The 72089-nt window shown below is 30.2% G+C and overlaps 2 protein-coding genes across 2 annotated transcripts; both read left to right on the plus strand.

Moving 5' to 3' along the window:
- Positions 1-46014: 46014 nt before the first annotated feature.
- LOC135958350 (uncharacterized) lies at positions 46015-50188 on the plus strand. The gene is made up of 3 exons (XM_065509255.1): positions 46015-46317; positions 49244-49441; positions 49974-50188. Exons 1-3 carry the CDS (start codon positions 46125-46127, stop codon positions 50186-50188), a joined length of 606 nt encoding a protein of 201 aa, XP_065365327.1. The 5' UTR covers positions 46015-46124.
- A 56-nt stretch (positions 50189-50244) lies between these two features.
- Positions 50245-57220, plus strand: LOC135958351 (uncharacterized). The gene is made up of 17 exons (XM_065509256.1): positions 50245-50410; positions 50473-50655; positions 50723-50905; positions 50964-51149; positions 51206-51580; positions 51671-51853; positions 51925-52110; positions 52171-52353; positions 52431-52610; positions 52664-52846; positions 55014-55124; positions 55604-55690; positions 55745-55795; positions 56298-56516; positions 56586-56750; positions 56813-57001; positions 57100-57220. Exons 1-17 carry the CDS (start codon positions 50365-50367, stop codon positions 57144-57146), a joined length of 2757 nt encoding a protein of 918 aa, XP_065365328.1. The 5' UTR covers positions 50245-50364; the 3' UTR covers positions 57147-57220.
- The last annotated feature ends 14869 nt before the right edge of the window (positions 57221-72089 follow it).

Below are 72089 nucleotides of genomic sequence, written 5' to 3' on the forward strand. Positions count from 1 at the left end.
CTAGAACTGAACTAGAACTGAACTAGAACTGAACTAGAACTGAACTAGAACTGAACTAGAACTGAACTAGAACTGAACTAGAACTGAACTAGAACTGAACTAGAACTGAACTAGAACTGAACTAGAACTGAACTAGAACTGAACTAGAACTGAACTAGAACTGAACTAGAACTGAACTAGAACTGAACTAGAACTGAACTAGAACTGAACTAGAACTGAACTAGAACTGAACTAGAACTGAACTAGAACTGAACTAGAACTGAACTAGAACTGAACTAGAACTGAACTAGAACTGAACTAGAACTGAACTAGAACTGAACTAGAACTGAACTAGAACTGAACTAGAACTGAACTAGAACTGAACTAGAACTGAACTAGAACTGAACTAGAACTGAACTAGAACTGAACTAGAACTGAACTAGAACTGAACTAGAACTGAACTAGAACTGAACTAGAACTGAACTAGAACTGAACTAGAACTGAACTAGAACTGAACTAGAACTGAACTAGAACTGAACTAGAACTGAACTAGAACTGAACTAGAACTGAACTAGAACTGAACTAGAACTGAACTAGAACTGAACTAGAACTGAACTAGAACTGAACTAGAACTGAACTAGAACTGAACTAGAACTGAACTAGAACTGAACTAGAACTGAACTAGAACTGAACTAGAACTGAACTAGAACTGAACTAGAACTGAACTAGAACTGAACTAGAACTGAACTAGAACTGAACTAGAACTGAACTAGAACTGAACTAGAACTGAACTAGAACTGAACTAGAACTGAACTAGAACTGAACTAGAACTGAACTAGAACTGAACTAGAACTGAACTAGAACTGAACTAGAACTGAACTAGAACTGAACTAGAACTGAACTAGAACTGAACTAGAACTGAACTAGAACTGAACTAGAACTGAACTAGAACTGAACTAGAACTGAACTAGAACTGAACTAGAACTGAACTAGAACTGAACTAGAACTGAACTAGAACTGAACTAGAACTGAACTAGAACTGAACTAGAACTGAACTAGAACTGAACTAGAACTGAACTAGAACTGAACTAGAACTGAACTAGAACTGAACTAGAACTGAACTAGAACTGAACTAGAACTGAACTAGAACTGAACTAGAACTGAACTAGAACTGAACTAGAACTGAACTAGAACTGAACTAGAACTGAACTAGAACTGAACTAGAACTGAACTAGAACTGAACTAGAACTGAACTAGAACTGAACTAGAACTGAACTAGAACTGAACTAGAACTGAACTAGAACTGAACTAGAACTGAACTAGAACTGAACTAGAACTGAACTAGAACTGAACTAGAACTGAACTAGAACTGAACTAGAACTGAACTAGAACTGAACTAGAACTGAACTAGAACTGAACTAGAACTGAACTAGAACTGAACTAGAACTGAACTAGAACTGAACTAGAACTGAACTAGAACTGAACTAGAACTGAACTAGAACTGAACTAGAACTGAACTAGAACTGAACTAGAACTGAACTAGAACTGAACTAGAACTGAACTAGAACTGAACTAGAACTGAACTAGAACTGAACTAGAACTGAACTAGAACTGAACTAGAACTGAACTAGAACTGAACTAGAACTGAACTAGAACTGAACTAGAACTGAACTAGAACTGAACTAGAACTGAACTAGAACTGAACTAGAACTGAACTAGAACTGAACTAGAACTGAACTAGAACTGAACTAGAACTGAACTAGAACTGAACTAGAACTGAACTAGAACTGAACTAGAACTGAACTAGAACTGAACTAGAACTGAACTGAACTATAAGTTTCTAATTGTATTTCAGAAATTTCCAATTGAATTTCAGAATTTTCTAATTATATTTCAGAAAATCCTATTAATTTTCAGAAAATTAAAATTTCATATACATATATCAGAAATTTAATTGAATTTCAGAAATTTCCAACTATATATTTCAGAATTTTCCATGTGTATTTCAGAAATTTCTAATTTTATTCAGAATTTTTCAAATGTATTTCTAAAATACAAATAGGAATTTCTGATATATAAATGGAAACTTCTCCATTTATATATCAGAAATTCCTATTTGTATTTTAGAATTTTCTATTTGTATTTCAGAAATTTCCATTGCTTTTGCTATTACAATTTTCTGAAATTCAATTCGAATTTTCTGAAATACAATTAGGAAATTCTGAAATACATTTGAATAATTCTGAATAAAATTAGAAATTTCTGAAATAAAAATGGAAAATTCTGAAATATAATTGGAAATTTCTGAAATTCAATTAGAAACTTCTGAAATACAATTGGAAATGGTGTATTTGGTAACACTATTTATAATTTGTTTTATTATACCACTAAATCTAAAACAAACTACCTAAAATACATACGAATAAGATGCTATAATACAAAAATTACAGTCAGTAAAAACAACTAATCAGGAATCTTTAAATTTATGGACGACAATAAACAAGTAACAGTAACAATAATGCGTATATACTTTCTCGTATGCATTAATTTCAACATCATCACAGCTGACATTTGAAAAACATTTGAAATTACAAACGGAAACTGAAATGAAAGCAATGAATTTTCATATACAAATACTTACATCACCAGTCGCTCATACACACCTGCACATTTGTTCATACCGTTACCGATCCTTTAGCCATTACTCCTACTATTCCTGTTGTTGCATATTTGCAACAACTTTATACATTACCAAATGCAGCAGTAAAAAAAATCTATTGAAGAAATGAAACGAAAACTTGCAGACAGGTTGTGTTAATGTTGCAAAATTCAAATGGAAAATGTTGCAATAACTGTGAATGTTGTTTTTTTCTGTATTTCTACATCTCACTATTGCAATTTGCAGTTTTAAGTTTTTGAAATCATCATGAGCTTTCTGGGTGGTTTAATGTTTTATGGCTAAGTGAGTGTGAGTGAGTGTAAATGTATATGTAAACATGTGTAGTGGACAGGATGCGTTGTAATTTGATCCAACACACACAGAAACGTAAATGTGAATGTATAATAGTCTTGTTATGTGCGTATGTGAAATGTAAATAAGTTACAAATAAAGGAACAGACGAAATGCAGAAAAAAATCTGAAAATAAAAAATATCAGAGTTATCGTTAAAATACAGCCAAAGAAAATACAGAATAATTGGGACGAAACGAAAAATTTCGATAAAAAAATATAATTTTTGAACATTTACTCATCTGATTTCGATAATATTTGTTATCAATGTTTTCCATGGACATAAAAAATTTAATGATCACTAGAATTTCGAATTTTAAATTTGAAAAACTTACAATTTTTATGAACATAAAGAATCTATGTACCAAGTTTTAAAACATTTTAAACCGGTGCCTTGACGAACAGTTTGGTTTTCTTCCATAGTTTTTTTGATTTAAAAAAAACTTATTTACTAACCATTTTTCTATGGGTGTATTTATGGCTACTATAACTACTTACTGCTGTGTGTTACAGTTCTATTACAACTACTACTTAGAGGTAATACACATGTGCATTGTATCTGTGTGCATCTACATCAACATACATTATAAAGTATTTGCATTTTAGATTGCAATGCGTAAAGCAAATGATATCCTTTCTAAAGTCTCCCTTATTTGCATTCCTCACACATACAGATACACCCACTCATATCCATATACACATGGATACAAGGCCATTCACACGCATCCAGATACATTTAAATCTATGTACAACACATGTAGAATGTGTGCATTTCAAAAGCAATATTGTGTGAATAATTGGCGCATAAAAGTTATTTTGCATGTATGTTTCATCTACATATATGGATACATAGACTTGCAAAATACAATTCGAATTCATTCAAAGTACCTACAATACTTACATCAATTTATATCTGAGAAACAGATGCAAAAGACTTCCATAGAATTTAATGTGTATAAATGTATATGAATGAGTTTTTCTATGTCCATACTTGTATTAGTTGGTAATTTTTATTGTAAAAGTATGTTACTTATGGATTGTACATAAAACGTTTTATCGTTTCCGGTGTGTCATAATAATTTAAGAATATTGCAAGATTTGAATTTTAAAATAGGAATTTATTTGGAGTATATATTTAGGATACATTTAAAACAACTTTAATTTTGGGTGAGAAATAGAATATAATGATAAACTAAATAATCAAAAACATGATCACAATAATAAGCTTTATCAATAAACCTTAAATCTTTAATATCTTTGTAAATATGATGCACAGTGGGAGAACTGAGAAAAGAGGAAATAAAAATGTAACTTCTGAACGGATATTCCACTTTAAATGACTACTGAGGACGTGTAAACTTTAAACTCCAAGGGGGTGGACGGAGAATCAAGGCCCCAAAGTGGGTACACCGGGTATGTGTAAAATAAAAAAATGATTGAGAATTTTTGTTCTCGATAGGATAGATTTGAAATTTTAATTTTTAAATGCGCAAAACTTAATGTTTTTTGTAGATCTCTTCTCTATCAGATTCCATATACATAAAAATAATTCAAATTAGAAGCAGAAATTTTGCTTAATTTTAAATATAAATTAGGTACCCCAATTGGAGGCTTTGAAGCTCCAGTTTTCATACTTCCTAGTATGAAAAATCAATAAACCTTTAATTATACCCTTCACCATGAGTGGCAAGGGTATATATAAGTTTGTCATTCCGTTTGTAATTTCCACATTTTTCATTTGCGACCTCATAAAGTATATATATTCTGGATCGTTATAGATAGCGGAATCGATATAGCCATGTCCGTCTGTCCGTCTGTCCGTCTGTGTGTTGAAATCAACTTTCCGAAGCCCCCAAATAATTTACATACACGCTTCATACATCAATATCTCCATCGCAATATCTCGGTCGCTATTTAAAATCGAGAAAATCGGTCAACAAATGGCTGAGATATAAGGAAAAAACTAGGACAACCTAAATTTTTGACCAATTTTTGACCTATATCTGGATTACTAAGTCATTAATATAGACAATATGGATATCTAATGGTTGCTATTTCAAAGACCTTTGCAACGACGTATATAAGACCATAGTAAGTTGGACATACAATGGGTCAAAATCGGAAAAAAATATTTTTTAACCCGAATTTTTTTTTCATCAAAAAATTTTTTTTTGTCTTAAATTCTTTTTCCAAAACAATTAATTAAAGAAATTAAAAAAAAAAACATTTGAAAAAACTTTTTTTAAAAAAAATTAAATAACAATTTGGAAAAAAAAAATTTTTAAAAAATTTTAAAACATTAAAAAAAAAATTTTGATTTTGTTTAAATAAAAATAGTTACAAAAAAAATATTTTCAAGTATAATTTGGTGAAGGGTATATAAGATTCGGCACAGCCGAATATAGCTCTCTTACTTGTTTTTATTAGAGCCGTCAATACAGCGTTTTTTTCGGGAAAATAAGCTCAAACTGTGATCATTCTTATTTCATACCACAAATAATTTTTTAGTTGGCTAATATTTGCAAAGTTCTATTTTGTAAACCTTCTGAAATTATTTTTTATTTTAGATTAATGTGTTAGTCTGCTATTTATTGTAATTCTTTTTTGAGAACAAAACGAAAATTCATTTTAAACAATATTTATTGGAATGACATAAATTGGCCATAACGAACTCAGATCTATATAAAAAATAAAAAAATATATTCCATTTTTGATTTTTTTTAACAATTTTTAAAATGATCTAGAAAAAATTAGATAATTTCAGTGGTTTTAAAAAAAAGTTACATCTAATTTGAGCTAGCACAAAAAAATACATCTGTACAATAAATATTTCTTACTATATTTTTTTAATAATTGTTTAACATTAATTTTAGGTTATACCTAAGTTAATCAGCTTAAAAAGAATTAGCGGTTTATTAATCCATCGATTCATCAAAACAAAACTAATAAGAAATATAAAATACCGAAACAATTTTATTGATGTGTTGTCTACGAGACAATTTTACTGACGTTTTGTTAGGAGACATATAACGAAAATAATGAGGTGGTTGTTTCTCAGACACCTACCTTAATATTGACGTGGTTGTCTAATATACACTTTTCTGCTCAAACGTTGCTTGTGCTCTCTTTGATCGCGTTCGTCACACTAACTTACACATGAAAACATGAAATACGATGATTGCAAAATAACGGGGGAAATCCGTTTTTCCTTTTGTTGGTGTCTGTTAGACTACACATCAGTCGTAGAAGGTTAAAGTATACCGACCGATTTAGACTCACTTTCTGAGTCGATTAAACGATGTCCGTCCGTCCGACTGGTTAGCTGTCCATGTAAACATTGCGCGCAGAGTACAGGTCGCCATTTTCAAGATATTTAGATCAAATATGGTACATATTATTTTTTCGGCCCAAGAACCAAGCCTGTTGAAACTGGCTGAAATCGGTCCATTATTTCACCTAGACCCCATACAAATGTCCTTCCAAATTGGACTTAATCGGTCATAAATGTTTAATTTATATATGTAGGGTTTTATAATGAAAACTCCTTTTTGTTTATAATTTTAGTAAATTACAGTGTTCATTTATTTAATTTATTCGGGCTTATCTGCTAAACTTAAATTTAATGTAAATTGTCCGAACTCCAAACTTCAACTGTCCTGTCTGTCTTGTTGCGTTTGTCGATCAAGTCATTACTCGTCAGTCTCGGTACTCGCTCACTCTCAATCGTCAGTTAATAACAACAGAGTTGCATTCCTAGTATGTGTTGCCACTTCGTGTCGTCCGTTCGTTATTACCCGTCCCCACATATATGTATCTCCACAAATTCCACTCCAAATAAGTTCTATATATACAAAATTCATGTCACCAAATTTTGTTACGATCGGTCCATAATTACTCATAGCTCCCATATAGACCCGCTTCCGAAAATCACTATAACGTGCATAAATCGCTTAAAAATGTTGGTATACACACAAAATTCAACATAGTTAACTTTAATATAGACGTAAATCACACAACCTAATATCATGGTGATCGGTCCATAATTGGTTATAGCTCCCATATAAGGCCTACTTCCGAAAATCACTCAAAAATATAAATTATTGAAATTTTACAAGAAACATATGGTGTTTTTACTTTTAAAAATGACAGGGCGACATTGTTAGATTGTTTTTAGGTTTCAAAAGATTCAAAAATATTGGGTCCTAAAAATCGGGGATTTTTTCAAATTTCTAGCTTTTATTTTGAAACATTTGTACAATGCAAATTAATTCAAAGTATTTGGCCATTATTAGCTATGACGTTTTCTCATCTTTCTGGCAAGATATGGATTCCAAGCCAAAAGAACTGGTAATCTTTTGTGGTCAAAAACTAATCAAGCCAATATCGGATACTCTGTTCTAAAGTGAAGGATATCACAGAGAGAGCGTTCTGCATCGATCGAAACAAATAATAGTCGTATGGGGCTCGGTCTGAACTATAAAGCGGGTGAGGCAAAACTTCCCAAGCACTTCATTCTAAATGCTTTTTAACCGGTATTGCAACATGTGGCCCAGCGTTGTCATGATGGAATATTACGGTTTCATGTTTGGCCGCATATTCCGAGCTTCACATAGGATCACTTACGCTTCGTGTAATCGTAATGGATCCATTTTTCTCTCACTTTGAAGGTTTCCCAACTTCAATTCGTATGCTACCAGATCGTTTTGAGATTGCTGATTGAGTACCTCCCAAAGATTTTGCAAGCTCTCGATGAGTTTTACCATAATCTTCATGGACTAATATCTTCATTTCTTGGTCTTAAAACTTTTTGGGACTGGCCTGGGCGAGTTTTGTCTTCGTGTCAAAATCACCACTACTGAACCGCTCAAACCATCTCTTACACGTTGATACCGATGAAACACATTCACCATAAGCTTTGGCAAGCAATCCAGCACCACTTTTGCAAATTAAATTCAACAATTTTCGAAGCAAAAAAAACTTTATTGTTTACACTATAATGTTCAATAACTTAGTAATTGTAAATACCGCATTTTAAGTCATAATCACAATAATTTTTCTTCGTTTAAATGCCCATTGATTTTTAAATCATCATTTTTTGCAAATACTTATATTTTGTTGTTAATTAAAAAAAGAAAGTTCAAAAATATCTGGAAATATTTGAAAAAAATAGCTAAAATCATTAATTAAAATTTGAATTTTTTATATTGCAATACAAATATTTTACATAGAATAATAAAGTGTTTTTTCACTTTCCAACATGAAATTATATTTATTTGTAACAAAAAATTTAATTTTTTGAAAAAACTTCATAGAAAAAATTATTTTTTACCTTTAAGACTGCAGACCGACGAACAAAGCTAGATCGTCTTTAAGTAACATAGGAACCCATTGTATTTGGGAAAATAAACTCTACCTATGATCATCTTTATCTCATACCAAAACAGTATGAACATTTAAAACAAGTAAGAAAGTATGGCCGGTCAAGCCATACACTAACTAAATGAGCAAAAATATATTTCTTTTAAAATATCAATAATTTATAATCGTGAGTGATTTTCGGAAGTGGGCCTTATATGGGAGCTATGGCCAGTTATAGACCGATCATCATGAAATTAGGTCGTTTGATTTGTGACTATATGAAAGTTATTTATGATGAATTTTGTGTGTATACCAACATTTTTAAGAGATTTATGATTTTTAAAGCGATTTTCGGAAGCTATGACTCTGACTAATTATGGGCCGATCATAATAAAATTTGGTGACATGAATTTTGTCTATATAAAACTTATATGGAGCGAATTTTGCGAAATTAGATATATATATAAATTAAACACCTATGACCGATAAAGTACAATTTCGGGAGGACATTTGGACAGATTTCAGTCAATTTCAATAGGCTTCGTCTTTGGGAACAAATGTACCAGGTGTTTAATCGTTTAATATACTCAGAAAGTGATTCTAAGTCGATCGGTATACTTTAAGGTGGGTATTAGACTTATATTTTTGGACGTTACAAACATCTGCAGGGTATAAAAATAATACAAAGTTAATAAGATTGTAAATACAGCGTTTTTTCGGGAAACTAAACTCATTCATAACGATTGTTTCTGTCTGTGCTAATTGGTGAAATTCATGATATACCAAAAATTGTTTCCTTGAATGAAAATTCAAAAATCTTAAATATGTTGATCGATTTCTTTATAAATCAATTCAAACGATTTTAGATTTTAATTTAATATCCCCTTTAGTATTGCTAAATTCTTTGAAATTCATTAACTTATTTTTTCCTGAAAACTGAATTGCCTTTAACTATGAAAATTAAACGTAATGCCAATAGTTTATAATTTGACATTAAATATTCCCATATTAGTCTAGACTAGTAGTAATTTGCTAATTGAATTAATGTTAATTTCAATAATGTCGTAAACTTACAATAAATTATAGTTTTTATTTACTTCATAAACCATAAGATGACATATTGAATTTTTCATATATAATTTTTTTAACAACATTTATTAACAAAAACTTGGAATATTAATAGTATCTCTTTTTTTGCCAACATTGCAATTTTCTAAATGGACAAAACTCACATTTATCTCAACACACTCAATAACTATAGTTGTACTTACAATATGTGTTTTACATTAATGTATAGTTTTCTTTTATTACAAAACCATAAACCTCATAGCATTCTCAAAAAAAAACTGCAGTTTTTCTTATTTCCTTATTGAGATTAGTTTCTTTTGAAAAGTGGTTTTATTTTGTAGTCTTTTTTTGTTCATAACTTCAATTTCCATAAAAGAAAAGAAAATTGTTGCAAAACAAAAATAAAATACAAACCAAGAAGTGAGCAACGAGACAAAGACTATTATTTTTACAATGACTACATTGTAATGTAATTACTTGAAAGTTGTACTTACAAACACTTGTGTACTTTCCACACAAAAGATGCCACTTATCATTATAATTGCAGCATTTAGCCTGCTTTGCAACATGCATATTGTGCAGCAGGCTAATATATACGCCCTATCATCCTTTTCATTCATTTATGCTTTTTAATAAATTTAACATACTTACAGACAAACAAACTATTTATTACACAATTGTAGCCATAAAAACCTCATGATGATAATGATGTTGATCATTATTACTACGTGTATATGTATGAATATTGTCTAACAGAATACTCGAATATGAAATGTAAAGGATTGTGTTTGAAACTGTGTGGAAAGTGCAACAATGAAATAGAGGCCAACAGCAAGAAAAAACCAAACATTTGAGGCAATATTATTTCAATGAACCTATATTTGAGGTTTCCCTGCTTTTTTATTGTTGCGGAAGTAATCACAATTTAAACGGAAATGTGCCTAACCACACTTATAATAATGCTCACACAGACATACAGTTACACATACATACATTCATACATACTTATTACACACATATAAAATATATAAATTGCTTTAGCATTATAACATTGTTACACCCATTTCAATTGTAGTGGTTAATGTTTGTACTCGTAACTGCTAGTGTTGGCAGAACTTCGAATAAATGACAGACAAAGAACGAATGAAATGCATGCAAGTGCATGCATATTTTTATGAGAAAGTATTGGTGTATAAAAAAGTGTTGGATGAAATAATAATATAAGAGTGGCAATAAATGGTGCACTGAATTTGTGCTTTATTTGGCACCGATTTTTCTTGGTGCTTTACTTTTGAAGTGAAAGCTCAGATTCTCTTTACCTCCCCATTATCTGAAAATAATAATGCAGTATTATGAATCCATGTCAAATCTCTCTTTGCAATGCAACTGAAATGGACATTATTTTGTGAGACAACTCAAATTTCTTCAATCGACTATAAATTCATTAATAAGCCTTTAAATGGATAAAAGAACTTTATTTTGTGATCACTCATATTTCATACCAGTAATCGATTTTTGAGTGAAAATCTTAAATTGGATATGCTCAGCTAATATGCATTTACATTTAAAAAGTACATCATTTTGTGATCACTCTCACTTTTGTGATTACTATTATTACTACTCTTCAATAATAGATTTTTGAATGAAAATCTTAAATCTGCTATAGCTTCTTGTATATGATGTCCATTTCATTGTGCTTTGAAATGGTTACAGTAACCATGCCCAACTATATTTTGCGTAGACTCTATTATTAACACGCAGAGAAAAAATATAGTTGTGCATGTTTATTGTAACCATTTAAGTAGTGTTACAAGTTTTTAACAATATTATAGTCACAGTAACTATTTACATTATTGTGGTAACCATAATATGGTTAATTTACGATTCAATGACCGTATCAACCATACATACATATGAGACAACCATATTTATGATGAATAATTTTATCATAATATGTTGTTCTCAGATTATGATACCCATAAGCCGAGAGCAACATAATATGGAGAGTGCTTCATCATATAAATAGTTGTCACAAACATTGTTTACTGTTACATTGTTTACTGTAACCATATATGTGGTTGATACAATCATGTGAAACCATAAAATGGTTAACACAACCATAATATGGTTAGTGTGACTATATATTGTTAAAAAACACTATTTAAATGGTTGCAGTAAACATGTACAACTATACTTTTTCTCTGCGTGAAGTCATTGTGTAAATTAATGAACTGAAACCGTAATCGCTAGTTTGTTCTCTCTTTCAAGAGTAATATTAGTTGGGATCAACTAGTCCAGTTCTACATTACTTAGTGACGACGAAATAATTGATTTTACCACGAATTCAAATAAAATTGCAAATAGAATTATGTATGCCAACAATCACGCAAAATTTGAATTTTCGCTATTTATGACGTGAAGTGTTACCAACAAAAAATGTAGAGTGACAGCTGACACTTAATGGTTACAACACGATTTAATTAAATTATTTTGAAAAAAATTGTCTAAATTTTTTCCAAAATAATTTAGTGGCCAACTAATTTGTTCAGTATGAACTAGTTTCATGTACAGTAGGGGATGTTTTAATGTCTGCCTGTTTCTTTCTCTCTCTTCTGTCTGTGTAAAATTACTCTATGAAAAAGAGTTGACGTTAGTAATTATAACTGTATTGCAGTTACAATGAATATTTGTTACTATTCAAATATACAGACTTGCTCGTACATACTTCGCAGGCGCTCCCCATGACGCACACTGGTTCAAGGGCGGCATTAATTAATTTTTTTCATGTCTTCTGATCTACCTGATTTTTTCACAGTTTGTAATAAACAATCTAATTATCATGCACCAAAAATATTAGGCTTATATCTTTATTACTTTTTTGTCCACGGACATTCAAAGGTGACCTAAGTGAATGCGTTTGAAATGACCGTATTATATATGCTGCCTTTTATCGCTTCATGCTGTTAAAATATTCTTGTAATGACACTATAATGATTTTTTTTTATAGAATTGGATGTTATAAATGATATATATGCAAATAAAAAAATTTTTGAAAATTAAAAAAAAAAAAATTTTTACTGCTATAAATTGTCCAAAAATATTTATTTTCTCCAACTTCTATGGATTGTACCTATTGATCTCCAACGACCTCTAGCCCGAGACTTACATCGAATTAAAGCCTGAAGTCTCAGCTAACGATTTATTAAAAATTCAGCTGCCCGTTTTTGCCCCTAAGCAATTCCGGTACAAAAAACAAAAAAAAAGTTAGGAAAAATTTGCTTCACAAGCATGTTATTGCGCATGCAATAACAGCTTTTTTTTAAAAAATAATTCGGTATCTCAGGAACTATTGGAGATATTATTACGAAATTTCACATGATTGGAGCTGAGGTGTTTTAGAGTTTATTCGTAGTTGTTCAACTTCCTACGGGTAATGGGGGCCAGTACGTGGCCCCTCAAATTTGGTCACCTCGGGTCTCAAATTTTTAAAAAAATCGCCAAAAATCCATTTACGATTCGAATAAGCTGAAATTTAAAATATAAATAGTACTTGAGAAGATCTACTAAAAATACGCTTAGATTTGTAGGTTATCTATATTAACTGAAGAGATATTTAGGTTTATTGATTTATTTTTTTTAATTTTGCTCGATCTTGTTTTGGTTTTTTAGATATGGCCAAGGGAAGGTCGAATTTTTTTTAATAACATCAGCCATATTGGCGATAAAATCTATATATATAAAAGTGAATGTGTGTCAGTATGTATGTATGTTTATTATTTTTAGTTTGGGATCTATAGACGGCTAAACGGCTGAACCGATTTGCTTGAAATTTTTACAGTATATTTATGTATGTCTGGAAGGAGCTATAGGCTACTTTTTGTTTTGAAATTTTAAGTGGGCGTGGTACCTCCCATACAAAGTTAATTTTTAAAATCAAATATTTAGGAAACTATAATAGCTATAGTCCTCAAATTTTGCATGAGCAATTCCACTGTTTGTTTAAATATTTGCGGCAAAATGGGAGTAGTAGCCACAGAGGGCGTATATATAAAAGTCAATGTGTGTTTGTTTGTTTGTATGATTGTTTGCGTATTTGTAATGGCACTCGACTTACAGTAAGGCAATTAATGAACAATCTAATCGGAGCGACCTTTATAACTGGGAATTATAACTTCGGAAATGCCATTTGATTTTATTCGATTACAGTTTCCTATTTGCTTAGTATTTGCAATGACAATTGATAAAGCCCAACGTCAGTGTTTGCAAGTTTGCGGACTAAATCTAGAAAATCCATGATTTTCACATGAACAGAAACTAATTTTAGATAGACTAAATATATTGTAAATCTTTACGGTACGGGTAGCGAAGCACACCGGGTTTTAGCTAGTTCTAAATAAAATAAAAAGAACTTGGAGGCAGTTATGTCATCCCTATAAAAAGTTACATGCATCCAAAGTTAGAAAATGTTAAAACTAAAAAAATAATTATAATATGGTGATTTTCCATGAAGAAAAATATAAAATTTGAATTAATGTAAAATTTAAACGGTTAAAGATATCATAACAAAATTTGGAACTGATATAGACCTAAGTGTCCTTAAATCAATGGCATTATAATTTTTGACATTTTTTATTTTCAAATATCGAAACTCAGTTTTTTTTTTAGAAAACTACCTACTGTGACATTATTTACCGTGTGATAGTAAAAAAAACTTTGCAAGTATTTAAGAAACATATAGGGCTATACAAATAGGGGGCTATTTTGAAAATCGATGCTTTGCCTTTGTAAAATTTTTTACTCAAACCAAATTTTTTTTTTTTTTAATTGGCCAAGTTTGGATAGTTCTAGGGAGTGTTATGTCCGTTTAAGTGAGCCAAATTTTGGTTTACACGCTTTTCCATTAAGTTCTCTTTCCGGATCATATACAAATTGTATATGGTTCCGAAGAACATTTTTTTCTACAAAAGAAAAAATATATGCACCTTTTTGGTAAAAAAACGTAAAAAATACGGACTTTTTACATGTTCCAAGTTTGGATGAGTGTAAGTTTTTATAGGGACGACATGACTCTTAGCAAGTTGTTTGTATTTTATTGCCAATATAGCTGATTTTGTAAAAAAAAAATTCGACCCTCCGTTGGCCCGCCATAACTAAAAAACCAAAAAAAGATCGAGCAAAATTAAAAAAAAAAATCAATAAACCTAAATATCTCTTCAACTAATAGAGATAACCTATATGTGTAAGCGTATTTTTAGTAGATATTCTCAAGGACTATTTATATTTTAAATTTCAGCTCATTCGGATCATAAATGGAATTTTGGCGATTTTTTTAAAAATTTGAGACCCGAGCTGACCAAATTTGAGGGGCCACGTACTGGCCCCCATTACCCGTAGGAAGTTGAACAACTACGAATAAACTCTAAAACACCTCAGCTCCAACTATGTGAAATTTCGTAATAACATCTCTAATAGTTCCCGAGATACCGAATTATTGCCAAAAAAATACGTTTCTGAACCACTGTGTGACGTATTATGAATATTAATTTGTAACCATATTTTTGAACTGTATAAACGTGTTGATGCGTTTGTCAGACATCAAACCATTGAATGTTAATGTCAAACTGAGTATTACATATTTTAAAACTTTTGTTAAATTTCAAATGCTTAATAATGATGTGGTAAACTTTTAAAAATTAAATGAAAATTTTATTTTATTCCTGGAAAAAATAAATTATTGGAATCAAAGATTATAGAAACTGGATTAAAGATTTGTAGAAATTTATATAATTGATTAAAATTTTTAAGTAAAATATTGCTTTATATTGTATAATAAATATGTATATTCAAAAAATATTTTTTCATTTGTTGCAAACTGGTTTTTGTCCCATAGTTTTTAATTATTATTATAAAGCTTTACTTTTATATTTTTAAGATTTATTTATTTATATGTTTAATTAAATGTTAAATATGTACCTACATAACTAATCTTTTTTTTAATTTTTTTTAGGTCATGTATGTTTTGTGGCTAGGTAAGTCTTTTTGCTTTAAAATCTTTTATTTTCAATTTTGATAAACTCCTGTCGATATAATGCTATGGACTTCAAGTACTTTAAACTGTTTTTTTTTTATTTTTTGCTTAAAATTTTTGTACATTTCAAGTTGTATTGCGAAAGTGCAGAAAGACGATGTTGGCCTTTTATGGTCTACTTTATCAAATAATCTTAAATGCCTGTCAAGAGCACACATGTACACACAATAACACGGATTAAAACATGTGAATATTAGGATGGCACGAAAAAGTTTATTCAGAGTTTTCTTTCTTATGATATTTTGGTATCATATAGAGGTATCTTTGTCATAAAGAAATTCTCGTATTTTTCTGATGCATCCATTATATAGATATTGTTTGACATCATAATCACATCATGGAAAAACATTTAGTTACGAGGTGGCAACCTATCGTCAAGTCACTTTATATACGATTTAATTTTTTTAATACAAATCATTAATAAAAGATTCTCTACATAATCTGTTAAAATTTCATAGGTGTAGCAAGCACCACGGTGCACCGCGGGAGTTTTGTAGTAAAAACAATGAATCCAAAAAATCCCAGAAAAACATTCTCCTGTAAATTTTGTTGTTATGCACTTAAGATATTTTCGCTGTTATGGCTCGATCCATCAATATGTTTCAAACAAATCACAACAGCCTATTTTTCCCCCTGATCCTTGATCTCGTTATGTTAACATTTGATTTACTTTACAATATTAAAATAACTTTATTTACTCCATATCAAATGGGGCCATTCTACTGAATAGATGTATACAAGTCTATGTATTTATGTGTCTGCACATAACATTTAAGAAGTTTTATTTCATTTATTTTTTTATCTTAAATATTCTCTGTCAATTTCTAAACACTACTTAAATACGAGTATATGTGTGTTTGTTTCTAACATTTCCTTAGAAGTTTTAACACTTCATGTATCTTTTGTATATCTCTATACACGTATTAATAGAAACACTCTACCCTCTTTTTTGTACTAGAACTTTACTTTAACTTATTTAGTGGGAAATTAAAGATTTTATTTCTTGTCTTGTTTCTTTTTTTTGTTTTCTTTTCTTTTTGGCTTAAATACTTAAAGTACCTGGGGAATTCGTAAAAAGAATAATTATCACTTCATAAAAATTAATTTTCAATAAATAGGAAAAGTACATGCAGTTTTAAACCAAAACTTCTATATGAGGCAAATCAAATATTTTGGAGAATTTGTTTAAAAATATTTTTCAAAATTCTTTTCTTATGAAACGAACTCAATTTTGTAGTTGTATACGCCGATATTTACAGTCCAATTATGAATAAAAATTCCCTGGGAGTTGTTTCCCTTTTCCCATTTTTCCTGTTCAAATTCAAACCGACATAAAGTTATATTGGTTTAAATTTGAAAATTTAAAAAAAAATCTTAAAAAAAAAGTTTTTGCGTAAGTGAAACTAAAATTATGTTGTTATGTTGGAGGAAAAGCTAGTTCCTATGCGCATGTCACTGGTTGCTTAGGCCAGATCATCAGGAAATCTGTACCTCGTTTCTGTATTATATGTGAGAAACTTTTCATTCGAAACATTTATAAACTTCCTGTTAAACACAGGGCGAGTATTAGTAAATCGTTAACTGTGTCTGTACTTTTAATGCATGCAGTTTAAATATTACCTAAGTCATCCTGTTAAAAACTGAATGACTACAAGAATGTTTAAATTTTTTTCGATTCGAAATCTTCTCACAAGTTACAGAAACGGGGTACTGTTTCCAAAGGCTTAAGGTTAACTAATGATATTATTATGGAATTACATTCTGAATTTGAATTTAACGGTCTGTAACGACTGCGTGCAATATTCTTCATGTTTATAAGCATGTTCATCAGTAGAATAGAGCTACTTATCAACAATGTTAATAACACGATGTTATATCGTAGGCCTGTTAAAGTTAACATCAACTGTATTACCAATGAGTGTATTAAAATCGAGTGACTATTTTTAAACTACTGATCACTTTTATTTGCAATTAAAAGAATACAATTCATTTAAAGGAAACCACCGTTTTTAAAAGGTAAAAACGTAATCAAATTTGGTATGACTTATAAATGCGGGATTCTTTCAAATATCTAGCTTTTATTTAGAAACATTTGTACAATATAAATTAATTCATATTATTGGCTATTCCTAGCTATGACCTTTTCCCATCTTTACGGCAACATTTAGATTTCGAGCCAAAATCACTGCTCATCTTTTGAGGACAAGCACGAATCAAGCCAATATTGGATACTCTGTTCCACAGTGAAGCTTATTCAAAAGAGAGCGTTCTTCATCGATCAAAACAAATAGTAGTCAGATAGGGCATGGTCTGGACTATAAAGCGGTCGAGGCAAAACTTTCCAACTTTTCACTTCATTCTAAATAGTTTTTAGCAGCAATTGCAACATATGGCCGATCATTGTCATGATTGAATATTACGGTTTCATGTCTGGCCGCATATGCTGGGAGTTTTTCGGCCAATGCTCGCTTCAAACCAATCAGTTTCGTAAGGTCCAGGTTTCCTGGTCATGTCTTAGCAGTTCAGAATAGATAGGACCCTTTCTCTTCCACCAATTCGGTGCAAAATGATTTTTTTTTAAACGTTCAAGCTTCATTTCGTGCAAATTGCCTTTCAAGATCTCTCGGCTTCAATTTATATGGTACCCAATTTCTCTGCTTTTGGATGAATCCAGCTACTCGCAAACGTTTTGAAATTACTGCCTGAGCTTCCAATGATTCTGCAAGCTCTTGTTGAGTTTTACAACAATATTAATGGAGTAATAATTATGTTGGATTTAATCTCTAAGTGAGAATCTGAGAGTACAGATATCAAATTAATGAGAAAAACTCAAGTTTCAAAGCATATTTTTTTAAATTTTCAACCTCTAAATGACCATAACTTTAAGAGGTGAAAGATTAGTAACCTAAGATTTTGGATTCACCGGTTTTTTTTTCATATGGTCTACCAATATGTGTCACTGATTTTTGTTATTTCAAAACCCTAAAGAAATACAAACCATCTGAATTCAGTTTAAACAATTTTCCTAAATTTTTGATTTTCCTCATGTAGTCGTGAGTTAAATTTTATAATCCACTTATGGTAAATGTTTCAAAATTTAGATGAGGAGCTGGGTCATTTAAAACGAATTTGGAATTAAAGTAATGTTACATATTTAGTAACAAGTTACATAAGGTGATGATCAACTCTCTCTTGTATTAAAATAACTAATGATATAGCAAAAAAACGCTCTCCTAGTGAAATTTAATTACAATCTGTTCTGAAAATCTGTAACGATTTATTAACAATAACAAGTATCATTTTTAGTTTCATTGAAATTTAACTTTTTCGTTACTTGAGTTACTTGCCTTCATTTTCAAATGCAGTTTACAATTTATCTAAATTATTTACTTATTTAAGCCTACTGCAATATAAACAAAATTCAAGTCTAACAAATTATTTACTATAGCAAAAATATTTAATCTTATATAAATTAGTATCTAAAACAAAAACCTTTAAACAAATCACAAATACTGCAATTTAAAACAAACACAAATACACATCTAATACTTTTAATAAGCCCTATTTTTAGTCATGTTTAACATAGTTGTGGTTTAAAGACTGATTAACTGGTTCGTTAGACCACTTAAAATAATTAATGCTGTGCTTAGTTTTAGGTTGTTCTTCATTTTGTGTGGCAAAAACCCACTTAAGGAAACACATTTTGAAGTGGTCAGCATCAGTGTCAAACATTCAGCAAAAGGCAGTTGCCTTTTTACTGTAATTTTTTTCTCACAATTTGCTTCATTTTCATTTTAAAAAGATTTTTTCTTTACACTATAACAAGAACGTCCCATTTAATATATAGACACTAATACTTGGAAATATATATATACAGACATGGTAAACTATAATATAGTAAATATATTTAACAATACTGTTAAGTATTTAGTTGTTGTAACTGAAGAAAGCTGAAACAAAAAGGTTCACACAATCACAAAGAGTTCCACCACAACTTGTCCCTAGTCCAACCTACCAAAATGCAAAAAAAAAAATAGTGCACTTTACTTTAAAGTAAAATGCAGAAGGCAACCAATATTTTGTTTAGTTTTCTTTGTTGTGTTCTTTGCTAGAGTGATGGAATTGGTAATGAAAGAAGGTAAAAATAGCCAGAGTCATCAACAGTTTTAGCCATGAGGTCTTGAGTGTGTTTGGGACCATCTACTTTACAACTGAGACCAGTCAAACATTTATGATCGAAATACCATACATTTTTCATAAGCTAAAATATTTCTTCAATTAGGGCATACAAATATTGGCTTGTTTCGCTTGTCGACATTGTCAAGTCATTTCGTGATCTTCACACCTGATTGACATTTTAACAATGACATATCATACACCAACAAACAACGGAAGGTTAGCTTATGGAAATTGAGATTTGAATAAAATATTTAACAATAAATTTACTTAAAACCCTTTTACAATTATTAAAAAAAGTACTAGGACCATTTTATAGCAAGAAACAAATTGAGACTTTTTGATTGGAACAGAATATCGACCCTATAATTCTGAAAGAACATGTAGAGTAGATCATTTTGGTAGAATAAACTTACAGTCCAGCAGCACAGTGCGGCCAAAGGCACCTTGGGGGGTTTTAGTTGGGGGTTTTTTGAGATAAAAAATTATCATAGTACGGTCCCTTGCCTCAAATGCCCTTCATAATTTCAGTTTGAATGAGGCCTTCACACGAATGGCACACTACCGAAGGAAAGATCGACTAGTAGGAGTTTCAAATCCAACTAGTAAGTAAATCAAACGCAACAAAATGGATTCTACAGCTGAAGGTAAGAACAATACGTAAAATCAAAATCTGAATGTAAATTTCTAAATAGTAAATTGTTAGAAAGTGATACGTAAGGACTATTTTTTATTTATTTTTTAAACAAAATTGATGTGATTGAGTGAAATATTTTTTTCTTGCTTTCTAAGCTATTGGAGGTAATAAGTCAAAGTATTATTTAACAAATAAAATAAAATTCAGCTGCAAGTATTTGCAAGTAGCCCTAAGTTCGGCAAAAATAAAAATAATTTTTTTGGTAACTGCCTTGCAAAAATACTTTCTAGAGGGTTTATGACGAATTTTTTTTGCTTGTAAGGTGGTACGCTTTGATGTACATGAAATAAAATACAACACCACATTTATATATATAAATATATAGTAAACTCTCGAAAACGTGAACTATGGTAGAGCTACACAAATACGTATGCATTTTAGTATGTAACATCGCCATATTGCATTTTAACATTGTAAATTTGTAAATTTTCAATTATATACAATAATAATATCAAAATAAAAACTTTTAGTCAATTAGCAAATTCATTTAATTTTTTACAAGTTTTTTCGTATGAAAAATGACGCCATATTGGTCGGCCATTTTGAATTTGCTAATTCTGATAACGGATTCGTAATAAGCGACCCCAAAAATCTCAATATACCAATTTGTGGATCATTTTGTAAATTTTTCGACTTTTGGCCGGACAAAGGTGCCTTTGGGCGCACTGTGAGCTGGTCTGAATTTCTTTTCTTACAGTGGGTCAAAGTTTTCATTTTTTGATCGAAGGGAGCTTTATACTAACTGAACAAAATTTTGTAACGTAATGTCTATGAGAATTCTTAATCTCAGAGTTATATTGTGGAATTTAATGGGGGTCACTTTCGTGGAAGATCTTAACCTTCTATCTAGCTCCTTTCTTTAGGCCAAAAAAAAAGAAAATCAAAGAAAGTCCTTTCAAAAAGGACATATAAGGATTAAAATATTCTACGAAAAGTTTTACCGGAAAATTTCAGTGGGGTCACCAAAGATACCAAAGTTGTAAATATACAATAACAGAATTAAAGCGATAAAAATAAGAAAATGTGCTAAGTACACTAAAAATACAAAATAAGTAATAGAAAATTTGCTAAATCAATAGGCGTCGTTGGGAAAAACTTTTGCAATAAATTTTATAGAACTATCTTCAAAACTGCAACTTGGGCTTTCGCACAAGGTTTCAGCCAGACGAATGTACATCGACTTAGAAAGTAGAAAGTCGTTAGACTAACATTTTTGGTCCTTACAATGATCCAACCGATTTCGAAAACTAATTTCATGTGTTAATTTTATTACCACATGGATATTTCCAGAGTCAAGAAGGCGACAAATTTTAAATTTGTTTCTTGTTTCAATTTTTCTGTATCATTTTAGTAGCACTATTTTTGGTGTGAAAGATAGCTATTATAATTTTTTGTATCTAATAAACTGACAATAAATATGGTTTAAAAAAGCGACAAATAGAACTCTTTTTTGACTGCATCTAAAAAACTTCAATAACTTGCGAATTGGTGCATGCATTCTTAAAGCGATTATTTTTTAACTTAAATAGAACAATGTTGTTTTTTTGATATTTTTCATGTTGAAATATTTGCTTTCGTTTGTTAAACCTTTAAAATGATTTAAAACGCAGACAGATTTTCCCTTCACGTTTCTAATAATGATTAGTTCAAGTAATTTCCCAAAAAAATTGTAAATTAAACTAAAAAAGTTTTTTCATGAATCTTTTTGATTAAGAGACTATTTTAGCAATTTTAAAAAATTTTCGAACATATGTTCGAATTTTCAAACTTTATTTTGAATTTTTGAGTAAAATATTGAATTGTCATCAGCTTTAAATATGATATAAAGATTATTTTATCAGCTTTAAACTTTTTTCAAACATAAATTCGAATTTTCGAATTTGATTTCGAACATACATTGTCATAAAGGTATGCATTAATGACAAATTTCAATATATTTGGGCTACGAGAACTGGTCCAAAATTCAGTTACAAAGTGTATCTCGTTCGCTATCGTAAGTACTACTTTTTCAAATTCAAATGTTTTTATTATTTTAATATGCATATTTAGAAGAGTAAAACATGTGCTGAAAGAAAAGGAATGCAATACAGAGGTAGTTGGGGAAAACTATAACAAATCCTCTAAAGTATTAATAATATTGCGACAAGGAAGTCTAGAAAACTATGTAAAGTTGGACGAAAGAAAGAAAAATAATGCTAAAGATAAAGAGTAGTTATATCACGACAAGTATTTATACATTTAAACATAAGTAATAAATTGTGTCATTTAATTTCAAGTTTATTTTCTTCATTTTAAAGCATTTAAAAAAAACTTGTTTTAAACATATTTTTATTATTAAATATTCAGTTTAAAGACACTCAATTATGAATTCCAACTTTCCAAATAAGAAAATAATAAAAACATTAGTTTTTGGTTAAATTATACACTTACGATAGCGAGCGATACACAATTTGAAATAAAATATTTGGTGTATTTATTATATTTATTAACTTTGTTTTTACTTAACACTAAATTTTGATTAGAATTAAAATGTGGAAACTAAACTAAACTAAATGTGGAAACAAAAATTTAAATCCTCAATGTATTTTAATTTGAAGAAATTTTTTAAATTTCTTTAATAATGTGGCTTATCGAATTACTACAGCAAGTAACGACTTGTTTCACTGATCGCTAACCTCATAAAATTTCATTTGCTCCTAAAATCCCAGGCGAGTTTGTGGTTTTTCTAATCGTTCAGTTGCTTAAAATTAACACAGAGGTCAACGAGAACTGTACAAGTAGTTGTTTTAATTTCTTTTATTCTACATTTTAATTTTTTTTCGCACAAAGTTTTTTTGTATAAATACATCCATGCATACATAAAGTTTTTACTTTTCCCTGGCTTCCTTTTCTTGTATTTTATTATTGTTTGAGTTGTTTTAGTAGTGAGCCCCTCATTTTTTCGAAATTTAAGTAGCTTAAAATAAGTATGTCCCTGTCTGTATAGATACTTGTACTCATGTATGAATGTTTGAGAGAGTTGTGGACCGACAATCTGTTTGTGCCTTTAAGTTATGCATGCCTGTGTCAGTGTGCTTGTGTGTAAGAGTATTTGTATTAAGTTAGACGACTTCCGGTTGTTTTCAAATATTTTTGTTGAGGTCAGTTTTCTTGTTTTATATTCTCTCCTCTTTTATTTTTCTTTTTTTGTTGCATTTTACTCTTTGAGGGGCTTGACTTGTGACATTAACATGTTTTTGTGGGTGGATGATGTTGTGTTTGTTTGTTGGTGGGTGTTAGTTTTATACATTAGTTTAAGTATGTTTATTTTGGTGTTTATGTTGTTGTTTGCTTTGTAAATATGTATGTATAATATACATTTTATATACATACAGATATGCATTAGGGTGAAATAAATGTAGACATTATTTCCAGATACTATTTATAAAAAAATTTTCTTTAAGCTTTAGAAGTCAGTGACGACAACAAAGTCCTTTTTTAATTGTCACGTTCGTTATCATACAATAGGACTTGCTTCAAATTTAGTTTCATATGCTACCAAAATTCCTTACGATTAATTTGAAACAAATATTTTAGAATACTACTAAATATAACCTTTTTGTACTTTTCGCATCATAAAATTAGGAAACCCTTTCACTTTATTTTTTTCATCCCTACTAACAGCTTTACCCTAATGTATATACTCTACTAACCATTTTAAGGACTTATGGTTTTTGTGTTTTTTCTAAGATTTTTTTTTTAAATTTTTGTATGCAAAGGAGTTTTCTCTAGTTTTTACAAAGTTGTAATAGAAAAAACATTATTTTCTATAGTTTAAGTGTTATAATTAAGATTTAATAGAATTATTCTTAATGGTTTTAAGATAAATGTAGAAAATAATAAATTAAAGACGAAAATGAATAAAGGAATTTTCTAAGATTTAGTTTTAAATGCAAAGGTTGCAAATTTAAGGCAAAACATTATTTTTGACAGAAATGAAATGAAACGATAGTAAATTATTTATTGGTTCTTAAAGAATATAGACTAAGGTACCAACCAACCAAAGTACATAGTTGACAGTTGTATGTTTCAATTGAGATAGAAAGATATGTTTTTTTTTGCTTTCAATCTTTTTATGTTTTTGTAGAACGTAAGTAGCAACTTGCTGTTACTATTTATACATACTGTGTCTAATAGTTTCATAAATTATCTATCAGCATTAATGTAAAAGTTAGCAACTTTAACAGATGTGTCGAAATCTCCACTTATGATAATATATACAAAAGATGTTTGAAGTTGAAACCAGACGTTAAAAACGTTAAATTCAAATTTATAGTGCAATTTCGTAACACTGTACCCCACGCCGATTTGCTGTCAGTAATTTCCCATATACTGGGATAGGCAGCCATTTATCATGATTTCATCAATGGACTTTCATCTGAGATTTCATTGTGCTTCACACCAATCGTTATTGGAATCCGCACGCATTCCTTTTCTTCGACTTTTGTACACTCTTTGTCCTCTTGGGTGCAAGTTTGTCTTGAGAGCGTGTCCAAATAACCGTGCTTTTCATCATTCCTGTCTCTCCCTTGCCTTCTATTAATTGGAGCCTTGTATTTAATTTGGCCTTGTTCATCTAATGCCTTCATAACAGATTCTCCTATAGCGTTCTGCTGAAAATCATCCATTTTGTCTTCATAATTATTCCAGCAACTCATTGCTACGCATTTCAAAACTTCTGCTGCACTACCCTTCAAGGCCAAAATCAATCATATGGATTTTTCTTCATTGTTTAATAAGTTTCTCTTGGCAATTGTATCAAACTAGAACTTGAAATTAACAAATGTTGTGCTGCCATCAAAGGTATGGGCTCTTGTTCTATTTCTTCGCTTTTTGCCAATTCGGATAGTTTTTTTATTGACTAGGACATATTTTCCTCAATGTTATCCACTTTACTGTTTATAACTTCCGAAATTTCTCGTCTGCCGCTCTAAAAGTTTCTTGAAATTTCGCTTCCATTTCGGCTAACAATTTCTCGTTTCTTGCAATTTCATTTCCATTATCTTATTTTCATCTTTAACTTTAGCAAGATGTTTCTCGTTGTTGGCTGTAGAAGTTTCATGAACATATCTAAAATTTGTTTGAACTTCAGCTTTAACTTCCAAGCTACTTGTTGTTGCATGGGTACAGACTTCCACTTCTTTATATCCAAACTCGTATGTTCCTATGTCAATATTACGCAGCTTGAACTCTGCAATTTCGCCTTATTGCCTGGGGCAAAATCAAAATTTTTGGGAAATTAATCTGTCATTTCTAAACGGCTGGTCCGATCGTGATAAAATTTGACGTGGACGTAGCCATCGAGTTTAAGTTATTAAAATGACCCTACAAATGATCCAGGGGCGGCGCTATGTGGGCTCAAAGTAGGGTACTTTCGACATGTAAAATTTTTAAATACGTGCAATTTTTTTGTTTTACATCCGATTTCAAAGATTTTTATAGTTTTTAAAAAACGTGCTTGCGTGTGCTATTTATCTCTTATAATTTCCGAGTTATGGGCATTTCAAAATTGAAATTTTAAAATTTTGCATTACATAAGGGCATTTCCTGGGGTCACGAATGTACGTTCGTACGCTTTTGATGTAACGGAAAAATATCTGATCAATGCTTCACAGTGGTTTAAAAACTTTTTTTTTTTTGGATATAATTCGGTATCTTGGGAACTATTGGAGATATTGTTACGAAATTTCACATGATTTGAGCTGAGGTATTTTCGAGTTGATTTACGTTTGTTAAGCTTCCTAGATCTAATGGGGGCCAGTACGTAGCCCCTCAAAGGTGGTCACTTCGAGTCTCAAATTTAAAAAAAAATCGCCAAAAATTTATTTATCATCCAAATTTTTTCTTTTGTAGAAAAAAAATTCTTCGGGACTAGAAGAATTTTTATATGATCCGGAAAGATAACTTAATGTAAAAGCGTGCAAAGAAAAATTTGGCTTACTTAAGCGGACACGCCACCCCCAGTCCTATCCAAAATTGGCCAATTTAAAAAAAAATTTCGGTTTGAGTAAAAAATTCTAAAAAGGCAAAGCACTGATCCACAAAAAGGCTTCATATTTGTATAATTCCGTCTCTTTCTTAAATACCTACTAAGTATTTTTACTATCATACAGTAAATAACTTCACAGTAGGCACTTTTCTAAAAAATTTCGGTTTTTGGAACACATTTTCCTCGTTTTAGGAATTTCAGTATTCCTTCTAATTAATATCAAGATATTTGAGTCTATAGTGGTTCCAAATTATGTTATGATATCTTTAATTGTTAAAATTTTACATTAATTCAAATTTTATATTTTTATTCGTAGAAAATCAGCATATGAAATTTTTTTTAGTTTTTAAGGTAAATGAAGTCTCAAAATGTTATAAAATTATTTAATTTTAGTGCCAAAGTCTCTGACAATTTATAAATCAAATACACATATGTGTTGTCCGGTAGAACAGCTAATGATGTTCTATCAGAATCATCTAAATAATGCCATATTTGTTTAAGTTCTTGATTTTAATATTAAAAATTTCTTCTAAAAAAATATTAGTTTTTTAATCAATTTTTATCAATTGTACGCATAACTACAATTTCAATATAATCTGCCTTTAATATATCAAAATTTCCACATTTATATAATAAACTACAACTGTGTTTTCTTTATATTTTAAAATAAATAGATAATTTTACATGTTTACTTATCTTAACAACAGTTAAGTGTTGTTAACTCTCTATACTGCAAGCATTTACTGTTTTTATTTTATTTTACTTTTTTTTTTGTAGCTTGTAATAAGCTTTTTAAGAAACTTTATGCAATACTCCCGAGAACATTTATATAAAATCTAAAAACAAGCAACTTATTCTTCTAAGATGACGTAAAAATATAACAACAGCGACAAACGTTCAGAGATTCTGAGATTCTAAGAAAATAAAAACAATAACGAAAAATGACAATAATACTTCAACATCAACTTTACTAAAATGGGGATAAAAAATATAAAAAAAAAACAGAAAACACCCGTTAGGAAAACCGTTTTATGTAAGAATTTTCTTTATTATTTGTTATTTGCTTAGTCTTTTTTGACATTTTGTTAACTCAAAAAGAAGAGATAATACTGTCACATACACAAGGATATATACATCCATAGATATTGTACAATGTGACTCGTTGTCATTTTGATTATTATTGTCATCCTGTTAAACACAACAAATGTTTTTGTTTCCCCAGCTTCTGTTCCTGCTGCTGTGGCAACATTTCTAATACCTACTCACACACACTCTCTCTCTCACTAATAAAGGAAAACGAATTTGCCACCTTTGCAACAGCAACAACAATAAGAAGAAAAAGAAAAAAGTAAAAAAAAAAATGTCAACAAAAATAAAGTAACATGTTTGCAACAAACAAGTTGAATGTTATTGTTGATTATCTCCTCTCGTGTATAACAGTAAGTTGACATCCGTTGACATGTTTTACATCCTTCATATTTAAAAAAAAAAAGTGTGATGCCATGAAGCGGTATGAGAGAGTCAAAGAGAATGTGAATATAAGAACAAAATAAAGCAGGGTGTAGATGACATGCTGTAGAATGAAGTATGTGTATGCGGGATTTTCTTTTTTCATTCTTTAGTTCAGCATCTTTTTTTTCACGTTACATCCTCATTATACATAAAAGTGGTTAAAAAGTTTTAACATACCTTAACTTACACAAACATTCATATAATACCGCTACCACTACTACTATACTAACATAAATACATGTATAGTCTACATATGTATAAGGATGTGTTGACATTTATTTATGTGCCAAATTATAATAGTGACGACAGGCTACAAACCACTATGCTTTTTTACATCAACAGGCTGAAGTTGCTGTTAGTAAGGATATGATTTGTTGTGAATGTCTTTAGGGTTAAAGAAAATATATGTTGCTGATTCTTTGGAGTAAAAAATTAACTGAGCCAAAAGACAGGGTTATCTTAGTTGAAAACTGACTGAAAATACGACTACTTCAATGACAAAATTTAAGTTAACCGATTATAGTTTTATGATTTTTCAATTTTTGATTTCTTGTTTAGTTTTTATGATCCATAATTCGTTAGTAGTAAAATAGTTTTTGTTATTTGTTAAAAAACTGTTGTAAAAATCTGTAGCTATTTAAGTTGTCGCTTGAGTTGTAGCAGGGCTTTCAATTTTAGTATATGTTTTTTTTTCTGTGAAATATAAAAATCTACAGTGAAGTATTTTGCTAATGGAGTTTAAAACTGCCAAACAACTGTGCTCGCGAGAGGACTCAAAGTAAACCCCGATACAAAGGAAATTAGTACGTTCATTATTAGACAAAATATTTTTTTAATCTCATACTAAAGCTAATGAATCGTTGATTTTAAAGTTGTATTCAAGAAATCCGTATCCCATTAAAACACGATATTGCCACACTTGTTTTGTAGAACGGTGATCAAGTGTCACCAGAAGTATTCAAGGACAATGTGCATACATACGATGTTACCAGGTACATAACCAAACATTAGTAAATAGAATATAGGTTAGTTAGTCAGCATAAATTAAGCATAAATAAGGGAACATAATTATAAGACAAAAAGATTCTATGAAGAACCATTGAGCTGGAAATAACTAGCTCTGGTAAAATAAATAAAATCAATTATTTCAAAGAAATTGTAATCTTTTATTTTAATTATACTACAATATATAGTACAAAATCTTTCTTAGTCATGAGATATATCGAAAAACTAATTAAATTATAATCTAAGACATATATGAAGTTCAGAATGGAACCATGGGATGGACCATTTAACCCCTCCTTTGCTCAACCTAACCTAACCATCAAACGACAAGAAATATCACATAGAGAAAACAGATTCGTGATAGCAACCGAATTTGCCACTCGAATGATTCGGTTGCACACATTGAATTTTTCGGATCTATCAACAGAAAGTCAGTTGTTAAAGAAGACTTTCGGTTGACGCATACAAACTTTTATTACACCTTCTACACCTTTTGTAGCCACAACTGAAAATTCGATAGCCAACAAATTCGGTTTCTATCACGTATCTGTTTTCTACATTCTTGCATGAATTTCAGTTTTTCATCATTAGATTCTTGTTTCTGATTGACTTCCTCGGCTTAGGGGGCTCAAACAGCACTACGTTGTCGAAGATTTCCATGACCATTTTACATAAATGTGGCTGAATTTCATTGATGCAGCCTTTAATTTCCTCGTTCAAAGCGATTGTGGTCTTGTTGGCATACACCTTCGACTTTATTATTATTAGCGAGGCTTTACTTACTGCGACACATGAGATCTTTTGTGCAACCTTAATTTTTTCATCTTAACATATTTGGGCTACGGATGAGAGATCAATTATTTCCCTAGGGGCCTTGAAGGCCCTTTCTAGCCATTTAGTTCTGCATATTGCCAGTATTGGACAGTCGCGTAGAACATGTTTAGAGCTTTCAGCATGAAGTTCACAAAACCTATACTGTTCATTCTCAACATTTCCTAAAATAAATTGGCGATACCTTAAACCACAGTGTCCGTTAAATAATCCAGTAAGTATTCTCAAGTCACCCTTTCCGAGAGATAGCAACAATTGAGATCTATATTTGGATAGAGTAATGAACTGTTTGGACTGTCTAAGTCCTGGTAAATTACCCCATAATCCTAGTATTCCTTAATAAAATACCAGTAAATCATTTTACCAAAAAGTCCCTGGCTTTTTTGTTAGTGTTGGATAAGTGAGATTTCCAAATGAGAGTCAAGTATTATCCCAAGATATTTTATCTCTTTAGAATGAGCCATTCAAATATGGCAGGTCTATGAGTCTAATAACTCTTCGTTTGGTAAATGGTACAAGAATTATCTTGGCTGGGTTGATGGTCAACCCTCTTTCCAAGCAACACTTGGTGGTTATATTCAGAGCAGTCCGATATCGTTACGTCATCCCACCCAGTAACAAAAATTACTAAGTCCTCGGCGTAACCACATCATTTCAACAAAGAAATGTTTTACTCTATTCATAGTTTAAGTTAATATATTTTAGGAAAAAACGTAATATTTTAAGATGTCCCATCGAAGTCCCAAAAATCAACAAAAAATATTTACGTAAGTAATGACATTTCCTTTTCTTTTTAAAGCATAGGGACCATTATACTGTCATCGCTATCAAAGTCTGTATTTTCCATTTTTAATATATCTTTTAACAAATTAAATCTTTTAATGTCCTATAAATTCTTCAAGTCATTATTTTTATTTAGTTTTGTAAGTCAAAATTATTTTTCATTATATATATATATTTAATATTCTAGTTTAAACTGGAATAACTTCATGATCACTAATTTTGAATATATTAGTGCAAAGAAAATTATTGAAGCTTTTTTTAGTTATTGTTAAATTTTTTAACTATTTGACTTTAGTGCTTATTTCTACACTAACTATAACTATCACTAAAAAATATTAGTGATAACAATATAAGCTTCACTACCACTAATGCTGATGAAAATTAGTTAAAAATATATTTTTTAAAATAATATTTAGTGCTAGTGAAATGTTGATTGCACTCAACATTTAGTGCACTGCCCCCAACTCTGACCATATGTACATAATCCTAAGTTGTTAGGTTCTTCCAATAAATCAACGATAAGTTCACAATAAAGGCGATGTGGACATCCAATTCCAACTTAATAGACTTGGAAATGTATCATCCTGTGATTGAATTGTTTCACGAGCCATACATATTTGTTACAGCCACATGTCGTCCACATAAATTATATCCAAAAACTTTGTTATCATATTGCGATATCATGCACCCATAACAGTTACTGCTTCACCAGCATAATTTTCGAAAAAACATGGTCCAGCTATGCCTTCAGACCAACAGCCAAATAGTGAAACATTTTACAAATTCCGGCCAAAAATGTTTTTTTTTTGTTTTTTTAATTTTTTAAAATTTAACACTTCAGAATATACAGCATCATTATTATTTTGGCGATAAAGTAACTATATGGTTATTTATAGTGCTGTAAAGTCAAAGGTTTTTTCTTGTCATTTTAATATTAGAAAAATGTGATTTTTTTACTTTTGAATCGAAGTTGCCTGTACTTTTTTCTTTAAAGTTTTTTTTTGCAAATTAGCACATGTTTTTATAACACAGTTAGCAGTTAACCATTCCACATAGTTATTACGGAGTTATTGCGTGTTCTTTTTATATAAAAGTGAAGTGATTAGGAACTAGTTTTAAAACTATAGAAACTAAATTAAATGGGGCTATTAGAGGTTAAGTGTAAATTACATCTAAAACTGCAAAGTATCAAGAGTAAATACTATAAATTTCAGCTGCAATTATCTGCAATTCCAATAACCAGATCGGTCTGGTCAGTGCCTTCATATTTTGCACATTTTTTTTGGTCAATTTGCAATTTATAATATTTTTTGCGATGGATCAAGTATGTTGTTCTTAAATGTACATAAAATTTCAGGCATTTAAGTGAATAACCTAATTTTTCCGATAATTTCAAAACGTCCATGATTGTGTGGCCAAACCCTGTATATGTATTTCGAAATTTGTACGACCATTTTTTCAATCACTTATGCTATTCTTAATTTTTGGACTAAATTTCAGGCATTTACATGAATAACCTAATTTTTTCGATTCTTTTAAAACGTCCATGATTGTATGGCCAAACCCTATATATGTAATCCGAAATGTGAATGACCAATTTTTTTTTTATTACATATTTTATTCTTTATTTTTGGACTAAATTTCAGCCACTTACATGCAATTTTTTGACACTTTTAGAATATCCATGCTTTTTTGGCCAAACCCTGTATTTGAACATATGTATTTGAATATTTATCGATCGATCGGTTATGTTATTCTTAATACAAATACCAAATTTCAAACATTTTTATGAAGAAATAAAGAAGTTATGGATTTTTGGCAGGAATTGACCACCGTGCATTGTGGCTGTATATGTAATGCCTCAAAACATGTAATTGTATAGTAAAGGGAACAAGTACGCTTTATGATAAAGTTAATTTCCAATGAATCTTCTTTGAAGAAGCAGTTTGCAGATTGGCCCCATTGTGCATATTTTCCATATATGACACATTTTGTTGATCTAAATATATGAAATTAATGCTAGCAACTCAATTTGTATTTGAAACCTGCATATTTGAGTGACTTCCACCTTTAAAACTTTTCACTGTGATCCTAAGTATTGTAAAGTAATAAGAATTTGTGATGACAATGTTAGCGGGGGGTGAAGCAGTAATTTAAATGAAAACACACTTACACACAGCTAAATAACAGCGGAAAACGAAGATGAAAATCCTGCAACATTATTAACATGACTACGAGTGTAAAAATAACGTTATTACTTACATTCACCCCAATAATGATGAAATGTTGAGAGTTACTAACTAAAAAATAAGATAATAAAATCTGATCTGATGTATGTATATATTTTTTTCCTGCAGTTTGTTGCTTGTTTGTAAAACTCTTTCTATTCAGGAACTAGTAGTTGGTTCCTATGTTACTCTATTGAAATTCTTGAAAAAAATATGAGAATGTAGGAAGGAAAAAAAAAATTGTATATAAAAATCACGCAAAGTTGTGGCAAGTTTCCGGTTTTACGATAACGCTCTACAACATTCTTAACAATGTTTTGTGGTGGCATTTCAGTGTGTTTTTCTTTTGTATATTCTTACAAGTTTTAATAGTTAATGGTTAAGTATATATAAATGATTGGATGTATGTTTAGCTGCAAAAGAAGTTGTTATAAAGTTTAACTACTGATGCAAAGTGTTAATGATGAAATGGCTTTTTATGGTTTTGTATGTGCATGTGAATGATAGTTATCGCTAAGAAAAGCGGAAGATAAAAATAAGTTCATTAAATATTTTAGAATAGGTTCAATATTGAATATGTATGAAGATGTGGAAATTTGTTCATAAGAAAAATTAGGAAATGTTGTACCCTGCACAATACAAGGAGTTAAACATTATTGATTTGTTATATACAGCCGAAAATATATTGAAATGTTATCAAATTAAAGGAGCCTATACAAATCTTGATTAACGGTAAATGGTTTCATGTTGTAATGTCGCGTTCTAGCACCTAATTAATCGTTTGTTATATATGTTCCTAATCAATTTGCTGAACTTTTTAATTCAAATTAAAATTTAGTGGCTATAACTAAATAAAGTTACTTCATATAAAAATAAACATTTTATTTTGATTTTTAGAGTATGTCGCATTCGCTATCGCAATTTTAACATGCATATTTAAATGGGTGAAACATGTGCTGACAGTAGATGAGAAGCAGCCATGTGGTACTAGAGAAAAATTATAATAGATTCACTAATGGATAAAGAATGGGCCGATCCAGTACTGTACAATTTCAGAGTATGTAGAACTAATTTGTGCAAAATTTTATTGGGATTATCGCATAAGCAACATATTTATAACGAAGGCTAGGTGAAATCATGCAAATCATTTTCAATATCAACAGGGAGTTATTGAGTAAAATTTCAGTCAGCTAGCTCCTTTCGTTTGGACCTATCGTGGTTTCAACAAACAGACCGACGGATGGACATAGCTAGATCGTACTAGAATCTTATGAGGCGAATATTATGATGTGTAACAAACGGAATGACAAAATCAATATACCCCCATCTTTTTGAATGGTGGGTATAAAAATGTCTATGTGTTATTCGGGTACGCATACAAATGTATTTATTATTTAAAAGAATTTTGCATTTGCTTTTCATGGTTTTATAAATACATACATACTTGTATATCAATGTATACTGGATGTATATGTATATTCTACCTTCTTATGACGTCTGACAATGTAGTGCACCCTTATAATCGTCTTGTACTCACCCAAATCCTCTTATATCTATTAACTTTAGTTAAATTGAAAAATAATACATTCCACCTTTTGCTTGTAATATCATTGACTGATTTTGATTACATTGTTATCGTAACGTTTACAACGTTCATCATCTTCTCTCCTTCGTCTTCTCGACGACAATCATCGCAACATATTCATAATGTTAGCACGGGAAAAATGCTCTTCAAACAACTAACGACATTTTTATTAAAATAATAATAACATTGTTGTTATTATTTTTTGTGTTCTTCGGGGTTTTTTTTTGACATAGTACAACATGTATGATACTAAATGCCATAACAAAAGACGTGCTGTATTAGAATATGGTAAATATTATTCAAAAGTACATACATATGTACATCCTTACATAATTGTATCATACACATATCAACAGGGGAGACTGCAGCAAAAGACAGTGACGAATTTTCAGGGCACTGAAAAAGTTTGTATGCCTAAGTTCATTTATATGTATTTCTAGCAGTCATATCAAAATGGATTCAATTTTTTTCCCAGTTCCATCTTTGGGTAATAAGCTTATGAGGAAAATTAGTTATACTTATTACAATCCGGCCTTCATTATTACATCCTTTTACACGACTTTATATCAACAGGTCTACCATGATTTTTGATGAATGCAAATTGCAGTTTATTATAAATTGTCTGCGATTGAAATCCTTAGTCCTTAGTCTTATACAGTAATCTGGTATCATATGGGTTCATACCAGCGACCTTGGTTATAAGTATCATATATCACTACTAAATCTTGATGGATATGTTATGCTTGGTCTTCGATATACGATCAAACATTTTCAGGAATCTTATTTGAATGACTGTGCAGATAGTGTACTTTTATGCTCAAATCTTATAAGTCATTCATTAAATCTATTAAATCGTTGTCCTTCTGGAAACTAATGACGGGTTTATAAGATTTTGTTTTCCAACCGTCATGTTTTCTAGCAGAGACCAGTTCTTCTTGATCCAGTGGTCATGTTTTGCTCTGCTGTCCTATAAACAGATGAAACATGGCAATTAAATGTACCCACTTTGTTGATCTGACAAGACATTGGTGATCATAGTAGTTAATTTTGTTTTTAAACAAGATCTAAGTTTTTTTGCTCCTCTTTTAATTTCACATACAGGGCAATAGACACAGCTACATGCTTGTTATCTATGTCTACTAAAACTCATTTTAAACTTTGCTTTGAGCTGTCCAAATCTATTCATCAGATTTGTAGCTTGAGAGTCCCATTTTCGTTAAAAGGCCACCAATATAAAAAACTACATCATTTTTCTGAACTAAAAAATTGAAGCAGCACTTTTTCGTGACTGTGATAAAATGAGAGTTTCGTACCGTGAGTTAAAAGATTTCTTGTATGTAAATATACCCAACACCACCATAGTGGGGAGGGTATAATGCGTTTGTGCAGATGTTTGTAACGTCCAAAAATATTAGTCTAACACCCACCTTAAAGTATACCGATCGACTTAGAATCACTTTCTGAGTCGATTAAGCGATGTCCCTCCGTCCGTCTGGTCGGCTGACTGGCTGGCTGGATGGCTGTCCATGTAAACCTTGTGCGCAGAGTACAGGTCGCAATTTTGAAGATGTTTCGATCAAATTTGGTACAAGGACCTGGCTGAAATCGGTCCACTATTTCACCTAGCCCCCATACAAATGTCCTCCCGAAATTGGACTTTATCGGTCACAAATTTTTAATTTATATATGTATCTCCACAAATTCCGCTCCAAATAAGTTTTATATACACAAAATTCATGTGACCAAATTTTGTTAGGATCGGTCCATAATTAGTCATAGCTCCCATATAGACCCGCTTCCGAAAATCACTTTAACGTGCATAAGTCGCTTAAAAATGTTGGTAAACACACAAAATTCAACATAGTTAACTTTTATATAGACATAAATCACACGACCTAATTTCATGGTGATCGGTCCATAATTAGTCATAGCCCCCATATAACCCCACTTCCGAAAATCACTCAAAAATATAAATTATGGTCGGGCTTGACCGACCATACTTTCTTACTTGTTTTCCTTTTATTCGTACCATGTAATTTAACAAAACAAAAATAGCAGCATAGGTACACCAAACTTCAAACAACTACTACATTTACCGCTTTTCCACCATCTTAAATGTTCACTACACACTTTAAATCTTTAATCCCAATGTTTGAAACCCACGGCATATTCAGGGCCTAAATCTCCATCTTAAAGTTATGGAAATATGTACGTGTTTCTTATTAAGGCTGTTGTAGGTTTTCTAAATTTGTTGACGGTGTATTCACCAAAAATATAACATAACACATTTCGGTCATTGGGACAACTTTTTCGTGGTTAGGACATGGTGAATGCACACGAATTTACTTATGACAGCCAATATTCAAAAATATAAGTAGATCCAAAGCTACACGGAAAAGAAATATAAAATCATTATTGGTATTACTAATGTCACCTATTACAACATCACTTATGGTATCTTGGCTCTAAAATTGTTTTTTTTTATGTGTTGACCTGTTTTATGAAAGTAATCAGCAATATCTTGCTGTTAGAACGTTATATAGTATATTCTGCAGGACTTGTGTTTTCAAAATCAGGCCTTCTAGGAAACCTTTATCCGTTGCGTAACACATTTTGAAGACATAAAAATGCTATTAAAAAAACATTTATACATAAAAATATCTACAACAAACAAAGGCATTGCTTATAATAAATGTAACAGAATTTTTCAACAAGACTAATATGTCTGCAACCATATCTAAAACTTTATGAGATTTTAAATAATGATAATAAAAAAATTCTGTAAAATAATTTAAAATTATCAAACAATTTTGATAGAACATGTAAGAAATGTATAAATAGAAGTAAAGTAATATATCAAGAACGCGACATTCGAACGCCTTTGAAGTGAAAAAAAGGAAAATTATTAGTTTTTTTGATGTTTAAATCTTTTTTACAGCATTTGTTTCTTCTTTTCGATATATATGCAATAAACATGTGATCAAAAATCTTACAAACAACAATTTAACTCGTTTTTGATAAACTCATAATTGAATTAACTACCAAAAGCTACGTATTTATTATATTTTTGTATACAGTGCTTCAATTCAACCGCTGATAATGCAATTTCTGCATTATTTACTTTTTTCCCAATGTTTGCTTGCAGGCTTATCTTTTTCTTTAGCACAATATTTGTTTCTATAGCTCAACTTTTTCTGTTTTATTCGTTATAATTCCGAGTTTTCTTTCGGCAGCTAAATAAAGTATTTGTTTTTATCAATTTGATGAAGATTTAGGTACAATATGAGGACATTAGAACATGATCAAATGAAAAATTGTATGTTAATCTTAGTCCTCTTTTAGTTTTTATACCCACCATCAAAAAGATATATATATTGATTTTGTCATTCCATTCTTAACATATCGAAATATTGGCCATAGAACCAAAAATTATATATATTCTGGGTCCTCAGAAGATTCTTAGACTATCTAGATATGGTCCATCCGTCTGTCTATTGAAAACACTATAGTGTCCAAACCAAAGGAGCTAGAAGGCTGAAATTTTCCAGATGTATTTACTGTTGTCAAGGTTTGTTTGGTATTGTATGATTTGTCTTAGCCATACAAATGTTCCCCCGGAATACTGTTTGAGTAGTTATAAATATGTTGATTATGCAGCCATCCTGATAAAACTGTAAACTCATTAGTTGTAAGAAAATCGGGAAACATTTTTTCCATATCCATGTACAAGGTCTCCCTCGGAAAATAACTTGAACATTCATAATTGTCTTACGATAATTTATTATTTAAACCTTAATGAATAATTGACCCTACCCCTATAAAACTCCTTTCAAATTGTTAAAATATTGAAATATTACAAAATTTTACTTTGAAATAAATTTTGTAACACGATTCTTTTAAATGATTCTTAAACATTTATATTAAAAAACTGCTAAAAAAGTAATGTGCCAGAATCCTTTTAGAGTAGTTAACATTTCCTTACATCTTACATCTAGAAATATTATCAGAGTGTTAATAAAACGGTTTAATGTAGGATATTAAATTTCAACAAATTTTCAATTCAAATATTACTTGAAACTTTTTTTATATTTTAAATTCAATAAGTATCAAAATTTTAAAAAAGGGGGAACAATATTCATATGTATTGTTTTGTATTGTTATCGCATTGTGTATATTTGTTATTTTTTACCTAAAACCTTAACATTATGATGACATAAAATTGCCATAAAGTCAATGAAAAATCCATGAAATGATTTCTTTAAAAAAAAACACAAAAGAAGCAAAGTAAAATCTCTAGCCCCACATCCCCCCAAAAAAAATATTGTATAAAAAATCGTTGAAAACATCAGTGTGAAAAGGCGTTTAAATTCGATTTTATGTGAAGAGGTGAAACTTTTAGCTAAACAAAATGGGAAAAAAATGTTTTGCCATCAACATATTGTCACAAAAAAAATCATAAATATGTGTGTGAGTTTGTATGTGTTTGTTGACACACAAACATACAGAATATGCACTCATACTAATACACATTTGCACACTCCTGCTATACGTAACCAATTTAGTCGACAAAATCCAGTCAGAGTAAATTGAAAAATAAGACAAAATCAAATGCAGATGTTTGCAATAAACAACGATATATTTTTTTAAAAAGGGTGTTTTAGCAACTAAATGTGATATTACTTCATAGCTTCCTCTAAATAGATACTGAATTTTAGAATAGATCCATTCTAAGGCAGAGGTAGCCATCAATAAAACGTGTCATATTTAAAATTGCAATTGTACATGAAACTAATTTTCTTGTGTTTTTGATCAACAAGCTGCCACTGGTTCCCAATTTAAATTATTTTAAACAGGTTTTGCTCACATTCATTTTGTATACATCTGGTTTGTCGATTACGTTTGGCTCGTGGTGGATATGAGTAATGATCACTGTGCCGATCAAATTTTTTTGATGCTCATCATTTGGTTTTTATAGTTTCGATCACTAATTAAAATCCCCAAATTTTATGTTTGAATTTTTCAACTTGTTTGTTTCCCAATAATTTCAAAACAGGAGTTATTTCAACACCCTTTAGATTATAGACATATGCAGATATCAATTTGTGTCTGAGTGCCACTCTCTTTCAGATTGTGTGGGCGAATGTAACGAATGAGACATCATACATATGTATGACTGCTTACAAAATTGTTGCCACATTCAATTCACTTCGTTTTTTTTTTATTGGTTTCTTTTGTGAAAAGGTACTCTAACATCTACCCAGCGTTTCATCTCAAAAAACTGGCAATAAAAAAAAGAAAACAAACCTGACTTTTCCACCAACGAATTTGTAAAGACAGGAAAATAAAACAGATTGAGTTTGACAAGAAAAGCAACAAGAGAGGGGAAAAAATCCGCAATGACGCCGTTTTTTGAATGAATAAAAAATAAGAAGGACTTAAAACGGATATTGCTAAAGATTCAAAATTGTTTATTTGTACATTATAAACACACACACACATTCATATATACTTAGGAGTACCCAGCAGTTTTAAAAGTAGCAATGGCAACATTGAACTAGCTATAGCGCTACTTATACTTGACACTAGTTACCTTATATTCTACTGGTACTGCATTGAGTAGTTCGTTACAATATATGATAGATTTACTATAGTTATTAAAATGTTTTAGTTCTTTTTTTTTGGCTGAAACGATCTACATTTTTATGACCTTTTACAATTTATGCGAAAAAAAATTGAGTTTCTGGTCGGCCCCCATGTCCACCATTTCGCTGGGCAAATATAGTTGCTTGTGCCTTGAAGTTACATTTTTTATCCGAAATAAATAAAACACACAATTACAACCGGGCAAACGTACTTGTCTGTGATCGTCAAAGGGTTAATTCTGATATAAACCGCGTTTCCATCAATTTTGAACTGAGCGTTATGTTACAACTCGGGTCTGATTCGTAGAGAAACCGGAATTAGATCGGTAATATAAATAATAAACCAGGGTTAGAAACGGTTAACTATTGGTTTCGAACCCGGTTTGATTCGTATAGAAAACGGACATAGTTCTGTTACAAAAAAAAAAATTTCATTTATACAAGTGGCGCAAAAGTAATCCTCCTATCAGAAAATGCTATAAAGTTTGCGATTGACCCCTAATGTCAGTTCTGTTTTGACATTTGTGTAGTAAACACATGCGAAATACACGTTAATAAACAATATTACGCTACACTGCTCCAGAACGCGGAATATTGTCATCCTTAATCACCACCAAGAGGATCATGAGTGATGAGGCCCATTTGCATCTTAGCGGGTGCATAAATAAGCAAAATTTACGCTTCTGGGGCACTGAAAATCCGCGTGTAACCCACGAAGAGCCATTACACCCGCTCAAAGTCACTGTATGGTGTGCTGTTTTCACTGGATGAGTCATCGGACCTTTTTTCTTCGAAGACGTCGCGGGCCAAACGGTTACTGTGAATGGTGAGCGCTACAGAGCAATGATCAACGAGTTCTTTTTGCCGCAACTTGATGAATTGGGATTGGAAAACATGTGGTTCCAACAGGACGGTGCAACGGCACACACTGCACGTGCCACAACCGATATGCTGAAGGATGCATTTCCCGGGCGCCTAATCTCCCATTTTGGCGATTTGCACTGGCCAGCAAGATCGGTTGATTTGAACGCTCCAGACCTCTTTTTGTGGGGCTTTTTGAAGTCGCGGGTTTATGTCAACAAGCCTCAGACTCTTGCAGCTCTTAAAGACAATATCCGTCAAGAATGTGTGGACCTATCGCCGGAAGTTTTTGCCAAAGTGATGGAAAATGCCATAAAAAGGGCTTAAATGACAACCAACTGTGGCGGCGGCCATTTACATGACATCATATTCTCGACATGATGTAAAAAAAATTAAAAGACCAAATAAAAATAATCCACAAGAAAAATCAAAGTTTTTCATTTTTTTGTTTTAATTACAGCCAAAAAACATCGGAAGTTTACTTTTGCGCAACCTTGTATTTAAAAACAGAAGCAAACAAAATAACCGATTTGCAACCGAATAATATTCAATTTGGAACCAAATTTATGGCGATTAAATAACATGTTTGTTTTGTCAAATCGGACTTGATTCAAATATGAAAATTAAAAATTGCTCATTAATGAAAAAACTGCTAATAAAACTGCTATAGGGTTTGATTCAGATAGAAACCGGGCTTGAAACGGATTAAAAATTCAATGAGTCATTAGCTTATAAAATCATAATAAAAGTCGACTAAATAACGAATACAAACCGGATTTGAACCATATAAAAATTACTAAATCAGATAAAAGCAGTTAAACCCCGATTTTGAACTGAGTATTAAAATATTAATCGAATAAAAACTATTTTAGAGTCGAATTAAAAGAACATAACAAAATCTAATAAAAATAAAGTTTGAGATAGAACGACATAAAATAATCGAAATAATTTTTTGGAATAAAATATTAAAAAGTTTGAATCTTACGAAAACTGGTCAATGGATAAAAACCTATTTATAACTGAGAAATAATAACTTTTGAATGGTATAAAAAATAAAAAACAGTTAGGATCGGATAAAAACCAAGTTTGTGTCTAATAAAAACCGAGTTTTGAAAAGTTTTTAAAAATGATTTCGAACTGATATTAACATGATAAAAAAAGAATTTTGATCGGATAAAATCTGAATCAAATAACACCGCATATATGTCGAATAAATTCGAGTTTAAATTGGATAATAGGTTTTGTAATATTTGGGTTTCAGCCATATAAAGAGAGGCGCTAAACATGATAAAAACAAAGTTTTCATTGTAGAAAAACCTAGTTGGAATCAGAAGGAGCAGGGTTTTCAAAATAATAGAAGTTTTCATTAATTATTTTTAATGTATAATTATAAAAATCAAATAATGGTTTGTGAGCGATTAAAACCGCATTAAAATCGTTAACAAACCTGGATTGATTCGGTTAAAACCCGGATGGAAATTGAATATGAAAACTTTAAATATTTCAATTTTAAAACCCACTACACAAACCAATTTGGAACCGAATAAAAACCGAATAAAAATCAGTTTTTAATCGAATAAATATAGGCTAAGAACCAAAAAAAAAGACCGTGTTTGAACTGCAGACAAACTGATGGCAAGAGTATATAAACTGGGTTTAAACATGACTTAGGATCTTATCAAAACCAAATTTGAATCGAATACAAAAAATCAATGAAAATTATGATTCTACTGGCAAAAAGTTTCAATTTAAATCAATATTTTTAATCGATTTATGGCCATTTTGCAGAACTAGTACCAGATACTGCAGGATACCTATAAATGTATATATGTATGTGTGTATATATTTCCACATGTATTATGTATGGTTATTTTCCTTCACTTATGAGTGCTTCAAAACTTTTTTTTTCTTTATTTTCCTTTCATTTTTTTCCCCAATTTTCGTTTTTTATGTTGCATGTGTCAATATAATTTTGAAGGGGGATGAATGGATGTTTATACAAATTCTTCGTGATGAAAAGAAGGCTCATTGACATGACTGACTGAAAGCAAACAAACACAAAATATAAAAAAAAAATATAAAGTCAAATCGCTGTCAACAATATGCTACAAAAAGGGTTAACTGCCATCAAAATGTTCAATTTTTTTAATACATACAATTTCTATTTATTTTTTTTTTTTGGTACAACCAAAATTGAAGTTTGTTTACCATCATTAAAAATTTGTTGGTTTAAAATATTGGCGATAACAGAAATTTGGTTTATATACAATATGGTTAGGCTTGTCTATGTAAAAAAAAAATTTTTGGAAATTTTCCTTAAATAATCTAAGGTTAGAGGGGGATTTAATATTTGTAGTGAAATACATAATTTATTAAATTGACATTAACTACCATTTTAACAAGTTTTTTCTTTATTTTTTTGTGTTCTTTTTATAATTCATGGAAAAGTTTTGATGTGTTATTGATGTAGCAACACGTTGGACAACATTTTGTCAGCTGTTGATTATAATTGAAGGTGAAAATATTAATATTGGTTTTAATTTTTTTGCCACAAGTGATAAGGGTTTAGTGGATGTTTTTATTTTCTTTATAATATCTTCAAATATACAATACAAAAAGCAGTTCTCCAAAAGAGTATACATTTGCATTTCTGTATCTGTTTAAGTTAAGTATTCTAAAATTATAGAGAAGGAGATAAGCATTCATCATAATATTTAGATACAGTCAAATTTTAATAAACAAATTACTTTTTCTAATATTATATTAAACTATTTTTTTTAATTTGTGTAATATAAATAAGATATTTACAAATATAATAACTCGAAATTTATTGATCTGAAAGAACGAAATTTAATTTAATGAAGTTTCGTGTTTTGGGTCAAAACAGGGTTTATTAGAATCGAAAGCAATATTTCGCGAATATCCAGTGCACGAAACTTCGACTTATCAACAATGTTGATAACACGCTGTTATTAACATAAAGTTGCTAAAAGCTCTAGAAATAGATAATTCGTGAAACTACTAGAAGATTGCACTGTGTATAAAAATAGTAACTGCAAGTTAATTTATTGTAGGCACTGTTAGACGTAACATCAACTGTATTACCAGTGAGTTTTGAAAGTGTGTAATAGAATTGTGTGTATTAAATGAGAGTGACTATTTAAATTGTTGTGAAAATTTAAATAAATAAAGCGTTGTTACAAATTTTAAACTACTGATCGCTTTTATTTGCAATTAAAAGAATACAGTTTACTTAAAGGAAATAAATCAACGTTTTTAAAAGGTAAAAACGTAACAATATGCATGGAAATTTATGATTTGTTAGGCATTAAGTTGTAATGAACGATTTTTAATAGGATTTGTTTTCACAATTATTTTTTTAAATTTTTTGGAAAATATTGCTTCAACTAAAATGAGTAACGCACTCGTATAGTACGATCTCTGGGAAAGCTCGATATAAATCGAGGAAAGTTGTTACCGACACCAAAAGCAATAAGAGCACACCTAGCCACATCCCATCGAACGCCTTAGAAATATCAAGAGCCACCACATTACTTTCGCCAAAACAGTGAAGGCAAGCGTGTCCCACGTAGAGCGTCATCTACGAAAGCCATACTGCCGATCGCTAAGTAAATTGCGACTAAGATGGTACTCTATATAACTTTGAAAAATTCAAAAATGCCGATAAGGTTTGAAAACGGACTGGCTAGCATCGAAGTCCAGGAGACTTGTTTCTATTGAGATCAGTTAAAACCTTTTTAGCTGCGCAAAAGTGAATGAACATATTCGGCAGAGTTGCTGATAGTCTTTCAAGCTCGTAATGGTTGATTGCTTTCCTGTAAGTTCTAATTGTTTGCAAATATAATTAAGCCAAGAGGTTAGCTTTATCTTCTGGGTCAGTGAATGATTGGCCATCCTTTAGAATAGTAAGAATGGAGGATATAGAATTATCCTTTATTCTTTTAACGGATGACCAAATGCTTTTACTGTCCACTAAATAATAACATTTGAATTCTTTTATTTATTTCAAAAACATATTTTGCTTAGGATGATTCAAAACAAAAAAATTAGTTTTATTTTGTTTGATGCTGTTTGATCTTACAAAACATTTGTAAGATAAACACGTCAAAAAAATTTGTACAAAAAAAGTGGTTATGCTTTTTTGAGCAATTCTAATCGCATTCCTGATCTTGTATTTATTGCTTATATATTGAATCTAAACATAGTGGTACGAAAATGCTGTGGAAATATGGAAGAACAAAATACATATTTTTAAGATTTTTTATTTTTATCTTCAAAGCCATTCAGATGTCGCGTTCTTAACCATGACAAGAATAAAATACATACATATTTTTAATATTCTTCTATGTATGTTACTGAAAATCAGCAAAATCGGTCTAAGATTTGAACAATTTTTGGATGACTTCCTTTTTATACAGTTTTTTCCCATTGTGCGGAAGTTGAACATATATATTAACGACCAATGATTTTCCTTATTTTATTGCTACGTTCGCAATATTACTTCCCCAAGTTTTATTTTTTATATATATGTATGTATGTATGTACAAATGTTTGTATTTATTTATATTTACTTTTTATATATTTTATTATTGACACTTAAATATTTAACAGGTGTATTGATATGGAAATCAAAAGACATATTTTCCTTTCATGCGCTGCAAACAATTGAAAATAAAAGAATCATGAAATGGTATAAAAGAATGTTTATGGGAATTTTAAAGAACGCTCTTTTTTTCACTTTCAATACACTCGCATACAATAAAATAGATTATTGTATGCGTTACACTGTAGAAAATGGAGAATGGAATGGAGGAGGTGAGTGTGTGTGTTTGTATGTTTGCAAGTGTAAATATAAATATTGCAATATTGGAAATCGTATAAAAATTGACAGGTAAGAACAAAAAGAAAAAAAAAATATTAAAATAAAATAACTTACAACAAAAAAAAATCCCAACAGAAAACAATCAAAAGTGTACAAACAAACAAGTATAACATTTTTATGGAATTCTTTAAAACAAGTCTGTATGTTTGTATATGTATGTTTGTTGGTGTGCGTTTGTATCCATGTAAATAAATCTTTATAAAATCATACATATAAAAGGCAATGCTAGGCCATTAAATCGAAAATATTTTGTAATATTTTATTGCCAACTCAAGTTACTGCTAGTGAAGTTTTATTAAAAATAAAAGATTATTTTATTACAATTTTTAAAATACAAAGTGTAGACCAAACTTACACACACACTCTCACAATGCAAATATTGTATGTATTTACATTGTTATTTGGATGTCTTTATCCTTTGTGCTGTGCCCAACAGAGTTGTAATTTAAGGAATTGTAGTCGAACAAATGTTGAAATATGTGCCACAAATGGTCAACAGTGTAGACGTTTTTCTAATGAATGTTCTTTACAAAGTGCAAATTGTAATGCCACATTAGCAACAGGTAAGTTAGAGAATGTTATATTAATTTTGAACACCATTTCCACAATTGATTAAGCTGGATCAAAAAGAGTACAATTTTAAAGATATTGACTTAATGTTTTATAAATATTCTTGCAATAAGTGTTAAAAGTGTTGAGTTTCCGCAACAGTGGTAATTTTTATAGTAATGTGAAAATATGTAGTTCCACGACTGGACCTACAAATGATTTTAAGAAAGTAGGCATGACATGCTGATTGTCTTAAAGGCATATTTTGAATTGTGATCAGTACCACCGGAATTTAAACCAGCATTTAAAGTGGAAGTTTTTTAAATGTTATATCACAACTTTTTTCAGGTATGTAAACCACAATATCCTTAAAATTGGATCTTATTTTTCAAAATTGGTAACATTACTCGATAGCAGAAAAGGGCTCCTCGTTCAAAATACATTGCCTTATAAAATTTTGGCATGGTGAACATAAATATCTAATGTGGATTGGTGTCATCCCAAATTCAATAATTCGTACCCATTCATCTTGAAACGGAATTCATCGCTGAAGATAATTATTTTATGAAAATTAGGCTCAGCTGACAACTGGCCCATATCAGTCAATGGTGATTTGCAAAACAAACTGAAACTTATATACTTCACCAAATTATACTTACAAATTTTAAATATTTTTATGTAAACAAAGTTTTTTTTTACTTTTGCAATTTTTTTTTAATTTTTTTTTCAAAATTTTAGGTAAAAATTATTTCTCAGCCATTTGTGGGCCGATTTTCTAGATTTTTTATTTGTGACCGCACTATGTATATATATTCTGATTCGTTATATATATCGGAGTCGATATAGCCATCTCCGTCTGTAAGTTGAATATAACTTTATGTAGCCCCCAAATAACATACATACATGATTCATACATTAATATTTCTGCTACAGACCCGTTTCTGTTTCTTTTTAAAATCAAAAAATAGCTGATATATAAGGAAAAAAACAGGACAGCCTCGATTTTTTACCCATTTTTGATCCATATCTGGATTACTAAGTCTTTAATATAGCCAATATTGATATCTAATGATAGATATTTCAAAGTCCTTTGCAACGACGTATATAGCATAGTGGTCGTATCTACAATAGATCAATATCGGGAAATTTTAACCCGATTTTTTTTTAACAAAATTTCTTTTACTAATATTATTTTTGTTTTAAATTTAAAAATTTGTTCACCTAAAAATATTTAAAATTTTTATTTCGAAGTATAATTTGTTGAAGGGAATAGATTCAGAAAAACCGAATTAGCTCTCTTACGTGTTTTCATTGACTGATAGTCTAATTACATGCAAAATTCCATTGCGATATATTACGTATCGCACAGTGGGCCGAATCAACATTTTTTGGAAATAAGTCTGGCATTTCTAAATGGCTGGTCCGGTCCGATTGAGATAAAATTTGACGTGGGCGTAGAAAAGGATTATTCGAGTTTAAGTTATTATTTATAGGCTAAGTTTTAAAGTGGCACATTTTTGATTCTAATTGAGATATTGGCTTGAATTTGTAGGACCAAAAATCAACTTATCTAAACAAAATTAATTAGTTTGGAATAAATGTGGATCAAATTGTTCCTAACATTTGCAATCCCATTAAAATTTTGATACAAATTTTACTTTTAGAAACTCAATGAATACGTAATATGTAATAAAATCTTTATTTTTTTATCGGAACTCAATGAAATTCTTAACGTTTGTTATGTTTGTCATTCTAAATAACAAGGTACAAAAAAACTTGTCAAAAGGTCAAAGGTAATCCCGCAATTCCTAAAAATTGGAGCGAAGATACCAAAAATGGTATTTTTTACAATTTTGCCCATTGGGTTCACATTTCCTAAGGGGCTGGGAAAATACTTTGGGGATGAATATGAACCACATCAAGGTATCCAAACCTGATTTCCTTTTTCTGATCCCAACTACTGGATTTTAGAACATGTAGCCCAAAGTTGAAATTTTTATAGCAAATAGGTCAAATTCCAAAGGGCTAGGGGCGACATATTCGAAAAATTGGGCATCTTTTTATACCAAAATGTTCACCGTAAAGATACGTTACAGAAAAACATGAAATTGTTATATGTTCTTAAAGAAAGTTTTTTATTTTAATAAAAAAAGGGTTAAGTCGGCTTTTCGCCAAAAAAAAAACACTAAACTATTTTTTGAATTTTTGAATTGAAAATCATTTATTTTTGTGATCCATAATTCTTAGCAAAATCTTTACTTACTTAGTAATATTGTACCGGTATAAATAGCTACAATCAAAACAAGAATATGTAGCTAATAAAAAACAGAAAAAATATTGCCTTGTGTGGGAATCGAACAGTCACATTATTTGCTTGTGTTTGATAGTCAAGCTCCTAACTCACAGTTCCATGCACGAGTTATTTTATTATAAGTTAACAATAAATGAATAAATGAATATGATATGAACAAAAAAGTTAATGGCTTTGACTGGTGGCGAACCTTCCGTTTTCCAGTCATACACACAAGATAGCTGTGCTAAATGCAAAAGTTCATTACCAACCTGTATAAAAATAAGCACGTATTCTAGTAAATAAAATAATGTGCTGGGTAACAACCATTCATTACAAAATAATGCAAGTGGTAACTAGTTGCCATTACAAAAATTCACAAAATTTTTGATGGGTTGATATTGCTCTAAAATCTTTTGTATATTATTGGTAATTTAGTTGTTCGGACTATATCTTAAAAAATCGGACCAAGGTATGGTAAAATTTTATAATTTAAATATTGAAATGCCTATAACTAGGAAATTATAACAGATTAATAGCACACTTATACATTAAATTGGAAATGGTGTAGAAAATCCTTTTGTTTTTAGGAATAAACTTCTAAACCATTTACTTACATTTTTCTATTAACACCTGATATGCATCTCTAGCATGGAATCGTACGGATACAATACAATGCTTAAACTTAAGTGTAAATGCAACGGGTTTATGTTCTTGTCCGGCATTAAGAACTTGTTCGAATCGAACGACAACAACAGCCGCAGGAATTTGTGTGCATCGAGATGGTCATGCATGTCGTTTGTTTAGAACAGAATGTGATTTGGTCAGAGCTCGTTGCAATAGAGAAGGTAAGTACAATTACAAATGAAATTCTTAAGCTGTTTTCGAAAAAAACACTCTTCAAAAACTTATTCAAAATTGTTTTTTTTTTCATTAAAATTTAGTGTTTAGGAGTTAAGGTATATTAAATTCATTATATTGTATGTTTGTGATTTCAAAAATAATTATATTTCGTCACCTAAAATGTAAAATAAAGTAACATCATTTCAAAACTGTTTAAAGTGATGGGTAAAAAACCGTTGCAAAATGAAAAGTGTCTCTGATATAAAATTAATATCTCATATTTAATCTTTAAACAGGACGACATACATATTTCGAAATTAAGATTTAGTTTTCTTTTATTATTTTTTATGTTATTCATCATTATCTATCAAACATTAGATTTTTGAATTTTTGTTGTTACGTTGTTTTGCATTTTAGGTGACGATTTGTTTCTTTTAACTAAAATTGATAGAATGGTTTTACGTTTCTTTCAAATCTAACGAAATGTGTGTAATTATTTGTAAATTTTCTCCCGATAATCCAAATGTGTTTCCTTAGTTTGGCGTAATATTGACATGATGCAATGCCGAGGTTTCACCTTCAATCAATCTAGAACCTGTACTTGCCCCAAAAGTATATTATGTTCACGTAACGTAACTCAACTTTGTGTTCAAATTAATGCAACTAATTGTCGGTTGTATGATAATGAATGTGATCTGGAAGGAGATAGATGTCAAGGACAAAGTAAGTTAGGGGTTTTTAGAATTCATTAAAGAAAAGGTTTAAATATTTGATTTTCCTATTTTAAGGATTATTGGATGTAAACAATATACATTGTAGAAGATTTCCAGTGGGCCGTAATGGAACCTGTATCTGCCCTCGTTTGCTTAGTTGTCAAAGAAACGTTACCAACATATGTGTAAGGAATCCAGCCAATCGTTGTCAACTAATGAGAAATCAATGTGAATTGGAACAGCAAAGATGTGGAGGAACTGGTAAGAATTGAAAGAAATTTACCTTTTTCTAAATAATAACTTTCTATTTTGAAAATGTCTAGTTTTAAATGCCACCTTGCCAGTACAATGTCGCAACATAAGGCCTGGCGAGACAGGAGATTGTGCTTGTCCATCTTTGGAAACTTGCTCGGTTAATCGCACTAACATTTGTGTAAGAACTAGATTGGGCTGTCGTCTGAAGACAAACGAATGTGAATTGGAACGTTCTAGGTGTCAGGGAGAAGGTAAGCATTATAAACATCAATATTAAACTATTAGATATTAATGAAAAATGTGATTTGTTTTACTTAGTGGTCACCCCCATTAACCAAATTCAATGTAGAGGTTTTTCTCCCGGTGATGGTGGACCCTGTGCTTGTCCTCGCATGGAAACTTGCAATCGTAGTAATACCAATATTTGTGTAAGATCGGAACGGGGTTGCATGCTACTGAGAAATGAATGCGAATTGGAACAGGCTCGTTGTGAAGGAAGAAGTAGGTACTTTGGGACTATTGTTAGAATCGTTGTTTTTTAATGATTTTTATACTTTAGATTTCACAGTAGTTGATGGCATACAATGCGTTAACTTTTCAGTAAACGTAGTGAGAAATTGCTCTTGTCCAAATATGGGCATTTGCTCTGTCAGCTCTCCAAATTTGTGTGCCACCTCATCCGCAACGCAATGTAAACTTTTAGGTAATCGGTGTGAATTGGAAAAGGCCAGATGTCAAGGAGAAGGTAAATATTAAATTGAATATCAGTATGAATTTATAATATTTTAATTTTCCAATAAGCACTAACCATCGCCCACCCCTTGCAATGCCGAGGCTTACGTCTAAACACCACAAGCAACTGTTTCTGCCCGCGTCTCCGCAACTGTTCCATTAATACCATCAATATTTGTGTACGGGAGAATAACAACAATAATACTTGTACTCTAATGAGAAACGAATGTGATTTGGAACAAGCGATATGTGAAGGCAGAGACATTAGAAGGGTAGCTAGCATACACTGTCGCAACTTTACAGCCAACACCAGACGGACATGTTTCTGTCCCAATTTGGCCACCTGCAATCGTAATTCATCAAGCATTTGTGTCATAAACTCAACACAGTGTCGTTTGGTGAGAAACGAATGTGAATTGGAACAAGCTAAATGTGAAGGAAATAGTAAGTAATAATTATATAACTATTATTAATATAGTACAATAAAAACACTTGTGTAAATAAACCATTTATATTAAATTCTTTTGTATTTAGATCTTATAACAACTCATGCTGTTCAGTGTTTCAATTTCCAAATAAATCAACAAAGCAACTGCAGTTGTCCCAATTTAATAACATGTTCTCAAAACTCGAGCAGAATTTGTGTCAGAACACGTGCCGGCTGTAAACTTTTAACAACACAATGTGATTGGGAAGAAGCCAAGTGTAGAGGAGAAGGTAACAAATAAATTTATTATATTTTACAATATGTATTTACTAAAGTATTGGTATTTAAAAATTTAATATAGCCTTAAGAACTTTGGACCTCATTCACTGCCAAGGTTTTCGTAGTCGTGAAGAGAGATCATGTTTCTGTCCCAATTTGCAAACATGTTCCCGCAATACCACCATTATTTGTGCAAGAGATCCCAGAAATAATTGCACTTTACTAAGAAACGCTTGTGATTTGGAACAGGCTAGATGCCAGGGACAAGGTATAATTTTTAATTTCAAAATTCAGAATAAAAAATAAATCTTAAATTTATATATTTCAGCTCTTACCATAGTGCCCAATTTGCATTGCAGAAATTTCACCTCAAGAACTAGGCGAACTTGTTTGTGTCCCAATTTGTTTAATTGTTCCACAAATGCTAGCACTACTTGTGTGAAATTAAACTCAGGCTGTAAATTGCTAAGAAATCAGTGTGAAGTGGAGAATGAAAAATGTCAAGGACCAGGTAATAGTGCCTTCCTTAAATTTATAAACATTTCTTATTATATAACAATTAATATTTTTTTAATTGTTTTTATTTAGTCATAATTATGTCTCCACTACGCTGTAGACGTTTCACTTTTGGCCAAACTCGCCCGTGTACTTGTCCCAATCTGAAAACATGTTCTCGCAATAATACCAATATTTGTGTTAGAACTACCACAGGTTGTAGACTAATGCGTAATGAATGTGAATTAGAAGAGTTGAGATGTCAGGGACAAAGTAAGTCTTATAATCTGATATTTATCATGATTTTATATTAAAATATCTTTTAGATCTTAGAGTTTTACCAGCTGTGCAATGTAAACGTTTACGATCTGGCCGGGAAGGTGCTTGTGCCTGTTCCAACTGGTTAAATTGCCAACGTAATTCAAGTAGAGTTTGCATAGAAACTCGCAGAGGCTGTAGACTGCTGCAAAATCAATGTGATTTGGAGGAGAGGAGATGTCGTGGAGAAGGTAAGAGTTTGAAGGAAGGCATATATTGTTTGGTTATACACATTATTAATGCTAGAAGAATTTGTGGTATTCAAATAATCAGTATTCAAATATGGAAAGTTGTATGTTAAGTACATTAAAATCTAAGAGGTGTCCCAGAAACATTTACCCAATGTTGCTACAATCATCACCATGAATTTCGAGTTTGAATTTCGTTTGTCATTTCTACATTTTTCATTTGGGACCCCATAAGGTATATATATCGTTATAGATAGCGGAGTCTATATAGCCATGTCCGTATGTCTGTTGAAATCGTCTTGCCGATGTACAAGCATGATTAATACATCAATATACGGGAACAGTCCTGGTTCGGCAGTTTTTTCCCGCAAAACATTTTTGGAGGGTGTTGTGGCTTAATTGGTTAGCACGTTTGATCATTAAGCATGGTATGGTATTTGTTTGTGGACATTCGATTGAAGGTGGCAGGAAAGTCTTCAACGGCAAGTTTGTTACACATACCGACAGTAAGACTATAGAACGAATTTTGTCTGTAGGTCCACTAGCCCATCGACCACAATGGAATTTGTTCATGAGGAAAATCGTGTATAACGTAAAATTCTGTGGGTATCAGGAACAAGTTCCATAATTTATTTAGAGCACATTCGATTGTAGTATCGATATAACAGTGAAACGCAGCCCACATTGCGTCGGTACTTCAGCGAATCAATAGAGTTGAATACTCTTCTGTCACCAATAATCTCAAAACACTTGCACGATCAAAACTCTTGCATAGATCTTATGAACTTATTCATAAGATCTATGCGGCTGTGCCGAATTTTATATAATACCCTTCACCAAATTATACTTCAAAATAAAAATTTTAAATATTTTTCGGTAACAAAATTTATTTTTTTTCCAGTTATTTTTTCATTTTTTTGAAAAATAATTTTTTCGATTTGTTTTTTTAAAATTTTTAGGGAAATTTTAAAATTTTCTTTTTTTTAAATTTTAAAATTTTCTTAATTAAATTTTTTTTTTTTAATTTTTTTAATATTTAGCAAAAAAATAAAATTCGGGTTAAAAAATATTTTTTCCGATTTTGACCCATTTTAGGTCCAACTTACTATGGTCTTATATACGTCATTGCAAAGGTCTTTGAAATATCTATCATTAGATATCCATATTGTCTATATTAATGATTCATTAATCCTGATATAAGTCAAAAAATAGGTATTGATGTATGAATCGTGTATGTAAGTTATTTGGGGGTTCGGAAAGTTGATTTCAACAGACAGGCGGACAGACAGACCGAAATGAAATATTTAGAAATTACAAACGGAATGACAAACTTATATATACCATTCTCACGAAGCTGAAGGGTATAAAAAATACCCTTGAAAATGTTCACAGTAACTATTTGAATTTTATCAATTTTAAGATTGTAAGAGGTGAGAACTGAAACGTATTAAACATTTTCAATAGATATTGAATGCTATGATGCAGTTTCTAATAATCATTAAACTGTCAAAACAGGAACGCTTGAGCATTATGCTATAAATAAGGATCTGTCAATGAGGGTCCATCACTAGAATCAGAATATTTTCTTTGTCCACGACTGGATACTTGTCTACTATATGCAGTAGTCGCAGTATCTTGTTACCGGGGAAATGACTTTTAATGTAGTTTAAAGAAGCCATGTATGAAATGGATCCTACTTCTATATGCACTTCTCGTAGAAGTTAAGTTCTTTTCTAAGGACATCCAAGACACAATTATTCTATAGATGAATTCCGGAACTATTTTAATATTTCGGGTCGTAAGGCTGCGTTTGAGCAGCTTTACATATTCCTTTTCTGGGTTCCACTCAGGGATGGAGTAAAAGACTGGTGAAAAAATAAAAAACAAATCAGTTCATTTTGGTTTACTAGTCAAAAAGCTCCTGAATTAGAGTACGATTAACTGAGGTTGGTACGAAAGCAAGAAAGTTGGGGAGTACTCACAATCTAAAAAAATACAACGAAGTCAAGAAATATTCGGAAGTTCATGAATTCGGCAAGGTGTACATAAAAATAATGTAAGAAATTACGGGAGTTCTAAGAATTCTAAATAACTAGGGGTGACTTACCAGCAACAGTTTGAAACAGTATCTAGTTTCCATGCAAAACAAATCATTAATTTTATCTTTTAGTTCTCAACGTTACCACCCCATTACAGTGCCAAGGTTTCGCACTAGGTCAATTAAGAAATTGTGCCTGTCCTGAACTAAAAACATGTTCACGCAATAATTCCACCAGGGTTTGTGTGAGAAATCAACGAAACTGCAAATTCATGGCGAATTCCTGTGATTTGGAAATGGCCAAATGTAGAGGAGAAAGTAAGTCTTAAAATACAAGAAGCTAAAAACTTTATAATAATTTTAAACCTATCTTTAGAATGGTGCACTGCCGATATTGAGGAATGTAAAAATTTCACCTTAGGACAACAAGCCAGATGTGCTTGTCCTCAGTTACAGAGCTGTTCCCGTAATATAACCAATATTTGTGTAAACTTAAGAGGGGCCTGTAAACTAATGACAAACCAGTGTGAATTGGAAAAGGCTAAGTGCAAGGGACAAGGTAAGATGATTTGTATAGCATTTTTTGTAGCATCTATTACTAAATCTTATTATGTTTTCTGTTTCAGCCTGGAGACCAACAGTTTCTATTCAGTGTCAAAATTATATACCTAATCAATGGCGTTGGTGTGCTTGCCCACGCTTGCTTAATTGCTGCAATCGAGTAAGACCCATTTGTGTCAAAGGTCCCAGGGGATGTAAATTGATGAATACAGATTGTGACCTACAATTGGCTCGATGCAGAGGAGAAAGTAATTCATTTCTTTTAATTTGTTATAAGTAACTATTTTTTGTTTAAATTCCAGTTTGGTCCAGAACCGATGATTTACAGTGCAGAGGTTTCATATTGGGTCAACGTAATCAAACATGTACTTGTCCCAAATTAGAAACATGCAAACAAAGATCTACTTCTATTGCCTCCACTCAAGTTTGTGTGAGAAACATAAATGGTTGTAAACTTTTACGCAATGATTGTGAATTGGAACGTTCTCTGTGCAGTGGAGAAGGTATTTTAATTATCTTTTAAATTTTTTAGATAGGAATTTAGTTAAAGTATATGACATTTTTTGATTACAGTTTGGAAACCAGTGGATAATTTACAATGTCTGAACTTTCCTTTACATCAGACAAGATCATGCCGCTGTCCTGCTTTAGATAATTGCTCTAATATCACCCAGGTATGTGCCAGGACACCGCAGCATCAGTGTTATAATTTCCGATCAGAGTGTGATATGAGGTGGGCGCAATGTGAGGGAACAAGTAAGTAGAAATTTGGGTAATTCCGTAACTAAATAAAGAAGAGAATTAAAAGGTAAAAACCACAATATTTAATATTTTCATTTATTTTATGGCCAAAAGAAATAATTCCATTGATCCTGATTATTTTATTTCTTCAAGAATTATCGCTGACTTCATCACAAAGATGCCAGGGCATAAAATTAGATGAATACGAAACATGCAAATGTCCTGAAAGCCGTAATTGCAATCGTAATCGACAAATATGTGGACGCAGAGGTAGACAATGTAAACTCTTCCAAAGCGATTGTGATTTTAGAAACTCCTCTTGTCGAGATGAAAGTAAGTTCAACTAATAGCTATTAGCAAAATAAAAATATAATACTTTTCAAAAACCCCTGTTAAATTCAGTTTGGCAAAGCATTTCATTAAGCAACTGCTGTCAATTCACAGTGAATGACACTAAAGCTTGTACAACAAACCTAACCCGGACCGTATGTGGTAGAGCCTCCAACAACAGATGTCGTAACTTTCCAACGAGATGTGACTTAAATAAGGCAAATAGAAGAAATAATGGTAAATATCTAAAACATTTCAGAATAATATATTGTGGTTAATTCATAGAATTTCCTTTGCAGAATGGTCTTTAGTTAATCAATCGAATTGCAAGTGCATACGCAGTGGTCGCACTGGCACATGTGCTGAACGTATTGTCTGCACACCTCCCACTAATCGTATTCCTAGGATTTGTGGTCGCCAAGGGCGAACACACAGGATGTTTAGATCGCAATGTCACCTAAGGTTGCACAATTATCAAAAATGTACCAGTAAGTATGATTAAAATTAATTAAATTTGTTTATATTAAAAGTTTTTAACTTAAATATGATTTATTAATATTTCAAATTTTTTTGTAATTTTGTTTAGATTTTAGAGCAGTTCGTACCAGACTGTGTCGCAGAAGAGAAGGATAATTTATTGTTATATTTCTTTAAAACTGAAACAAAATAAATAAAGTTTATTTTAATAATTCATGAAGATACAATTATTTAAATTTGTTTATAAAACTGTTGAAAATTACGTTTTTTAAAAAGTTTGAGTTGGAATAAATTTCGTTATATTCTCAGAATTTTTACGCCTCCTTCTTCAGCTGACCTGATAAATGGGATCATTGTGGAATTGATCTCATCACCAATGTCGGCTAAACTTACTGTTGATACTTCGAATGGGTTTATTTTTCAAAATTTTCTAAAAAAAAAAAATTTTTGTGAAAAATATTTTATGGAATTTTTTTTTTATTTATTAGTGACCAAATTTTATGACAAACATTTTTTTGATGAAAATAAAATTCGTGTAAATAAATATTTGTTGGTAAAAAAAATGATTTAAAAAATATTTTTACCGATTTTGTCCCATTGTAGGTCCGACTGCCTATGGCGTTATATCCGTAGTTGCAAAGGACTTTGAAATATCTATCATTAGATATCCTTATTGTTTATATTAACGACTTTGTAATTCAGATATAGATAAAAAATAGGTTAAAAATAATTTTCTTTTTCAAATATCATTTCGGACATGCATACTCGTCTTTCAATGACTTTTGGGCTTCAATTCGAATAGTATTCAATTTCCTTGCTTTTGGGTGAATCCTGTTGCATGCAAACAGTTTGGAATTGCTGCTTGAGTAGCTCTCAAAGATTTTGCATGCTCTTGTTGAGTTTGACAACAATCTTCATGGAGTAATGCCTCCAATTCTTGGTCATTGGCTTTATTGGCTGGTCTGTGCCAACCAAACCATCTCTCGCAACGATGGAACCCATTCACAATCGGTATGGTTCAACGGACTTTTTTTTAAATTATAGAAGTAAAGCTAAACTTCCCGCATATGCCTAACCACATTTAAAAGATACGCAATCCTAAAATTTAAATCATACGTCCAATATTATTTAATATTTATCATATGACCTAACCAAAAGGTTAATTTTTTTTAAATTTTTATTTCAAAAATAACTTTAAATCAACTTCCCTATTACAAAAATTTTATTTAACAAAACAACAACGCCCTTAAAAATAATGCCCATTCCATAAAACATAGAAAAAACTTAGAAACATAAAAGGTGAAGCACTTTACATCCGTTTATAGCAGACATCCGTTTCCTTTTTATATACCTTAAAAAAACACACACATACAAAAAAAAGTAACAAAACATTTATGAATACAATATATGGAATCACCTTCTAAAGCAACATACCGACCAACAATATGCACATAAGGACAGTAAAAGTTTACGGAAAGATGTTAAAAAATAACATATTACAGGGAAAAAATATAAGCGGTTAAAAGCGATTAAATGGTGCCATGCCATACACTCTACATAAAAATCGAGTGTGGTGATTTGAAATTTATTTCTATTATAAAACAACAAAATATGCAGTAAACTGCTTAAACTGAATAGTTTAACAGTAAATAAATTTAAAGACTGTGACAGTATTTGCGGGAAAAATTAAATTTAACTAAAATGAAAGAAATCTCAAATAATTAATATGGCTATTTCACGGCTATGCTGCTATTTCAATGATATAGCATAATGATTCTTTGTGTGCATTTCAGTTCAATTTATTTTTTATTGTGAATTGAGAATCAAATATGCTAGTATTTACTTATAAGTCAGCTATTATTTAACTACTTCTATGTAATGCAGAAGTTTTTAAAAGTATCTTTGGAAGCCTTGAAACACCAACCATTTTTCAGTGAAATCATTAATGGCGTATTGGTTTATGTATGTCATCAATGCAATTGATAGGGTGCAAAAAATTTAACTTTTGTAATATGTACAAATGTTGGGAAACAAAGAATTTGTTAAAGAAACGAAAATACACTAAAATATTTTCAAATAAATGAATTTGAGAGAAATCACATAAACCAATAATGTCTGTCATTTTATATAAATAATAAAAGTAAAACTTTAACTAAATGGAATTTTGTTGTCACAAAAACCATAAATAACTTTATTATACCCTTTCAATAAATACACAAATATTAAGGGTCATTTGCTTACATTATGAAGCATAATAAAATATTTAAGTTGATCAATAGTAATAAGAAGTGTAATAATGATTTAACAGCATAGAGCCCAAATAGATAAAACTATAGACATGAAATTCCGACTCTTAGCAAGTAGATTCTCTAAGAAGGAATTTTTTTTAAATTTAAATTTTTAGGGGATATACAATTATTAAACGGATTCTTTCATATCAATTAAAATAATAAAGACAGCAGTAGACTTTAAAACACCATCTAACCCTTAATAGAGTAAATATGTATGAGCTTGGTAAATATTCGAAATTTGCCAGAATAGTAGGTGAACCGGGTAAACAACTAGTTTTTATATATGTTCGTATATAGAAACAAATGACATTTAAATTATTGGGTGTATAACTTAAAAATGCGGGATTCACAACAGAATCTTTACCCTTCAAAGTGACATTATAACTTATATGTAATTTTGAAGGGTACATATCTATCATTTATTCTCACTCAGTTATCGAAAATATCCAGTTTTGTGCCAACAAAGCGTGATATTCGGGAAGTTTTGCTTTACTTCTATAATTTTTAAAAAAGTGCCGCTGAAGCACACCAATTGCTCACCAAAGCTTATGGTGAATGTGTTCCATCGGTTTCAAAATGCGAGAGATGGTTTGTGCGATTTAGAAGTAATGATTTTGACACGGAAGACAAAGATGTAGGATAGAAGATAGAAAGGATTCTATCTACTATGAGCTGCTTAAATCTGGCCAGACCATCACAGGGAATCATTACCGAATGCAACTGATTCGCGCCGAAAAACGCCCAGAATATGCGACCAGACATGAGACCATAATAATCCATCATGCCAAGGCTCGGCTATATGTTGCAATAACTATGTATTATAAACTATACTACATAAAGTAGTGGTTGAGAAGTCCGTCTACTATTTGTTTCGATCGCATCACTTCAGAACAGAGTATACGAATTTGGTTTGATTCGTTTTTGGATTTAAAATAATGTTGACATACACATTTTACGTCAAATGACTTTATAAAATGAAATCCAATCGAGTTACACCACTTGATCTAAGTAAGACGGAATGAAATGTGTTAGCATGTAAAAAAAAAACATTCACACATTATGTCTTCATTTGATTTTTGACAATTTTTTGTCGGTGACCTTTACCCAAAATGCCGCATACTTGATGACTCGTTATGTAATCATTGTGAAAATGTGATCTTGCTCGAACGGTGGACGCCAAACTTTCATTATTTTTAAAATATTGTTCAACAATGAAAAGTGATGTTCTCTCTTGTAATGCTACATCTAACTAAACTTAAGTTATCAAACTGGTCTACGTATTTGGAATATTTGCATAATCTTTCAAGAATGTTAAAATTTCACTCGTTTAACTTTAGCCTCAATAGAATTTTATATTCCGAAAATTACGAACATTTGTATAATTTTTTTAATATGAAAAATATTTTAAAACTTCGAGTTAATTTGCCAAATAGTTTAGTATATTTTCAGCGAATTTTAAATTTGTATACCCTTCACCTTCGTGAGAAGGGTATATATAAGTTTGTCATTCCGTTTGTAATTTCTACATTTTTCATTTCCGACCCTATAAAGTATATATATTCTGGATCCTTATAGATAGCGGAATCGATTAAGCCATGTCCGTCTGTCTGTCTGTCTGTTGAAATGAATTTTCTGAAAACCCCAGATATCTTCGGGATCCAAATCTTCAATAATTCTGTCAGACATGCTTTCGAGAATTTTGCTATTTAAAATCAGCAAAATCGGTCCACAAATGGCTGAGATATGAGGAAAAAACCAAGACAACCTCGATTTTTGACCTATTAATTATTAATATAGACAATATGGATATCTAATGATAGATATTTCAAAGACATTTGCAACGACGTATATAAGACCATAGTAAGTTGGACCTACAATGGGTCAAAGTCGGAAAACCATTTTTTAAATTTTTTTTTTCAAAAAAATTTTTTTTTTAAATTTAAAAAAAAAATTTTAAAATTTAAAAAAACAATCGAAAATTTTTTTTTCCAAAAAATTAAAAAAACAACTGGAAAAAAAATTTTATTTTGTTTACCTAAAAATATTTAAAATTTTGAAGTGTAATTTGGTGAAGGGTATATAAGATTCGGCACAGCCGAATAGCACTCTTACTTGTGTTATATAAATTTGTTTATTAATATTTTTTTATTGTATATCGTGAAAAAATGTTGAATCCTTTTACCATAGGTCAAACTTAAAACGTCGAAATTTTAAAAATAAGAGCTGCCCAAAAAACTAACGATAGTTTTGCAAATTAAATGTTCCATATGGGCAATTCCGATACCACGACTGAAAACACAAAAACCCTTGAAATTTTTTTTTTCAAGATGATTTGAATAGAAGAAAATAATAAAATGTTACTATTTAAAGCATTTAGATCATATTACAACATTTTAAAGACAAAAATAATAGTTTCAACTGATTATATTTAATTTTTTAATGTTTTAAGCTAAAATTGTGGCGAAAACTAGGCTCCCAATTAGCTTGTAGTATGAAATGAATTTGACTCTGATTGTTTTTTTTGCTATTGTCAAATTTTTTATTGAAGCCGAATGTATATTTTCCATTAATTTTTTTAGTTTTTGTATACATACATATATTTACAGAATATATATTGTTTTATTATAAGAGAAAAATCTGTCACGTACGGTATGTCACGTACGATATTAAATTTTATTTATTATAAAAACATCCAAAGATTGTTTTTGTTTAAATATGATGGATTGTAAAGGAAAAATATTTTGTTTAGTGTACGAAATTAAAAGAAAACTTAACGCCTCTCACGATTCGAATATTTTCGCTTATTTCGCTCAATATTTTGGACAAAAACATTTCGAAAGAACTTTTTATTATTTTAAAATATAGTACCCTCTGAATAGAACATAAAGACCAAATTATTTTTCAGATACTCTTATTTTTGCAAAATCTATTTCACTCTATAGGCGTACAACTGTCGCGTACGATGATATGGAATTGCTCATATATATTTTATCAATTACATTTTTCGCTGCACCAAACCATATAGCTTATATACAAATTTAAAAAGGAAACTTTTTATAATTATCATTTTTTCGGTATAGACGATGATGATACCTAATACTCAGGTAGATATTAGTTTCAAATTAGTTGTTAAAAGTGTCGCAAATTAACATTAAAATAAATAAAAATTCTTTAAATAGCACTTGTATGACAAAACAAATTATTTATTTAAACTTTTTATATTTATGGCAATCATAACTACTAATTTTTATTTAAACTTTTATTTCAAGAAGTAGATACATATATTTGCTTAAGATATTTCAATAAAATACATATTTGTAAATCAATTTCCTATTTGCTTTGACAAAAAAATTTGCTATGGAAACCATAAATATCAAAAAAGATTTTCTTATTTATTTTAAAGAATTTAATTTATTTAAACATTTTTCTATATAATTTTTTGCAGTTGTTAACCTTTTCTTTTCAATTTAAATTCATGTGTGTTACATGTGTAAGAAGCAGCAAATATTTCATTTACATTTTCCCATGTAAATCACCTTAGAAATTTCAATATAAATGCTTTTTATTTAGTAGTAGTACGAACAAAGTATTTGTAAAGTAAAATAAATGCCAACCAACCACCTACATTCATTTCATTTAAATACAAAATTTATATGTATAAATAACTTGTTAACAGACAGTTTATATATCTGAGGATTAAATAGGAATTACTGCTAAAACTAACAGTAAAAAACTAAAAAGAAATAGGTAAATATATTTAATTGAAAACAGTAAATTGGAATTGATGTCGTCAGAGTTTGAGTTACAAGGTATTATATAGGGAAAACTTAAATTGTGGGTCTTAGTGGTTCAATAGCCTTAATCTGCGATTTCGTGTTCAAATACATGCAAACTTGGATGACAAGTATTTGTTTATTTCTCAAAATATAATTAGTAGCCCTCGTACTTTCTGTAATTTAATTTACTTTCACAAAAATGTATTTACATATAAATATATTAAACATTTTAAGCCTTATTTTACAATACAATCCTTATAACTTTATATGCATAAAATATTAAAAAATATTCTTTAAATTCAAATAATATTTAGCATAAGTAAGACAGACAGTTTTGGTCACATTTAAAATCAATTAGTTTTAATACATAATATTTCAAACATTTGCCCTTAGTTTGCACTTTTTGTTTATCTGCACCTTCACACTCGAGTTCCAAATAACAACCTGTTAATTAATTTTTGTATGATTGCAGGAATTAATATTTAAAATTTTATCAAAATTTCGATTAGAGTTTATTTATATTCCAAAAAAATAAAATTGCGAAAATTTAATTTAAAAGTTGAAGGCCATTTTAACTCCATGTGCTATTAAGGGTTAATTTTTATACTGTTATTATAAATACTAGACTTTGTGTTATATTTTTCTCAAGTTTCATCGAAAGCGGTTCAAATGTATATAACATTTCGCTATCTTTCCATGAGAAATTCAAAATATTGGAAAATTTGACTTTTGACCTTCACGATTTAGGGGTTAACGTTTTCCGATTTTAGTAAAACTTTCAGACTATGTTTAAAATTATCTGGATTATAATATTCTGAATAGGTTTTACTTAACCCAGATAGCGCCGGATTTTTATTTTTTTTCATATTTTTATTACCTATTATGTTCTCAATAAATCCCAATTTTTTTACGAAGACAAAAACTTATATACAAGTAACTATGGATATTTTAAGTAAAAATGTACTTTTGCTTTAATATTTCTCAAAATATTTTAATATTTAATATTCTTTTTAATATTTTGATTTTAATATTTCTCAAAATATGTTAACTTTATTCCTACATTTCTTCTTCAAATGGCCTGAGGCACGTTAATGGCCTAGAACATTTTTAATAATTTTAAAATTTTTTAACCAATTTTTGTCTTTTATATCTCATTAGAATGACAATTGCACATTTCAATTCTTTTAAATAAAATTTCAAACGTAATTATTTAATGGCAAAATTTTTACAAAAACTGAAAAAATTTAATATTTTGCCCTTGTAAATGCACCTCAATATTTCAGAGGGCTTACAGCACCAGTTAACGTTATTCTATCATCCTAACATTTTACACAACGTGTTTCTATCATACATAGAATAATTCTAGTGGGAGGGACCTTGAAATTTTTTTCCTCCATATAATCTTGGAGAACTGTATTGTAAATGTTTGCTGTAATCATTTTAAAATGTTTTTGAACAATACTATTTTCACTGTAATTATTTATAATGATTGGAGTATGGGTAAGTAACAATTCACATGATTGTAGAAATATGATTGCAGTAAATAAGTACAGTTTGCAGCAACCATTTTTTTATTAAGGATTTTCCATATTATGTTGTTCTCGGCTTATTTATACACAGAAAAAACTATTTCTTAAACCGTTTCAATTCAAATATTTGTCACATATTGTACTGGTTTCAATTATTTTATAATTGAATCAAGTATTCATTTGCTCAAGAACAAAATTTCTTAATATTTTCTATTGAATTTTGAGTTTTGAATTTGATTATTTTGACAATTGGATATACAATTTTCGTTATTGGTTGAATTTCAAATACAAAAATTATTGAATAGATAATTTTCGTAATTGAAAACACATTTTTGTTATTTTTTGTGTTTCAGTTACGAAAATTATCTATTCAATATGGGATAAATGTTTGAATTGAAATATAATTTTTTCCGTGTATCATAATCTAAGAACAACATATTATATAGTAATGATTCATCATGAACATGATTGCCATAAACATATATTTATTTACTACAATCACATATATGATTGCGGCAATCATGTGAATATTAACTTTATTATATTATGGTTGCCACAATTATATAAATAATTACGGCGCCTACAATATTGTTAAAAAAACTTGTAAAAATTTTGAAATTGTTATAGTAAACATGTACTATATGGGTGTGGGGTTGCAAAAAAGTACAAAAAAAAGTTGTTTTTTAATCTTATTTATAGTAGATTATAAGATACCAAATTTACCCGCTTTTACCCCATAAAACATAGAATTTCCAAAAATAGGGGAATTTCATTTCTCTACATTTTGGCGTTTGCGACGGGCAATGTTGAACCAAAGTACGTCAGTGGACAAATGGAATGTCCACAGTATAATTTTATACTCCAAATATTCTTTCAATTAAACTGACGATTTGTTTTCAAAATTAGGCATAAAACATCTGGTATGTACTTTTAAACCCCAGCAGCATAATTAAAAACATATACATATATACTTTTTAATATATTTATTATGAATAAAAACACAAATACAAATTCAAACACTAGATTCATTCCATATCCTTTGGCTATCTTTATCAATTAAAATCCTCTTATGCCGACATGTGTGTGTCTATAGTACGTGACGATACCACAACAACATATTTGGTTCATGGTTTCTACATACGTTTTTCACATATTTTATTTTTTCAATTTTATGCACAAAAAAATTAATCACTTTAGGCGTAGAACTAACTAAATAAATTTAACTCAAAACAAAACTATTACGGAACTATTTTTTTTTTGTGATGTAGTTGTTTGTTTTTTGTCCAATTTAATCAATGATGTCCTTATACTAGTCCTACAAATAAAAAAAAGAACTGAATTAAACAAACCTTATGTTTGCGGGCTTATAACTTATTTTTTTAGGTTTTTTATTGTGTTTTTTTTATTTGTTGTACTGTTCGTCCTAAATTAAAAAACGAATGACCAACAAAATGTGAAAAATATTTGGTGTTATGCCAAATAACAAATATAAATACGTTACGGAAAAAAATAACATAAGTTTGAAAATAAAATAAAAATATAATAAATTTATAACAACAGCAAAAAATCGTGAAGGGAAAAACTATTTTTTAAGTAATAAATTTCTGATTTTTTGTAATATTTAACAGTAGGTTAGAAGTTTGAAAAATATTCGTTACGTGGATTAAAAATACGCACTAGTTTTTAATTAAAATAGCAGCTTTGTATAGATTATGGATATTTGAATCGGCATACAAAACTATGTTAAGCTATTGGAAGTGAAAATATCTCTTAAAAATCTTCCTAATTTATATGTTTTTATATCGATCAATATAGACATTACAATTTCTTATTGTTCAATTAAGAAGACTGTTTTTTCAATTACATTTTATATATAAGTTCAAAAATATCGCATATTTTTTTTCAATTATCAAGATTCGATAATGCATGATTCGACAACGAATAATAGTGATAGAAATATATTATTAAAATTTTGGTTTTGAGCAGTTGAAGAGTTGGACTTTAATAAAAAGTTGAATTGAAACTGTTTAAGTTATATTTATAACCTACACCACCATAGTGGGGAGGGTATTATGCGATTGTGCAAAATATTTTAGTCTTATGCCCACCCTCAGGATCACTTTCTAAGTCGATTTAATAATGAAGGTCCATCATTCTAACGTCTGGCCGACTGGATGTCCAACTAAACTAGTGCGCAAAGTTCAGGTCGCAATTTCAATAATTTTAGACACATGTATTATTTTCGGTTTATTTATTTCACCTAGCTTCCACACAAATGTCCTCCCGAAATATGACCTTTGATATAAAAGTTGTTGCTCTTATTTTGTATGTGTATTCATACCATTATTTGCATTATATTTAACCACTGTTCATATTTTTTAAAAATATTATTTCAAAAATAGCAGATTGTTTAGCCATACGAATAAATTTTATTAATCTCGAAATACTATCACAGGCAAATTTTGATATAACGAATATATTATTGAATTAAGAATCATAAAACAATAAAATTTAAAAATTTTTTACGCATTTGGAGAAAAGACAAATAAGAGAGCTATATTCGGCTGTTCCGAATCTTATATACCCTTCACCAAATTATACTTCAAAATACAAATTTGAAATATTTTTAGGTAAACAAAATTAATTTTTTTTCCGAAGTTGTTTTTTTCATTTTTAAGGAAAAAAAATTTTCGAATTGATATTTTAAATTTTAAAATTTTTTGGTTTTTTAATTTTTTTTTTAGTGAAAAAAAATCGAGTTAAAAAATATTTTTTCCGATTTTGACCCATTGTAGGTCCAACTTACTATGGTCTTATATACGTCGTTGCAAAGGTCTTTGAAATATCTATCATTAGATATCCATATTGTCTATATTAATGACTTAGTAATCCAGATATAGGTCAAAAATCGAGGTTGTCCTGGTTTTTTCCTCATATCTCAGCCAGTTGTGTACCGATTTGGATCCCGAAGATATCTGGGGTCTTCAGAAAATTGATTTCAACAGACGGACATATTACGCTATCTATAAGGATCCAGAATAAATATACTTTATAGGGTCGGAAAATTATATTGTGGAAATTACAAACGCAATGACAAACTTATATATACCCTTCTCACGAAGGTGAAGGGTATAAAAATCAGAAATTCCCTAATGGTGACTTATATTTTAGGAAGTATTTCTGACAGATCTGTCTCTTTAGAATTTCCAATATAACTCAGCGACAAATGTACTAACAGTAAATTATTGGACGTATGACTTAAAAATGCAGGATTTACTAGATGGCGTATCTTTTGAACTCGGTTTTTGTTTTTAATAAATTATATGTCATTTTGTAGGAACATATCTGTCATTTACTTTCTTTTAGTTATTTTACATTCAAAATGTTTAATTTTGTGCCAACAAAGCGTCATATGCGGAAAGCTTTCATTTACTTCTTTAATTTGAAAATAATGTGTCGCTGAAGCACACCGATTGTACACCAAAGCTTATGGTGAATGTGTTCCATCGGTTTCAACGTGCGGAAGATAGTTTGTGCCATCGGTTCAGAAGTAGTGATTTTAACACGGAAGACAAAGATCGCCCAGGCCAGCAAAAAAAAGTTTTAAAACCAATAATGATATAACTTTATGAAGATTGTTGTCAAACTCAACAAGAGCATGCAAAATCATTGTAGACTTGCCACAATGATTTTCATAATTCCGAAACGTTTTCAGGATTCATCCATAAAGCTGGGTTTCCGCATACACCGTAATCGGTGACTATAACGAAAACTGAAACTGAAAAAACGTAGGTGTTCGTCACCGTCTCGTTTCTGAATTTTTTCGTTCCAGTTGAAATTATTTTTTTAATTTTAGATGTCGCACATTAAATAGAATTTCATTATTTTTTCCTCTTCCAATAAAGAAAATTAATTTTGATTTTCTTTAAATTTGAAATACAAAAATAATTAAAATAATTTCGTTCCTACAGCACGAAAACAACATAATTGAAGTTGTTTTCGTTCCGACCGGTTTTTCGTTGCTGATCTGTGCCTTTTCGTTCTCAATTTTCGTTGCCGATTTCTGAAACGAACTTATATCGGTGCAAATGTATGGAATTTCCTTTTCGGTGCCGATTACGGTGTATGCAGAAACGTAGCTTAAGTTGGGAAATTTGGTGCCATACGAATTGAAACCGAAAGATGATTTTGCATGTCCGAAATGATGTTTGAAGGCTATAAAAGAAAATAATGTTTGCACCGAATTAGTAATTGCGATGAAAACTGGATCCAATACGATGACCCGAGGCGTAAGAGATCGTATGAGAAGGCCGACCAAATAGCCGAGTCGACACCAAAGCAAAATCTCCATGGCACTAAAGCAATGCTCTGTATTTGGTGGGACCAAAAGGGTCTAATCTATTACGAGCTGCTGAAGTTTGACCATACCATCACAGGCAACCCGTACCGATCACAACTGAATCGTTCGAAGCCAGAATTAGCCGAAAAACGTCCGGAATATGCGGACAGACATGAAAACATAATATTCCATCATAGCAAGGCTCGGCCATATGTTGCAATACATGTTAAAAAATATTTAGAAAGAAGTGGTTGGGAAATTTTGCCTCAACCGTTTTATAGTCCAGACCGTTCCCCGTCCAAATGCTAGTTGCTTCGATCGATGCAGGATGTTCTCCTGCGATACGCTTCAGAGTATCCGATATTGGCTTAATTCATTCTTTATCTCAAAATATGAGCAGTTCTTTTAGCTCGGAATCCATATGTTGTCAGAAAGACAACATATATTTGACAAATGTTTCAAGATAAAAGCTAAAAATTTGAAAAAATACCAGATTTTAAAGTCATACACCCAATAAGATACAACGCGATTTGTGATCGTTGCAGATACATAGTTTGTGCAAATTCTGTAACAATGAAGATACTACCGAATACATATTTCTTAGCCTCTGTTTGATGTTTAGTTCGATGGTTTTCAGAATGTAGAGCAGGATTCGTCAAAACTATGATCGACTGTGACAGGAGTGAATACAAATAAATAAAGTTAGCAACACCATTTTATATGCCATGTCATTTTCTACAATTGAACGATAAAATACAGTACATTCATATCGTCACCTCAAATGCAAAAGGGCGTAACAAACAACCAAAAAATTCAAAATTGTGTTTTTAATAGACATTGGTACAGGCACACATCTTCACAAATTTTTAGCTTTCTATTTTGAAAAATAACGACTTTTTTGAAGAAAGAAAATCATATTTGTAACCACAATACTTTAAATTTTATTATGATTTTTGCCTGTCCTGTCAAATTTAAAAAAAAATTGTTGATAGGCCTTTTTGCATTTTAGGTGACAATATGTTGTTTACATGTGTATGGGGAAGTGTTAGTCTTACTTACACATACTATCAAATATTTCATCATCCGAGCACACGGATTCACACACACATACATAATTGTAAAAGTAAAACAGATTGTTTCATCTCTAGTATAAATATTTTTAAAAATTCAAAATGTAAATCTACATGTTTATGCCAATGCAAACAAGGTCAATCTGAGAAGTTCTGTTAAAACCAAAGGGAAGTAAGATAATTTTTAAACAATATTTATTCTGAGCAAATTGATAAATTTGATTTTAATACAGTCGCTTGAAAGTCGAATAGAAGCGATCTGAATATATGTACAAAAGATGATATATTTCCATGAATCTTGATTTAAATTCCTTTTTTATTTGTTCACTATTTCTGAAAAATTATTCCAGAATTGTGGAGTTGATTTCGAACCTGAAAGAAACTGAAAATTGTTTGATTTTTCAGAAGAAATCTAAACCAGAATAACTCTAAAAATATATACTTTCTATAGTTTTAAACATAATTTTAGGCTGCATTCGTATATTTTAATACTTTTGCATGTATAAGTGGGAGTAAGTTGGTATATGTATTTGCTATTGTTCTCGCTTTAACTTTGTATTAATGGTTTTATATTTTACTAACTTTCATCGTTTGTGTATTTTTTTCACAAATATTTTTTTATCTAAAAAAAATAGAAGAATTTTAACAAAAATATTATCATACATACATACATATGTACATATTTTCTATGATTGTGTACGAATGTCCAAGCTACAACTTTTTTAGAAAAATAATTTTTATTTTATTTATTTTTAATTTGTCATGGTTCAAAGAACAATAATATAACACATGCACTCACAAACACACAAACTATTTAGTCCTGTTGTAAGCTTAAAAAAATTCTTATTGAAATTCACGACGATTTTTATATATTTTTTTTTTGTTTTCACACAAAAAACAAATAACATTTTGAAAAAAAAATTAGTTTCAAAACAATCAAATAGAAACTATTTTTGTTAAATATTTAAAACTAATAACATTCGTTATGTTTTCCAAAACAATAAACGAATGAAAAAAGTTATAAATAATTTAATAAAATAAAAGTTTAACTGCAATCACAAATAAAAAAGTCAAATTATTTAAATGGAAATGTAATTGGAAAATATGCCAACTAGTTTATTTTGAAAATTAATTATTGTGAAATATGAAAACAATTAAAAATTCAAATTATTCAAATTAATGATACATAATAAGGAGATAATCTAATAAGTTAATAATGAGTTACACTGATTTTAAAAAAACTAAAATAAGGTGGCCATCATTATTATTGTTATGTGATTGATGGTAGCGTATATATTCGTAGTCAATTTTAAGTATGGTTTTAGTGAAAACTCAATGAAGAGAAAAACTGTTGAGTATATTTTTAACATACAGATTTAAACAATATTACAGCACAGGGATGGCAAAGTTGGTACAATTGTACTTTTTTTGGTACAATTCGAAGATGAAAAGTACCATGGTACACCAATGACTCATTTGGTACAATTATTTCTAGCTTAAAATATAAATTTAAAAATTTTATTTCATTAATTAATTCATTTTAGTTTCATTAACGAATAAAATGTTAAAAGTTTGCTCTTTAAAGTTATAGCAATGTTTGTAATAGTTGTTGAAATAGGAAAGAAATTACTTCAGATTATAATTTTTAATGTTAGACATTTTTGGAATCGTCTAAGAAAAACTGTTTTCATTTAAACGCCTAAAGTTATAGTCATGAAATTTGGGCAATAGGTTCCACTCCCGCCTCATATATCTATTAAGAAGGGATATATTAAAATCTTATAAACCAATACAGATACAAAAAACATTTAAAATAGAGAGTAGACATTTGAACCTTTTAGGAGATAATACGAGTGAAAACTTTGTTTTGGTACTATTTTAAGTCAATAAACACAGAAATAAATTTTAAATCGTTTTCTTTGCTTATCAAAAAATACCAAATATTAATTTTGTATTTTTTAACTACGGAGTAAAAATCATTAATATTTGGTACTTTTTCCATAAAATATAATATTTTTATAAATTGATATAGGCATATGAATATTTTATTATGAGCTACGATACTGATACTCAATGGATAAAAGGTACCAAAAA

The sequence above is a fragment of the Calliphora vicina genome, chromosome 4, assembly GCF_958450345.1.
Source record: "Calliphora vicina chromosome 4, idCalVici1.1, whole genome shotgun sequence".
Lineage (NCBI taxonomy): Eukaryota > Metazoa > Arthropoda > Insecta > Diptera > Calliphoridae > Calliphora > Calliphora vicina.

What these genes read in the sequence shown, in the direction of transcription:
- LOC135958350 (XM_065509255.1), top strand. Translation starts at nt 46,125, where the DNA reads ATGCAAATATTGTATGTATTTACATTGTTATTTGGATGTCTTTATCCT. An exon ending in TAATGCCACATTAGCAACAG is followed by an intron (nt 46,318 to 49,243) that starts GTAAGTTAGAGA and finishes ATGCATCTCTAG; the next exon opens with CATGGAATCGTACGGATACA. An exon ending in AGCTCGTTGCAATAGAGAAG is followed by an intron (nt 49,442 to 49,973) that starts GTAAGTACAATT and finishes GTGTTTCCTTAG; the next exon opens with TTTGGCGTAATATTGACATG.
- LOC135958351 (XM_065509256.1), top strand. Translation starts at nt 50,365, where the DNA reads ATGAGAAATCAATGTGAATTGGAACAGCAAAGATGTGGAGGAACTG. An exon ending in AGCCAAGTGTAGAGGAGAAG is followed by an intron (nt 51,854 to 51,924) that starts GTAACAAATAAA and finishes AATTTAATATAG; the next exon opens with CCTTAAGAACTTTGGACCTC. An exon ending in AGGTTTCATATTGGGTCAAC is followed by an intron (nt 55,796 to 56,297) that starts GTAATCAAACAT and finishes TATGGCCAAAAG; the next exon opens with AAATAATTCCATTGATCCTG.